Source organism: Epinephelus moara, chromosome 24, assembly GCF_006386435.1.
Source record: "Epinephelus moara isolate mb chromosome 24, YSFRI_EMoa_1.0, whole genome shotgun sequence".
Taxonomy (NCBI): domain Eukaryota; kingdom Metazoa; phylum Chordata; class Actinopteri; order Perciformes; family Serranidae; genus Epinephelus; species Epinephelus moara.
The window spans coordinates 17986448-18046012 of NC_065529.1; the positions used below are offsets into that span (position 1 = coordinate 17986448).

Genomic DNA, 59565 nt, shown 5'->3' on the forward strand with positions numbered 1-59565 from the left:
TAATTGCTTTAATGTCCTATGTCTGTAAATTCATGGAGAAAATGATAAATGAAAGGTTGACATATATAGAAATGGAAGAACATGTTTCAAAATATCAGAGTGGATTCAGGGAGGATAAAAAAACAATAGACCCGGTTTTATGTTTAGAATATGAAATAAGAAAAAGCACAAATTACAACTTTCTCTTGAAGCACCACAGGAGAAATAAATATCAGGCAAAGAAAATAAGTTAAAGTGCAAATTTTCTTTTTATTCTGATTTCATTTTACAGCAGAAATTATGTAAAGCATTCAGAAGACATTTTCCACATATAAGGGCAATATTCAAAACACTTTGCATGGCCTCAGCAACAAAATATTCTTTTTAAAAACACCAACAATTTAGTGATGCTTGTGCATGCACGTTTGTAAAACAAAGTAAAAACTAGGCTACAAAAAAAGAAAAGAGGAATGAAAGACTGAGATAGGCATGGAGAACACAACGGCAGGCAAGGTGGGAATACAGCAGGAATGAGAGAGAAAGAGAGAGAGAGGGAAGACAGGGTGAAAGAAGAGGAAGGCAAGGAGAGGTCTAGCCATAGATTATCTATAAGGGTCTACCATTCTAGCATGCAATGTGGTGTTTGGCCACGCCCTCTCAAAACAAGGCCTGAAAGGTTATACCATTCATTTCTAGGCGGACTTATAAGAACAGAGGCCGTCTCTGCGCATGTCTACCAGCTGTCTACTATGGCAATATGTCTTTATTTAGTTTTTTTTATTTTATTTTAACTTTTTTCTACTCTATATACTCTTTTTACAGTCACGGTCCTCTCCAAAAACATGAACATATTGATGGATCATCTGCAATCTGTGTTTCTAGATTTGTGTGCGTTGACAAGCGCAAGCGTTTGGATGTTGGGAGTGTGTGTATATCTGTCTCTGTGTGCATATCATATATAAAGGAGTCCAAAGCGGTGTTCTTTGTGACTTGAGTTGTGCTGATGTGAGAGGAGGGGCAGTTTAAGAGGAGGTTCAAGTGATACTGCAGCATGAATGCTCCTGACAGCACCGTCCTAACCATGGCTGTCTCTCAGCGTGATGAAAATTCAGAAAACGTGAAGCACACATAATAGAGATCGTCCAATTGTAACTCTTTTAATATACTATATCTTTTTTTTTTTAATTAAGAAAGGTGATACGTGGCCGTTACCTATTTTTATTTAAGAATTATCTGTATCAAGAATCTTGTGCGTTTAAGACAAGTATGTAAATAGAAATATCCCTTATTTACTTGCTTTCAATTTAGTTTATATTCAAACAAAATCCTATAAAATACAGGATTTGGAGTTTTTTTTTCTTGTAGAAAAAGCGATGCAAACACAGCTCGGATGAAGCAAACATCACATTTTGCTGCCTCACAAAATGAGACTATCAGAAGGAGCGCGTCAATCAAGAACGTGATCTGAAAATTTGTAGACAACTGGAGTATCCCTCACATACACAAATATGTACACATACATATGCGTACACAAATGTACACAGTCTTGGTACAACTCTGTGTCGGCGGTCATCACACTCCACATACCATCTCCCTGTTCTTCAACCCTGAGTAAAATCTAAGGGAGAGATTTAATTGTTCCCAAAGACATAAGCACAGAGAGAAAGAGTGTGTCATTTTTTTATGTGTCTGATTGTGTACATTTGTGTATGACTGCGTATGTATGTGTTTACGTGTGTGTGCACATCTGTGTGACAGAGTGAAAGACAAAGAAAGAAAGTGACAGCTATTTCGTCCTCTGTATAACTGTTGGGTTATGCTTTCGTTTTAAATGCTGCTTGTTTTTTTAAGGAAAGACAGACAAAGCGATTCCCTGGAAGAGAACTTCCTCCCAACAGCGACACTGAGATGGTGAATAGACTCGTGACAGTGCCTTTCACACACACAGGCTGACGTCTGTAGTTCTCTTGTTCTAATACTGCAAAACTGACACACAAGTGGGGCGTAAAGTGATACTGTAATTACTGGTTTGTCTCGTAAAGCAACACGTAGCATCAATCAGGCCATGAGCATTCATTCATACCACTGACAAATTAGAGCTTCTAACTTTGACTCGGATCAAGTTTAACACTGTCATTTTTTTTTTTTCAAAACACACAATTTAGGAAAATAAACAGGTAACTGGCAACTTTTTGGAGGACATACAATAGATATTTCCTGATATTAGCTTGCACTTTTCTGTTATTGAGCAGGCACTTTCTAAACAGAGCTTTCCAGAAGTCTAAAGTACACGTCGTACATTATGGCAGTGACAATGAGGAGAGAAGAAGAAAATAATTAAATGATATGTAAAAAGCAGGGGGAGGGGGGGAGACATTCTGTTTGAAGATGGAAAGCTTTGACTGGAGGCCAGGCTGGATCCGCTGTAGGTGTGATTAATGGTCTCAATAATAAAAGCTAGTATGTTGCTGAAGCACAACCACATTGTAAAGAATGTAGCGCCCTCTTCCCATTTTGGGTCATCATTCATTGCATTCATATTAAAACGACCATCTTCATCACCATTAGTATCATTTTGCATCATCATCATCATCATCATCTACATTTAACAAACCTCAGAACTTGTCTATGGTTGAGCTACTACTAGATCTCTTCTACTGTTTATTGTCTGTGTGTGTATGTGTGTGTGTGTGTGTGTGTGTGTGTATGTGTGTATGTTGCCTCTGTGGATCTTACTGATATCTTTTGGGTGTTGGTTTCCCCAACGTAACATATTGTTAGGCAAAATAGCATTCATAATAATTGGCACTACTGGCAAAAAGGGTTTAATTTTTGCTAGCCAAGAAACAAAAGCACAAAGTGTAAATGTTTTGTTCTGAAAGATCATTGTTTCAGCTAACTTTGTTTTTCCCACTTATAATTCTAACATTAGAGTTTTCAGTTGCATGCTTTAACAAAATGTTCTTTTCAGTAACACTTATACTGGATACTCTTAAAGTGAAGCAGTTAAAATCCTCTCACAGTCCATAGCCACTAAAATGTTCTTTTTGCCGTTTCTTTGTCTTAAATCTCATGCACATTACTCCATTTGTAATATCTACATTATTTACAAGCAATACAGCCATCCTGTGTACCCAGGTCTCTGTCTTAAGTTCTCATTATGGGAGTAAAATAATTTATAATCTTAAATACAGTCCTCTTATGAAAAAGTTTCAGGGTCCTCGTATCCCCTTACCTCGTCAGTTTATATACAGGAATATGCAATAGTCCAAAATATGGATTTGATCGCCCGTATGGGCTAATATGGGGACCAATGCCCTGTATAGGGGCAGGTATAGGACCCATGTCCTGTACAGAGCAAGCATAGAGACCTCTCAGAGTCAAGAAGAAGTCAAGGCAATGGTATGTGACTCTCTCCTCAAAACCACAGTTAGGATTTAGAGGTTCACGCAAAGAACAAACTAACAGAGACATTTAACCATTGGAACATGTCATATTTTACCACACAAGGGGGGAAAACCAGTCTCAAGCTGAACCACTCTTGAGCCAATTAAATAAATAATTAGACCCTTAAATAAATAAAGTTTTTTTTTTTTAAAAAAAGCACCCAAAATAAGTCATTTGTCCTTACACAGTTCACATTACACAGGGCAAGGATAAGTTGATGAGGACGTAAGTGAGACACAACTACACATAGAAATACAAAAGAAACAACACTAAAGCAGTTTGGCAAGCATGCAGGAGCTCGTAGCTCAAACACATGCATTGAATTGAACAAACACGGACACACCACGTCAGGCGAGCAAAGTGCTGCCTCTGAGAACGACTCCATACAAAGTCCATGTAACAAATTAAGACATCGTTAATTCAGACCCCAACCCTTAGCTAACAATGCCCCTCTTACATTCAAGTGCAGTTCCTCCCCTTTTGATTGGGTGACTGATTAATAGGTTTATTAAGCCTGTGAGTCAGAGTGGTTGGTGATATTGTGAGATATTGAATCAGCAGAATGATTTGCCACTATAGCTCTTCGGGATGATGGAGAGGAGGAATAAGCGAAAAAACCTTGCATGCAAATGCAACATAGAAGTGAGTTTTTTGGTTTATGTTTTCTTATTCTTTCATGGATTACTGTTTGGATACAAAACGCAAAAAGGTTTTGTATATCTTCTGCATGTCAAAGTAGCTTTTATCTTGAGCCAGCCGTTCACCGTCGCCGCAGCACGTCCTGACGCTGCCGGATGTCATCGCCGGGCGCTTCCTCCTCGCGTTCTCTCGTCTGACTCGCCGACTTGCTCTTGCAAAGAAACATACCCATGAAGAGTGCAAAGAATGCCATGAGGTTAATGTGATGGCCTCCCAGTGAAACTGTGGAGGAGGATCAGTGCTGTGGGCAGAGCCAGGTCCCTGGGCTCTACCCAGCAGTCTGTCTGTCTGAGCTGCCATGATGGACACCTATCCTGTCCTCAGTCTGTCTGGGAAGAGTTTTTTTTTCCCCCTCTTGAGAGAAGAGGGGAGAGAGGGTGAGAGAGAAGGAGGGAGGGAGGAGAGGAGTGGAAAGGGAAGGAGGAGGGGGTTGGGTAATGGAAAAGGGAAGGAGCTTTTGGAAGGATGGAAGAAAGGAAAAAGGAGAAGATGGAAGGCAGGGAGGGTTTATAGATTGCTCACAGGCTGAGGGGGGTGTGTGTGGGGCCTGGCGGAGGGCTCTCAGGACCCCTGGCCTTTCTCTGCTCTCTGGCCCTGGAGAAAAAACAAACACACATAAGAGACACACTCAGATACATTTGTGTGTGTGTGTGTGTGTGTGTGTGTGTGTGTGTGTGTGTGTGTGCGTGCGTGCATGCGTGCGTGCATGTGTGTGCATGTGTGTTTTTTCTTTTCAGTTTTATATCCAAAGGCCAGAGCAACAAGAAAAGTTATTCAGCAAACCCCCTGCAACTCCCGCTCAGCACACAAACACACACTCTCTATCCAGTACTCCTACCCACCCATCAAGGCACAAAAAAAGAGACTGGCAGGCCAAGCAAGACACTTAAAGTCCCCTAGTGATGTCAGTCAGAACATGCCCCCATGAAGACCATATGCAAGAACCGCTCCTCTATCTATCTGTCAATCATGCAGAGGTACCGGCATCATTCAGCAGTCCTTTGAGAGGGACAGAGAGAGAGAGTAAGAGAGAGACAGGGAGATAGAGAAAGAAGAAGAGAGAGAGCGAGAGGGAAGGATGATAATCTAGGATCTCCTCTCCCCCTCCCTCCGCTGACATGCAAACAGGCATCAGCCACCGGGAGAGAGGGAAAGAAAGAAGAGAGAGAGGAGACTCACCCGTTTCAGAGGCCTATGGTCCATCAAGGGGCTTCACAGGAACAGTAAAACAACATCAACTATTAGCACCAACGTAGAGAGCGCATGTGCGGCAGTGGGGTGCAAGTGTGTGTGGGTAATGTGTGCAGCTGTGTGTGTGCAGTGATGTTTGGAGGGTGTGTGGGGAGTTCTATGCCTCACCTGTGGCGGCATCGGAGCAGGAATCTCAGGATCTTGCGAGCAGCCTGGCTCTGTTTTTTTGTGAGGAGGCTGCTGTAGGCAGAGACACGGGAGTAAGAAGAAGTCTTTTAGATAATTATAACCTTTGTGTATATGTGTGTGTGTGTGTATGTGAGAGAGAGTGAAGTACCCAAGGGAGTGTCTATAGGAGCGGTAGTATTGCTGGATGAGGACCGCTGCTCTACGACTCTGTTGGAACTTCCTCTGCTCATGGAAACTGCGGAAACGACTCTGGATCAGGATGGCTGCCAGGGTCATCCTCTTATAAAGTGCATACTGAGAGAGAGGAGACAGCAGCAGCGCGTTATAAACCTACACATCACAAGATCTGTACTTTTGTATTGCTGAATCCTGAATACATTTTTGTAATCATTTTGTGATTATAAATGTTTCCATCTGCAGTCTCAAATCACAACTGATCACAGTTTAAGAGCTTGTGTGCTTAATAATTTTGTTAATCCATAATGGATCACATCAAGCTGTCTGAAGCAAAAATAATATGTCTTATAAAACTGACTTGACTGTGAATAAAGCCTAAAATAAACACAATTCATGACTCATGTTTAAGGACTTGTGATGCTTTAAACTTTAATATGGAGGCACACAATGACTTGACTAAGCTGCATGGCTTCATTATAGATAAGTACATCAGAGCTATTAGAAAGATAAAGTTAATACCATCTAACGAAAGAACTGTAGCACAGGATGTGGACAAGCCACATTTCTGTTTTTAGTTGACTCAAAATTAAGTGCTAATGTGTAAAATAGCAGATTAGCACGAATCAGAGAGAATCAAAATGCTTCATGTCGTCGTGTCAGCCCAAATGTACTGAGCGAACACATCTGTTAATGCTATTTCTCTGGATATGTAATTCAGCACTTAACAGCGGGTCAGCTTGATGTAAAAGCAAGTGCTGTGCTGTTAACTCTTACCTGCTTGTATCTCTTATAGCAGCGTTGAATCACTGCTGCAATCTCTTTGCGTTGTTCCTGAATGGGACCCTGAGGAGAGTGACATTAAGAGTTTGTATGAATCTCATTTATATGAAATAGTTCATGGTCATCTTAAGCTTTTTTCAAATGATTGTGAGTCATGAGAGATAGACATAGAGAAGAAGATAATTTGAACAAATGTTAAAATGCGTCAGATTATTTTACCATCTCTGGGGGTATACTCTGTATTTTTTAAAGCAGTGAAGGCCATGTGTACCTTGTGTTTTCTGAGGGAGTGCAGAGCATGCCTGATGGTCTCATACAGCTCCCCCTGCTCTGCCTCAGTCATGGCTAGACAGGAGTCAGTTTTCAACCTCTCCTCTTTCATAGCTGCACAGAGGAAGGAGGTCCAGTCAAAGGGGGAGGGTTGGACTTGCTTAGCCTGAGGACTCTGCTGATCCTCAGGCCCTGAGAGAGAGTTTGGTTTGGGGCTAAGAGTCTGGGACTTGGAGTTTAGAAACCTGGAGAAAAGCAGAGAGCAAAGCAAAAGTTTTAGAGTAAAAAAAAACTTGAACGCCCTTTGATGAGTGAGGTAAAGTAAATGTGGTGAAATCAGGAATTCCTCGACTCACCTCTCCACCTCACCGAGGTAACCAGACAGTAACCTGACATCACTGCTGATCCCCACCTTCCCGGAGTCTGTTTCAGTCTCCATAGCCTCCTGCTTAAGCCTACCAGTTGAGGCCTCCATGATGTGATCAGCTAGCATCGTAATGTCCATCTGCAAGACATGCAGAGCAGGCGTTACTTACATATGTCTAACACCTGCTGCCCTTGAAATTGAAAAAAAAATCTTAAAGTTTGGCATTTATTCTCATGCCTATACAGATGACACCCAACTCTGTGTACTTAATTGTTTATGGGAATTACTGCTTTTATGCTTATAGGTGGGCAAGCGGAAAAACAAATGTTTCTCTTACTTTCCTGCACAAAACCTAAGTCTGCATTATTATCACTTGACTTGTCAAAGTTTCTGCTCTGCTGTTTACCCTGTATGCACTGCATGTATGCTGTATACATTAAATGTGTTTCGCTCATACGATACATATGACTGTTTGGCCAGAGTCTCGACCAAACCAACGAGGTTTAATCACAAGAGGTGGGAACCAGAGGGGCAAAGTAACATCTGACCAACTTCACAGGACAGTGAAAACAAAAAAAGACTTTACTTTGTCCAAACTTTATTTAAACTTTAATATTAAAACCTCATAAACATGTGGATGACAATATACTTAATGAACATTATTTTGACATTTATTGGAAAAAATATTTCGAAGTGAGTTACTTCCTATTCGCCTAAAACAGGAAGTTAGTTTAGTGTGTTTAGTGTTAAGTCTGTTGGTTTTGATAAATAATTCTGGATTGATTTAGAATTCACAAGAACCCATTGGGCTGGAGAAAGAGCTCATAAAGAGCTTTCATTTGATGTATGCAACTCATTTTGCCCAAAATGTTCCACACACCCCTCTGGTTTTCACCCCTTGAATAATGTACTACATCCTCTACCCTCTTTTTATGGGCCTCCTTGTCATGATGGATGTGAAATTGGGGTACTTTTAATAGTTTGGAAGTTTTTTAATCGGATTTCATCGCATCATACAGAATACAGCCACATGTCTTCCACTGGTGGCTTATAGTATTAGTGGTGGAAAAAAAGCTTTTATTACTGCAATTTCTTTTAAATTGATTAGTTGTCTTTAGATATACAGGCACTACAAATGGCTTAATACAAACTAAAGATATTTTTGTCTTTACCATCATTTGGCCAAGACTAAATCTATTCTTTTAATGTAAGGTGTAACCAGTTAGTACTGGCTTCTTGTTCTTGCCAGTGAGAATTCAGTCTGTGTGCCCTTTTTCCCTTTCATGTAAGTACACTTGATCATTTGTATTAGTGTGTCTGCTTGTGTGGGAGTAACTGAGTGGTGAAGATAGCACTGATACGCCTGCACCAGGTGCCCCTCGTATGATGAGTGCAGTAGGTATCATGTAAAACCCATATCTTCACTTTTTGTTTATCCTGTTTATGTTTAAGTTTGTTGTCAACATTTAATCCAACCCCTCATGGGCCCTTCTTGAGGTTTTGTATTTTTTTTAACCTAATGTGGTTTCATGGGAGTTTTTTCCTTATTCACACTGAGGGTCAAAGTTTGGGGAGAGTTGTTTTCACAGATTTTTTAATGTATTGTTTCATGTATTTTATCACAAACATGGCACACATGCAAAGCAAGCTGTATACATTGTCCATCACATACAGTACAAAAAGTTCAGTTCTGGTTAAGGAGCAGGATCAAAACTGCCCCTCACAATCTGCTCCCCCTACCTGCAAGTCCTCTGTGTTATCCTGATAGGTCAGCAGCTCTGTCTCCTCTCCCCTGTCAGACAGCACTCTTTGGCGCAGGTGAATGGCCAGTCGTTCTTTTCCTAGAATCCTCCTGGCTAGGCTACGCTGCCCCAGACTCTGTCTCAGACTCCACCTGGTGCCCCCTCCAGACCCCCCTATCCTGGCCTGCAGGTGGGAGAATGGAGCACTGGGGAGCTGAGGCCGGTTGGGGCTGGAGCTGGCAGGAGGTGCGTTCTGACAGCTGAGGTTGGAGGGTTGAGTTTGTAGGGTGTTGGGGAGGAGAGAGCGTTGAGGGTTAGGACTGGGAGACGAGTTGAGGAGGGAGGTGAGGGTGTTGTTGCCAGGGGTTGAGTTAGCTAGCTGTTGCTGGGTGTCTGGGTTGGGTTTGAGTCTCTTGGCTGGGGGTGGCCCTCCCTGTTCTCCCTGGGTTCCCTGTTGGGCTCTGTGTCCTGTTTGGCTCCAGCTTGGGTTCTGGTTTTCTGGCTGGCTCTCTGTCCTGGTTCTCCTCAGCTCTGGGGGAACAAAGATGGTGGAAAATAAGAGGTCAACATTTCTAGATGATTTCTACCTGGATCAGTTTCCCCCCAAAACACAAAACCATATACTCCCCGATTTACTATACTGTCCACAGGGGGGTGTACTGATTATCCTGAGTTCAGTTCTGTTCTGAGTTCTGTTCAGTTTTTCGAATTTAATTTTCAAATGAAAAGTTTGACATTTTGAGAAGCACACTTATTTGCTTTCTTGCCCAGAGTTAGATGAGAAGATTGATGCTACTCTCATATCTGTCAGTCCATATGTAGCTATATTCAGCAGTCAGTTAGCTTAGTAGAAGAATTGATGTTGTAACACTTCAGTTTAAACATGATATGTTGTATTAATTAGTGAGCTTTAGAGGTGCTTGTTGGCAGATTTTGTTACCTTTAGACAGACTCTGGCTACCTGTTTCCAGTCTTTGCGCTAAGCTAGGCTAACTCGCTACATACCTCGTTCAAGAGACTGATATTTTATAGGGACAGTTCACCCAAAAATCAAAAATACATAGTTTTCCTTTTACCTGTAGTGCTATTTATCAGTCTAGATTGTTTTGGTGTGAGTTGCAGAGTGTTGGAGATATTGACTGCAGAGATGCCTACCTTCTCTCCAATATGATGGAACTAGATGGCACTCAGCTTGTGGTGCTCAAAGAGCCAAAAAAATACATTTGAAACACTCAACAGCAATGTCTCTTTCCAAAAATCATGACACGGTTATTCAAGAAAATCCACAGAGCTTGCTGTGAGCAGTTTCATGTATTCTATTCTATTTCCTTTCTACCAATCTAGATCTGCCAGTGTATCACTGCGCAGAAGTAAGCATCTACAGCTAGTTCACCTAGCACCACTGAGCTAGCTAATGTTACAGCTCAGCCTCAGAGGATGCCATTAATGTTTATGTGTTGCATTGTCACGAGCGCAAGCCTCTGGCCCATGAGGAGATGCACATTTCCTGCTGTGCAGTTCTATTATATTGGAGAGAAGGCAGACGTCTCTACAGTAGATATCTCAAACACTCAGCAACTCACCAAAATAATCTAGACTGATAAGCAAAAATCCAGGTAAATGAAAAAATATGTATCTTTGATTTTGGGGTGAACTCAAACCTCTGCAAATACAACTGAAACCAGCCTGGTTACTAACCACCAGGACTAAGTAGGATTTTTTGTGTGTTTTGGGTGAATTGATTATTTAAAATGACCCAAATTTCCCTAGTGGCGATAAACCACAAAATAGCACCCTGTCCCACCTGGGTTAGGGTTTGGGGTAGGGCTGTTGCTTATTCCGCTGGTCTGTGACTCGCCTCTCCACCTGTCCATCCAAGTGTCAGCGGGCTGTCCCTGAGCTTGAGGAGTCTGTTGCAGCTGCTCCAAGAGCTCAGCCAATCGAGTGTGGCCCCGAGATCGGGCTATGTTGAGCGGCAAGCGTCCCAGTGAATCAGGAATAGCCAGAGCTCTTGGGTCCCACTGGTAAAGCACCAATGCTGCCTCAGTGTGGCCGAGAGCACAGGCCCACATCTGAGGAGGTCAAGGAAAAACACAGATCACACACAGGCACAGAGAGAGAGACGCACTCAAAACACATTTCACAGTTATTGATCACTCACCAGTGGAGTACAGGAGAAGTGGTCTACGTTGAGAGGATCCACTTCGAGCTCGAGGTCAATGCTGTCAGCATGCTTTGTGCTGCAGAGCAAGACAACAAAAGTGAGATTTACTGACACAGTCTGTGCGTTAACAGCGGCATGTCATGTTTGTGTGTGTTACTCACCGCCAGCGAATGAGTGTCTGAATGAGCCCTGCATAGCCCTGAGCTGCAGCCAGATGCAGTAAGGTCATTCCTCTGGAGTTTTTACTGTGGACAAGCTGATTAGATGAAGCCCAGCACGGCTGAGACATCATCTTCTCACACACCACCACAACACGACCCTCGAACGAACCCTGATCGGTAGAAATCTTGGAGATTGGAGAAATAAAGGGCACAGTGACTCTTAGAGTTCCCAGCACTTTTATCTACAGCATTTTGCTGGCTCTTATAAATGTTTTTAAGGTGTCACTAAGGTCGGTTCTACCAAGAAAGAGTCTTGTGTTCAACAAATCGCAGTGAGCTAATAAAAGCAGCACCTTTGCAATAAAATGAAATCCATCCCTGCGACATATGCCAGCTTTGTGAAGCTTACTATATACGTAATCAGTATTGTAGAAAAGGCCTGATCATGCAGTTTTTAGTTTTAACCTCAGTGACTCAAACACAGTTTTAACAACTTGCAAACTTGCTTTGTCTCACGTTTAGCTGTACTGCTCACTTGATACTGTTTTAGATTATATTGCTACAAAGGAAAATATCACCCTAGCTAAATCATGTCTTTTCTGCCTTACTTGAGACTGCTGATCAGTGGCTCCGCCTCCCTCCACCCCTCCACCCTTGGTTGCCATGGTTTCTGAGCTGGGGTTCTGATTGGTTATCTCAGCCATCCTCTGTTCCATCTGCTCCAGACGCTCCAGGATGGACATCCTGAACTGGGTATCTACAAGAATGAAGGTGGGACACAAAGAGCTGTGAGCATTGGCTACTTGTTTGTTGCATTTAATCAAATCAATATGATGTTTTAGTAAATCCTACTTAGGGAGGCTTAAAGAGAGAAGCTCTTCTTTGGGGGGCTCAATACTGCAGAATAAGTCAGGACTGAAATCCAATAAATCCCCTTACTAACACTGGGAACTTGGGAATCAGGAACACTGTGTGTGTATGTGTTTGTATGTGAAAGAGTGCACAAATGTAGGTTTTTGTATGTCTGTGTGTGAGTGTGACCCTTTGTTTCAGTGCTGCTGCAGTTTTGCTGCAGTGCACATTATGTCATCCCACCTGCTGCTCTCTCACTCAGTCTCTCTATTTTTCTCTCCTCTCGTTTCACTCCTATTTTTCTTTCTTTCTGTCTGCAGCACACAATCTGAGCCGAAAGGGTGGAGCCATGTGAGTGACACAGGGCTCAGGCTCCTCCCTTTCTACCCTGCCAATCAGAGGAGGAAACTGGAGCTGCAGCTTTTTTTTCTTTTTCTTCACGAAGCAAAACACTCCACTATTCTAGCTGCCAAACACAGCTAAAAGCAGCTTTCTTTACCCATCATAACTGCAAACACACATACAAATGATGCATAAAAACACATCTTCTAAAAAAGACAAAGTAAAGTAGATTTCTGGTCACATAAAAACATGTAATGCTTCCAGACATGCTTCTTAAAGGAGAAAAGGATGATTGAGAAGACAGCTATGAGGATGTTTTCTGTGGTTAATTTTAATAACTTAATTAACTGATACATTAAAATATCATTAGAAAGCTGACAAATATTCATTAAAATTAAGCAATTAAACAGGGATGAAATGGTTATTTAATTACCTCCATAAGTGACAAGTGAATTATTGAATTTTAAATATGTTCGTAAAATGACTTTCACACAGGCTTTCAGTTTCTTTTATTTACTGAGTCTTTCTGTCATTTTTCATTTTGCAATTCACTCATCTACCTGCCATTCATACTACTTGAGTCCAGATGCTGTGAGGCTCATGTTATGAGGGATATAAGAAAGCCCACTGGTGACATTAGATATTCCTCCTTCAAAGTAATTTTAAGATTTAATTAAAAAACGGATTAATTTATTTATCATGTCAATAGCATGCAATTATATCCTTACAGATATTTTAACCACATAATTTAAATGCTAATCCAACACATTATTTTATGAATTGTTTTTGAGTGTATTAATTAAGTAAATTAATTTTTATTATAAAGTATTCTGGTGACACACCCCAGCTTCTCTAAAGGATTACAGATCATATGTGTTCCTGCAATTTTTTTTTATTTTTTATTTTTTTACAAAAGTTTGTTTGATGATAACCGAAAGTTGTACCTGGTACCTGTGGATTTACTGATCAACTCTGACACTTTTTCTGTTCTGCTGAAAGGTATTTCCCCCATAATGCTTTGCTATCTTGGATTCATCTTCAATAAATGAGGCTCTCACCATGACATCACCAAACTCTGATAACACATGACTACACTGCAAACCATTTTTTAGGAAGAGACCAGTGAGACAAACTTGTGTTAGTAAAGATAGAATAAGTTGCAGTATTGCACTTCATTTAAATTAAATCAAATCAGTTTTCAAGTTCGTAATCTTGACTAAAACTATGATGAAAGTTGTTTAAGAAGTTCTGTAAAATCAGTTTACATTTGGCTAACCTGAAGCTAGTGCCTTTATAACTAAATCCCAGTTTGTTTGCACAGAATTTCTAGTGAGCACCTTTTTACATATATATTTTTTGTTACATGTACACCAATAGTTCACCACATGTTCAACATAACATGATTTGATTAGTTGACATTAATTGGAAAATTATTCAGATAAAAACAAACTTTTAGTAGTAAAAATGAACACCTACAACACGGTATCTACTGTATTATCCAATTCAAGCTTTAGCTGGTCAACAACATGTCCACATGTCTGTGTCTCAGGCCTGTTATTATCTGGGCCCCGACACGAGCCCCATTAGCCTCCCTTCATTTGTTGTTCTAGAGTTGAGTGGAGCTGTCCACTCCTGGTGGTGCTGAAAGTGAACAGGTCAACATGTTCATATCATCAGCTCTGCAACACAACACAAGCAGGCTCTCTGTCTTTTATTAGCGTGCAAACAAACATGAGGACTTGTGGCTTTTCCTGCGTCCCTTTGTCTGAGCCCGACAGAGCCTAAGCACCACATGTACAACATACATTCTGACTGAAACCACAAATGCAAAAGTAGTTTAAAGCTTTAAATCACTGAAGTCGAAATTTAGACAGCAGGCACATTTACGTCCATTTATAGCAGCATGACAAAAAAACTTAACCTAGCTACAAACAACACAGACCTGGCCGCCGATAAAAGGGCGCGCTTTGAAGTTATCATCAGTTTAAAATCAAATGAGCTACGAACCCACACAGCGCGTCTCTCTATGTGCCGCTCTCTTTGTTCCCGCTTCTGTTCAACCCCGTTAGTTTGAAGTGTGCGACTCACACATTGCTACTCCGATCGAGCAAAACACAACTAAGTGCAGAGAGAGAGAGAGAGAGAGAGAGAGAGAGAGATGGAGAGAGAGCAGTCTCCACGTTGTGTCTGAGAGCAGACACGCTTCAAATCCGCCCGCCAGACTCTGAGCTGCAGGAGGCTCGGTCGTCATCGGCACAACAATAGACAGCACACAAACTAAATTGGAGCAATGACATGTGACAAAGTCGTGTGCTGACGCATGTTTGCTTAAAATGATCTATCCCTGTCTATTTCTCTCCCAGGCTGCGAGGCTTTGATGTTACATTTGAGGCCAAACAAAGGACTTGAGCGAAAAATAACCGGAGCGCTCATCCAGCTCTCGGTTTCATCTCTGAAAGTCAAAGGCAGAGCCTATATATAGCGTCTGTGAGGCTGCACGAGCGCACTGCCGGTGGTGCCCAACATTTTGACTGTCAAGTGGACCGCGATTGTGCCATGATGTCCTTGCCCTTCACTCCAGCAAACAGCCAGCCTGCTGTGACTGTAGAGCCGCATTGCCGCATTGCGCAACGCAGAGACGGGGGCGAACACAGAGTAACCCAGGACATGCCTCAGCCGAGGAGACCCGTGTGTTTCCAAGCCGCAATTGCATCAGGAGATATATTTGCACACAGAAGCTAACACCCCCCGGGTGCTGTGCAGATATACGCAACCAATCCCCCAGAGCTGACTCAAAGAACATTTAATTGTCCTCTAACATCTCACAGCACGTTTTCATTTAATGCAGTATCATGAAATCTCACTGGAAACACATCAGCAGCTCCAACAAAATCATTCAGATTTCTTTCCAGACACTCACAATGGACTCTATATGATTTTGACCTCAACAACTCCAACAAATCAAAGCCTAAAGATGAAAGCTCACATGGTTTCACAGAACAGGTGTCAAAACTGTTTAGGAGCTTTGATTCCTTTTTGAGTGTATCTGCATGCAGGCCAAGGGTGAGAACAGAAAACACAGCTGCATCCCAGGGCACAGAAGAACACCAGTAAGCCAAATATCACACCATACTGGTCAGTACATCAGTTGCTGTGGACAGAGACAGCCATGGATGCTTCTAAACCAGTGGTTCTCGAACTCAGTGGCATATGGATGACCAGGGGATTCATGTCTGTTAGATGCTACCCCAATTATTCTTAATTACTGATGAAAAAAATTGGGGTGAGGTGGGGTGGAGGGCGTGGGAGGAATGAATTTGTCAGCTTCTGAAGGGGGGCATGACAGAAAAAGTTTGAGAACCACTGATCTAACCAAGCAGAGCAGCATAATGACATCCACACACACACCAACAGGTTATCTCAAAGCTTGAACGGATCAAAAATGGCAGAGGGCTAGGTGTAAAGTAAAAAGTGAAATAAAGAATAAGAAAAGGAGTGCACGGCCTTAAACATACTGTACTTTAAAATTAAATATAAATCTCACAAACACGCAATACTCCAGGCGCACAATAAAACAGTTACGCTCTTTACTGAGTAAATAATAAGACAATAAGAGTGTAACTGTGCATCCCTGTATGGCCAAAAAACAAACAAGTGCTCTCACCGTCGAGGGACAGCCAGTCGTGCTGAGAAGATGGCAGGGCTGGAAGGTCGCGCGCCTTGTATTCAAACACCACAGAGGAAGAGATGACCTCACCACCCATAGCTACCTGCAGCATCACCAGTCCTGTGTCATGGGCTGGAAACACACATCAGGGAATGAATTAGTAAGACTGCGTGTGTGTGCTGCAGACAGGACAGTATGTTAACCATTATACTCTGTGAGTGTCTAATATTGCTTTTGCCCATGTGTGCCTGCAAAAGGCTGTTTGCCTTGCAGTTTTCCCCTGATCACACTTAATGTAGCGGGATGTGACTCATGCATCTCTTACTATACCGTCCAAAAAAACATTTCCTAGCAGAGCTGTGTTTATTGCATTCCTGCCAGACAGAGTCCCTCCTCACAATGTTCTTTTTTGTATTGTTCTTATCTTTTTTGTATAAAAGGGACTGCATATCCCGATAAGCGTGCGCAGCCAACATTGTAAGACTCCTCTTTGTATGCTGAAGAAAAAACTTTCTTGCTAAAAACTGCTCTTTATGGGGATTAGTGGGGTGACAATTGGGGTAATTTTAACATTTTAAAAAGAATGTAAAGTGTTTAATTGTTAAAGGAATTTGTGTTGTGCGAAAATGTGCGTGTTACCTGGGCAGTAGCAGCGCAGCACCCCGGGCTGAATGAGGGCAGCAGGGACACTGATGTGGTCAAAGAGACAGCTGTACTCACTGCTCGACTCCAACCAGGGACCTGTGATCAGCACCTTTACTCCACCCTGCGGCACACAAACGGAGGCCTCAGTCGTGTATCACACAGTCTGTGTGACAGGAAGACACATCGCTGCACGCATACCATAATGTCCTGTTGTCATAATTTATGGGTGTTTGTCATTGTGCAAGCATGTGTGTACAGAGAATGTCTTTGTGTGATTCTGTCACACATCCTGATACCATCTGCTGCAAAAACATACCTCAGAGACATAGTGGCCTAATTTTTTGTTTTCTACTATGTGAGTCTAAACTGCTAGATATTATATACTGCCCCATTTACAAAGTGGTTAGTATTTTGCTAATGACAAAAAGGCCTGGTAGCAGCCCCTAGAGGCTGTGCTGCTCCTTACATCCAAGTTGTTTGAGCCATCTGAAGAACACTGCCATGTGTTCTCTGTAGTGTAGCTAAAAATAAAACATAAACAACATATTGTCCCCAAAAATATTCAGTCATGAAGTGAGTATACAACAACAAAACATGTTCAGTTTTAAAGCCAATTACCAGCTTTTGGGAGGTTTTTTGGGGGGGATTTGCAGTGCCTGTTTTACGTTAATTCTAAAAAAATTATGCCATCACCCTCTGAGCCTTTGGAGTGAAACTGTGTTGCTTTTTCAGGAAACTAAAAACTGTGGAATAATCAGCATGATGTAACACTGATGATCCTGGGAGAAAGTTGCAGAAAAATATTAGCTGGATATACGCACATTGGAGAAATGGTTAGTTAATAAGGTTCTTTCCGACAAATTGTTTTTTTGAAAATGACGGTCGTAAGATGTGATGTTTCCGCAAGTTTCATCATAATGCAATGACAGAACTGGTGTCCGAGATATTATAAGTGGTACATGGGTAAATTAATGAAGCCACCCAGGGTAATCAGTGTAATATTGAAATTTCATCAACATCCAATCAGCTGAGTCCGAGATATTCTGAATCCTTAATAACCACACAGCCAAGGCCGGTGGTCTTTGTACAAATTGCGCTGAGCGTGATTTCAGCATTTAACGTCAGTACAAGCCACCGTCAATCATGTGGTGTAGGGACTGATTTTGCTGTAGAACAATGATGAATAAATAATGAGTGATAATCATGTCGGGTTTACTAACCTCTGGATAAGACCACTCTGGGGAGTAGTCTGTCACACCAAACAGCCTCCCAGTCTCTTGGAGCAGTCCCAGAGCTCCCTGTTCCACGTCGGAGCCCTGCAAGTGGCCTGCTCCTGTGCCCTGCTCCTCTCCTGCAGCCCCCTCCTGGGGCATCAGAACCCCAGTCACAGCGGCCCCTACCCCACCTCCAGACCCCTCAACTGAGATGAAATCATTGATGAGATCAGAGAACTGGCTCCCAAAGGAAGCCTCAAAGCCTTCCAGACTGATGGCTCCTGCCCCAGCTGTTGTAGCTGACACGCCCCCACCTTGCTGAGGAAGAGGAGAGCTGTAGAGCGCCCCCTCGATGCTTGCACCAGCAGCTATTGACTGAGGACTGGCCACCACTGAACTGCTGGCCCCTGACAAGCTTACACCATTACAGAGAATCTCATTTTCCCCTCCTCCTCCACCTCCCCCTCCCCCTCCCCCTCCTCCTCCTCCTCCTCCACCACCTCCTCCGCCCTCCTCTCCTCCTCCATTGTCATCTGTGGGTTGCAAGTAGTGCTCGGTGTCAACACTCGTGTAGGCCTCATGAGGATCCCCAGGCTTGAGAAGCAACTCCCCTCCATTCTCAGACGTCTTGTCTAAGCCCCCGACCTCTCGATGTCCCCTGCTGCCTGACTCGTCGTGGGTCGTATCCTGTGGTGTTAGAGGAAAAGAGCCCACTCCCGCTCCTTGTCCATTCCTTCCACACAGGCCCTGCTGCTCTGGGCTGGCTTGGTGGAGGTGTGTGTGCAGGTCTCCATTTGTGACCGGAGTGTCTGTTGGCACCGTGGGTAGGCCTATGTAAGCCTGGGCCTCGCCTGTTTCCTGGGTTGTCTCAGTGCCGTTGGTCTGCAGCTGAGAGGGCTGGCTCGTCTGGGGGGAGGCCTGGAGGAAGAGGCTGGGAGAGGGGTGGTGTGCGGGCTGGGTCAGACTCGGGACACAGGCTGATGACATTACAGCACTGAAGTCCATCTGCTCCAGGGTGGTGCTGGGGCTGAGGCCTGTCCCTTCTCCTACATAGCTGCTCTGCGTGGCCAGCGGCGGCTCAAGGGGTGCAGGTTCTGTCTTGATGTTGTTGACAAGGGCTGGGTTGTAGACAAAGCCGTTGGAGGAGCAGTGGAGCCCTCCATCATCACCGTTACATCCCTCAGCCTTCCCTCCACCTCCTCCATACGTCTGGCCCTGCTTGGGGTTATTGAGGAAGCAATCGGGGTCAAAGGTCATGGTGGTCTCGGGAAGGCTGACTCCTCCACTGGAGTCTAGGGAGCTGGATAGGACCAACTCTCCTCCCTCCCCTAAGCCCACACCGCCAGGAAACGACGCAAACCTCTGGTTTTCAGGTGCAACAGCCAACAGGATGCCAGCGGTGGTGCTCTCATGGGTGGATGCCAGCAGGTGGGTGTGGCCAGCAGAGTAAACCGAATCCCCAGTCAGTGTGGTGACCTCAGACATAAACACAGCTGTGCTCTGTGACAAGCCAGCCCCGATGGCGAGAGCAGGGCTGTCGGCCATGTCGCTGGTGATTGACAATGGGGAGCTCTGGGTGGTGTCAGGGACCTCCACCTGGTTGGTGGATGTAGATGAGGACACTTCCATGCTGCTCTGTGGGAGTAGGGAGGGTTTGGTTATCCTGCCATTCCTCCTCTCTCCTCCGCCCGCTCTGCTCCTGCCCCCTCCAGGACTGGGCTCTGTCTGGCCCTCTGACACATCGCTGTTCTGGACCTCTGTGCCATCTGCTTCCTCAGCCCTCTGGCCTGCCGCTACACCCGTACCCGCTGCAGCTCCACCTCCTGCTGCTGCCCCTGACTCCTGCTTGGATGAGATGATGCGCTGCTTGACACTGGAACATTTCTGATGCAGGCTGCTTCCAGCACCTGTCGGATGAGACATTCAAAGAAAGGAAGCAGCTTTTAGGACAATGCATCTTCATTAACTGTCCTTTCATTTGCTCAGCTTATAACAATATAGCATTACCTCACAAACATTCGACAGTGTGTAATGGCGCCCTCTAGTGTTCAGAGTATACACTGAAAACTAAGATCATGAATACTCTGAAAACACTGCTTAAGACTCTTAAATGTCCAAAAACTTTGAATACATACATGTGCAATATGATTCTTTTACAAGACATTTTAATCCTAACACCGAAGGGCACTTCTAGTTTCTAAATTAAATGTCTTGATTTACATTTTGTTGATTTAGCTGATGCACATTCAGTGTGAAATAACAAATAATGAAACAATTTGAGTGTCAGAGACCAAATGGCCATAAAAACCCCGGTGACCACAGATGGATCAAGTCAGTGATTAAGAGAGAAGTGCAAGGAAAGGGAAAAAAAAGCAGAGAGCTGTTCAGTGTGAGCAAATTAGGGCGGATAGAAGAGCAAGAGGGAATATGATTCAGTGGGGAGAGTGAGAAGTGAGGTGCTACTTAAGTCAACAAGCCACTTAGTTTTGGGCAGCTGTCCTTATTTGCCCTTCCAAACCAGATCAAAAGAGGGGTGAGATTAGGTAAGTGTGTGTGAGTGTGTGTATGTGTGTTAGTGTGTGTACTGGAGTTATCTACTCCCTGATGCTCATTTATGAATAATACATGCTGGATATTTCTGGCACCTCTGTCTTCTTTCCCTCTATCCCTCCCTTTCTTGGGTGAAATGTGGATCTGCCTCTAGGTGGCAGCATGGCGCCAGCTGTCTGAACCATCAAAAACAAAAAATCTAAATCTGTACAAAGACTGTGCTGAATGTCTTTTCATAAGATAGCTTTTTTAACAGACAATGTTGACTTTCAATACATCCCTGGTTTGTAAATTAAGTAAATAAGTCCATTGTTCACGCCTGAACACACCATTTGGGAAGTATCGCAGTATTTTGGCTTACTGATTTATCTTTGCCGACACAAATATCTCAATAAGGTGTTTGTGCTAAATTAACACTGCCAAGATTGGATGTTTTTCCTCGACGCAAGTAGAAATTTTCATATCATCTCCCCTGAACTGCTGAAATCACCTGTTGTCTCGTCTGATAAGTGATGGCACAGCTCCAGCCGGTGCCCCGCTCTGCTGCCAAGTTGTTTACAAAGCCTAAAAGCAAGCCAGTGAACCAAATTATCTGTGTTTTAGATTTACTACACTGGTTTCCTACAGATTAATTTTGAGACTTACTGCACCGTGACAGGTGGTGTTTTTATTGACCAAAGGTGACTCATATCCCCAGGTTTAGGAAAAGTGTGAGGGCTGAAACATGAGAGTAGGAGGGAGGTGAAATGACGGTGAGGCCAACTCACACATGGGTTTTAGTTGTCCAATGAGCTCCTCCTTGCTCCACTTGGCCCACTCCTTCCTGTCTGTGTTGATGGAGCAGAGGACGGGACCGCATGGCTTCCCGCTATCGTCCACTGCCGGTACATTCAGGTAGTGCACCAGCACAATGTCTGGGTTCTACAGCAACAAGGATACACACACACACGGACACAGAGATACATGCATGCACATGGTGTTAGTTAAACATGCCTTTTATTCATTAATTCTTTGTCATGTTCCCACCAGCATATGGGAGGCAGAGAATAAAATGATAGAGTGTATTTACAGAGGGAGGAGAAATGGAGAAGGAAAAGCAGGAGAGAACGTGGAGGTCAGGGAGGAGGTTGGACATAGCGTGTCAGATAAGATTCTCTCACCTGCCCATAAAAGATTTAACAGCTCAAGCCCACTCATCACTCTCTCTCTCTCTCTCTCTCTCTGACCCTGCAGAGGCTGCGGAAGTGTCTACATGTGTGTTTGTGTGTATGTGTGTGCGTGATATATATACAGAGAGAGAATGAGAAAAAAAGGGAGCGCGGATCAGAGTAGTTCTCACTATACTGTAGACCACCAGCAGACCTATGGAATTTCTACCCCATGAATGATTCAACAGGTGCATTCACGTGCATCTGGGTTTGTGTGTAAGTGTGTGTGTGTGTGTGTGAGAGGAGAGTGTGAGGTAGAGAAGCTCCTCTTGATGAAAGATTCAGTAGACAGACTCAGGTGAGGGGGAGGACCTGCTGAGGTGGAACACTTTTCTCTCCAAAAGAGGATGGCACAGTGGGCTGCTACAGCACCACACTGTGCAATGCAACAGCACTCGCAGACTGATTTATGATCATATTCACTGATGTGTTTTGATATCTGCGCAAAGAGCAGAAAATGGCACTTTACAGATAAAGCAAGCAGAATTTCCCTTCATAATTTCAGACCGCAGGAATCAAACTAGTTGGGCATGCCGAAAAAGAAAATATATCGGGTAAGGGCATATTCAATTTACGGCCGGTGGCTGGAATGTCCTTGTAAATTTCATGTGACAAATTATGCAGGAAATTCTGCCGAAGAATACATAAATATGTATGCATTTCCATATTTTAAATGAACATTGCTTGGGTATTCAATATTTTCTTTTAAAATGAACAGAGAGATGAACAGAGAGATGGTGTAAATGTATGCGGGCATTTTTAATCATGTAACCTGTCATCTGAAGATGATGAGGTCCTGGTGACCATGTCTTGCATGGCCAATAGAGGGAGAGACATGTATGTATGTGTGCGTGTGCGTGTGCGTGTAACTCCTGCTCTCTGATGTCTTTCACATGAGCAGCAGAGTGAGTCCAACATCTCTATGAAAAACAACATGCTTTCATACACAGGGGACACCTGCGCATGTGTGTGTTGGTGTGAGCATGTTGTGTGTGTTGTTTTGTAGCTCCAGGGTGTTTTCTTGGAGAGGACCACATACAGAGTAAAGCGCCTGAGTCCTTGATGCTCACTATAAGTATCGAGAGTCAGGGTTTCGATAACACACTGTGCTCTGGAAGTTACAGTCGACTTCTGGCAAAGAAATGTTTTCATTATTCTGCACTGTATGTTAGCATTATACAAGACCTATAGGCCTGGCATATTCAGGGCATATTCTAGTGGTCTAACAGCGTGTGTGTGTCCACTCAGCCAAACAACATCTAGTTTTATTATGACCCCAGCTTTGTGGTAGTATTTTCACTATAGTCTGCCTCATTAATTTAGAGGAGGATGATGTTTATTGCTGGTTTATGGTTTGGCTTAGTGTTCTGTTTTGGAAATGGACAGTTTAACAGACGAAACTTTGTGTAACACTGATAATATATATTCCGGTTGTCCAGTTTTGTGTAGAGTGGGGAATAAAACCTCAACAAAGCTGAAATAAATGTTACAAGATGGTCATTATGTGAGGGGAAAAAGACCTGAAATGACAAAGATATGCCGCCATATATGACAACGGATAACAAATTATCACCACGCTATAAATGCTGTTGAAATCTGGTTTACTATGTGTTTAAATGTGTGAGAAAAGGCAAGGTGGGGAAGGGGGGGCTTACCTGCAGCAGCCAATAGCATCTACGATGGAAGGTGGGGATGATGGAGGAGTGGACGTAGCAGCCATACAGACACTAGAGAGAGGAGAGGAGAGGATATTGCAGGGGTAAACGAGAAAAGAAAAAGGGAGGAAGCAAGACAAAAAGTGAAAAAGGAGGAGAGGAGGAGAGGACAGTAAATGAGAGAACAGGAGAGGAGAACTTAGGTTATACCCACTTAGGCTGTATTGATTGCGGTGCTAAAACTAAATTGCAAACATGCTGTATGCGTTTTTTCCTAATGTCTTTTCTAAAATACCATAAATCTGATGTTGACAATTACAGCACAAGAGATTGTGAAATTTACTGCCTCAGCAAGACTAGACATAACCCACTTGGAATTCACAAAAAGTCACACTGTCGTCAGCTCACAGACACTGCAAGAGAGATCAGGAACAGTGAAGAGGACAAAGAAGAGGAGGAGAAAGCGAGGAAAGCACAGAGTGTCAAGGTGGACAAGATGAAGAGGAAGTTCAGCATGGACTCCATCCAGCAGAGGATGCTTACGTACATACAAAACAGTGTATACATGTGTCTGAGTGCGAAAGTAGACCAAATATATGATTGCAGAGGTTGATTTACAGATTCAAACGCCATCCTGCCGTGTCAAACGCTTTGATACTGGTGCAAATACAGTACCTCAGTCTCTGAACCAAAAGTACACATTTCTGTCACATCTTAAATTCAAGATTATTACAAAGCTTTGCTACAAAACCTTTTATTACATTTAAAGATATGCTATGCAGGACTTTCCTAAAAAACAATGTACAGACTTATACAGAAGTAATCCCTCTCATGTGTGTGACTGTGGCAGTGTATGTTTCTGCAGAGACCCTGTCCTCTCACTATATTTTCTTATTTTCTTCTTATTTTCTGCGTTTGGGACGTTGATGGGTGTGTACTCCCAAAGCATGCAGTTGAAGTCTGGACTTTATAAAAAGACAGCGACGAGGAGCCAGACTGTAAGCAGCAGGCATCCAAGAGACAGTGCCCAAAAAACGTAAATATAGCAAGGCGAAACGCCAAACAAGAGTGAATCTGGGGTTGCTGGTGAGTGTGTTTACAAACAGCAACTGACGATTCCTGCATAGTAAACCTTTAACAAATAAGCCGAACTTCTTGAATGCATCTGTGTGTAACCCAGGTCAACTGCAGAAGAACTTGACTCTAAAATGAGCAGAATTCTAATTTAAAGTAAGAAGATACCTGATCAAAAAGCAAGTAAACAAGACAAAAAAGTGTTAGATCAAGCATTTAAAACCAGGTTCTGCCTCCTTGACAGATTTTTATTATTTCATTACTGTGGAAACACTTTAGTCTACAGGTGTTATAATACTATTTTTCCTTCCTGACACCTGAACTTGCATATAGCTGATACCACGTGCTGATTGGATACCACTGCGGTAAAAAAAAAGTACAGCTGTATCCTACTAACCCTGCATAAATCTGAAACATAGACTGGATAAAATACTCAACGTAGCCACTGTGATGCCACCCATTGGTTTGGGAACTGGCGTTTTGAAGCCTCAAGTTTGGCATTTTGGCTATCGCCATCTTGTTGGTGTTTTTTTTGGAATCAGAAGTGACCATATTAGGATTAGAGGTTGGAGCTGTGAAGGAGCGCAGAGTGGATCCGATTCACAGGCTGTAGCGATGGCTACAGGCAGGCACGCAGCCTGTCACTCAAGTGGGCCTGAGCTTAAATATATGTGTAACTTTGGGCCTTGAAAAATGTTAGTGGGTGAGTTATGAAAATAAATTCAACCCCCTGTGTCATGAATGTTGAAATTAGCTATAGAAACCAAAAACTTTTTTTTTTTTTTTTTAAAATACCCTGCTGTAAACATGTTTATTTCAGCTGTAAAGTTTGGCATTTTAAAATGGAGGTCTGTGGGGATTTATTCAGTTTTGGAGCCAGCCTCAAGTGGCCATTTAATGAACTGCAGTGTGTGGCACTTCTGCATTGGGTTTATTTTTCAGCCTCGCAGGCTGCCACTTGATGTGAAATGATTGCTATCATTGTTGTAAGGCATGGCTCAGGTTAAAACTGGTGGGACCGTCGACTGTAAAGTATTGCTAAATTTCTGACATTTTGCCAATGTCTAACGATACACTTTAAAAAAACTGAAAACTCATTTTTTTGTCTGTGTATAAAACTACTTAGGTTTATTAAAAGAAAATTAGGTGGTATCGGATCAGTGCATAGACTTGTTTACTTGCCAATACCTGATCCAGCATTTTAGGCAGTATTGGAGACATTTCCAAAACTGGTATCGGTGATGGAACGACTCTATTTCGGTTGCTCAAATAGTATTGAGGTTCAATACCTGGCCCTAATGAAGTTTGTCTTTGTGGTGTCTGACAGAGAAGGAATTAAATAAAAAAGCTTTCTGTCAAGGTCATCACCGCCACTTTTTCACATGCATTAAAATCAAGGACAACACACACACACACACACACACACACACACACACACACACACACAAACACACACACAAACTAACACGCATACATATAAATTGGTTGCAGACACAAAAGCTCAGCAATCAGGCTGTATATAATCAACACTTCCGACTTGTCCTGTTTTCTGTCTCATGAACACTCGTGCACACTTATATTTTCTCGCCATTTTGCCTCTTCTCAGAAGTAGCCCGCCCTCTATCTAAAGTGTGTTTTGCCAAAGGCAGAGTGCATTTCCATATATTTCCATTCGATATGAGGAGGCTCTCCATCCAGGGTTATGTTTTTCTCTCCCGCTTCCTGCCTCTCCCCATCCTCCTTCACTCCCTCCGCTCATTCCCGTCCCCTGCTCTACACACTGCTTGCTTGTGCTTGCTTTGGGGGGTCCTGGGAAAGACGTGACACAAACAATTACTGAGCAACTACCAGGGAGAGAAACACTTTGTATATGTGTGTGTGTGTGAGTATGTGTATCCATGCACGATTGCAGAAAATTGCATGTGAGATGAATGTCAATGTGAGTGTGGGGTCGTGAATAATAGAGGTGCAGATGGGAATACTTGATCTCAATTATTCCCTTTACCTCTGTGTCTCTCTCGCCTGTCTCCCGCTCACCCTTAATGCAAAACTATTGAGCCCTCTGCAAACATCCATGTGCCTCCTCGCTGTCTCTCCTTCGCTCTCCCTTCTACCTCATTCTTTCTGTTTCTGACACATGCATGCTCACTCCTCTCACCTCTTGGTATATTCCTGCTGAATAATCAATTTTTGAGCTGGCTGATGTGACTCAAACACACACACACACAAATACACACACACACACACACGCACACACACACTCACTCACGCACAGACGCTGCCTTGAGACTGGATCGATACCCCTCTCTGTTCTGCTGAAGGAGGCATTGACATCATTCCTGGCCTCAGGCCAAACACACTCTTATCCTTCAGAAAGAGAGCGAGAGAGAGAGAGGAAGGGAGACAGGGGCACGAGCAGGGAGGGAGGTAAAGAAAGAGGGGCACCGCTCGCTCTCAGGTAACACTTTGGCCTGCAGCCTCAGCATGTGTGTTTGTGTGTACATTTGTGTTACACATATGTGTCTCCTCACAGTGAAGGAGAGTAAGTTAGTGAGTAAGATTGGCAGTGAAACCATAGTCAGCAGCAAACAAGATCATCGACTTGTTTTTCCATCGCAGTCTCTCACCTCTACTCCCTGGACTTTGAGCTTCATGTGATCCTCTCGGGTGGTCTTCCCGTCTTTCCTTTTCTTCCAGCAGTAGCCATCTTTCCTGTACTTCACCTTCTTACGGTTGTAGAGGATCATAGATCCATTTTGAGGCCTGATGGAGGACAGGATAAAGAGTGAGTGAGACAGACAGACACATAGCGCTGCATTGTGTTGATTCTGTCGAATAAGGGCTGTGCACAGTAGTGACTTCTTTAAAACTGACAATTCAACTCCATGGAAACCAACCAGAAATTATTTTCATGCTGTCATTTCAAACTGCCGAAAGTATCAAAATTCTCATGCATTGCTGATTCATAAATGCCAACTGACACAAGCAAAAAGGCGTTGACGTCAATGTTATCCTCCCACAGTCAAGTTAGCTGGTCCCATGCTGCCCCTCCCCTCTTACATGTAGACTCACACTCCTATGTGTTAATATTTTAGTGGGGTGATTTATCAGCACAACAGGAGCATTGGCCTCTAAGCTCCAATTCTATACACACCTGGTGGGATGAACATGCCTGCACACATACACACAAACACACACCAGGAGCCATACATGTAGAGACAGAGATGCTATAGTGATATCAGAGATGGCAGGACCTACTGCCGTGTGTTCTTTGAGCTCAATGTCAAACCTGCTGCTCAGCAATCAATCATTACACTTCGAAAACGTTAAGGACAGGTGTGTGTGTTTGTGTGTGTAGGTGGAGGAAAAAATGCTCCTCTGCCTTATCTCATGACAACAGAAAGAGAACAGACACGTTAACAATCAATAAACTAACACATACCCACAAGTGCTCTCTCTCTCTCTCACACGCACGGTCATGCTCACAACCACACACACACACGCACATTTACACACCTCCTCTCTCCTTTCCCTGCCCTCCTCTTCTCCATCAACCTCCAGTTTATCCCTCTTATCATAGTATCTCTTCATTTTCTCTTTACTGCTCCTTCAGTCCCTCCATTCTCCACTCCTTTCCACTTATTCGCATCTTCTCATCTTGTCTGTTCCTTCTACTCTCCTAACCTCTGTTTCTTTTATTGTCTGTCTGTCTTTCTCTTCTTCTCCCCTCTCCTCTCTGCTAGAATTTGATGTAGACACATCTATATGGACTGAGATGATTGCAATTTACTCAGAACACTGTGTGTAGTGAAATTGAATTTACTTTGAGCTGATTTTCTTTGACACCTTAAATCTGTTCTGTTTTGGGGTGAGCCTGCCAGTTTCTTAGCCGAGTGGAGACCCCCACCCTCCGATCAAAGCCGAGTTTAGTCTCTGTCTCGAGCAGTGTGAGTCATCTCGGAGCTGCTGATTCTAATTATGTTATGGAGAAGATGGATGAGATCAGATGTGTGTCTGTGTGTGTGTGTGTGTGTGTGTGTGTGTGTGGGAAATACGTGCACATTTATGTGTGACTGCACGCGGTGGTACGCGCACGCGGGCGATGCCCGTGTTCCTTGCAAACCCTCCGATTCAAGCAGACATAAATGCTATTGATTGTAACTGGGCTGTGATGTGTGGGATATAAAAAGCTTTTCCACCGTTCCACAGTGTAGCAGAGCGAAAACAGAGAAGGCAAGGGGAGGAGAGTGGGGGGGGGGAGACGGCAAGATAAAGAGACGGAGTGGGCGAGTGAGTGAGTCCGGTAAAGGGAGGAGAGAGGGAGGAGTAGATGAGAAAAGTGAGAAGAGGAGGTAATAGTCATTACTTTGAACTGATGAGGTATTTCAGTGAAGGGAGAAATGAAGGTCATTGATTGTTATCTTAATATTGCCCCCCCACAAGTGTGCAAACGCATGCGCACATATGCATAAAAAACACACACACATGAGCGCACAGCCACACGCACACATAAATGTCACTGGCTCCGTTCGCTGAGCTCCTTTCCATCTGATGGGATTAGGTGTAATCTGTTCTAATCGTGCCTCGTGTCATGTGTAAATGGGATTATATCTAACTGCTGCTCAATAACACCAATATGACTGCTGCTGCTGCTGTTGCTGCTGGGAGGCTGAGGCTATACGGCAGCACAACCAATCAATGAGAAATCCATCCACAACATAAACTGTGCTGCTGGCCTCAGGCTGCTCCTGAGAAGAGTCCTTCAGCTCGCACAATGGGAGCGCAGAGGCATCACCCCGGGCTTTTCAGCTGTGTCAGTAATCAGAAATGGGGCCATGAGGTGACCTCTTCACTTACTTTACTTTTTCTTTCTTCTTTTCTTTTCTTTGCCCCGTCTTTAATGTCCTTCTTTTTTCTTTCTTTCTCTTTTTTTAACCATGCCTACATCATGTATTAACTAAAGTAAATGTCAATACGGTGATTGATCAATAATTCAAACTGCCCTTTTTCCTTCAGTCTTTCGTTTTTTTCCCCCCTACTCCCTTCCTTTCCTACCTTCCTTCCTGATTATAACCTCTCCTCGTTCTAGGAAAAGAGCAACCTATGGTTCATTTGGATCGATGAATATTCAGTTCTGGCATGTGAATCCCTGTTCACACCCCATCTTATATACACATACTCCCCTCCCTTTCACCCCCCACCCCCACTCTCCTATGTGTGAATTATACATCACTTATCCTAATACATTTACATTCATTAATACTCCATTTCCAGCTGACTAGGTGCTTTACAGTCCAGCCATGTTCTGGATCCTTCTCTCCATGTAGAGTAGGCCGTCAGCAGGACCCTTTGGAGACAGTCGACGTACATCACTAATGTTTTAATCAAACACAGGCACTCAGTCATTGGGATTAAACCAACGTGAGTCACTGGCTGATTGAGCGATACTGTTTTTGTACGTGTGGGTGAGTGAGTGTGTGTGTGAAACCACTGTCTGCGTTCTCCTCACCTGGTTTTTGGCGATGTCGTCAGCCACTCATCGTGTTTCTCAAAAGTGATGAGATATGCAGCAATCTCCTAGAGAGACAAAGATGAGACAGAAAGGTTATATTGGTGTGTGAGTGTGTGTGTGTCACAGGGAGATAAAACATAACAGGTATTTCCAGATGACCTGCCGATGCCCACAGAGAGTGTGTCACTATCTGATTGCCACGGTGAGGTCTGGGCGCCTGATTGGTCACAGAGCAGCCAGTCAGGAGACAGATATAGAGGACAGACCCTCAGGGCCAACAACCAATCACGCTCACCGACACACCGATGTCTCCCTCCACTGGGGAGGAAAAGCTATCTCCTAAATACACACACACACACACACACATGCCACATAAACACACACACAGACACACGCGCACACTGGGGGTGCAGACCCATACACTCGCTGAGAGAGTGCGCTGATAGGAAAAGTTTTCTTGTACTTTGCAGTTTCACAGTTTCCCGTCAGATAAAGCCTGCTCCTAACTTGATTCTTAATTCCTCCGGCTCTCTTTTCATCTCCTCAGCTCTCCTCTCCTTTCCACACTAGTTCTATTCTTCTTCCACACTCACATGAATCCAATAAGGAAAAAAAGAAAGTTCAAATCATACAGGTGCATTCTACCAAGAGCAAGGCAAAACAAAACGTCCATACACACAGACGGAGACACACAGAGACGCAGCCAAAAGAAAACTATTGTTTGTATCTGCGGCTTTTTAGTTGCTCACGCAATGCCGCCTTTTCCCTTTGCTAGGTGAACTCTCTCACCCGTGGCTTCCTCCTTGAAACATCATTCTCTCTCTCCCTATCTCTGACTCCCATCTCACCCACTTGTTGTGAAAGACTATGAAATGTAAATTGTCCTCTTAAGGCAATCAGTGTTTGAAATGTGGCACAAAGCAATAGTGAAGAAGACATCAACACTCCAGCACTCCTTCATCTGCCCCCTCAGATCAACAGTCCTCCTCTCCAGACCTCCTCTCCCCCTCTTCCTCTTTCTGTGTGTGTGTGTGTGTTTTTAGGTATTTGTCCCAGTTTGACATGAGAGCACTCCAGCTCCACACCGATCAGACGAGATGGAGGGACAAAGAGGGAGAGGGGAAGAAAGACAGGGAGAGACGAAAAGAGAGAGCAGCTGGAGGGCGCTGGCACTTAACTGGATTGTTTTTTTAAGTATCCCCCATTCGATCCTCACGTCCCAACCCCCCACTGCCTCATCTTGCATTTATATGTGTGTTTAGATACATATGTGTGTGTGTATGTGTGTGTGTGTGTGTATGCGTGGGAGGAACTGTCATCACACCCTTAATAATAATCACTATTAAGCAGGCCACTGTTAATGTCTGTCTGAGGCCCATAAAACTTTTTAGCCATAGCTAGGCACAACAGCACACACACACACACACACACACACACACACACACACACACACACAGAGTGCCTCATTCATTTATGCATCTATTCATTAGCTGTGACAGGCAGCCACCTCTCCTCCTCCCAAACCACTCCGCAGCAAGTCAATATCCTATACGGCCTCCACAGCCCCGGCCAGGCACTCGGGCTCCCCTAGTGACTGTCAGCCAGTGGGAGGCGGGAGGAGAGAGGAGAAGAAGAGAGGAGACGAGGGGCTGGGAGAGACAGAAGGATGGGAGGATTAAGAAGGAGGGAGAGAGACTTGCAATTAAAGGCCTGCCCCATAAGAGCCATTAAAAAGCCAGAAACAGAAGAGTCAGCTGAAATGGCAGCCTGACACACACACACACACACACACACACACACACACACACTCTAAAACACACCCACATATACACACTCTCACTGCAGACACACACTGCCGCTCCCTCCCTCACCAGCACACGCACACACACACGCCCATGTGAAGAGTGACAGAAGTGAGATGGTGAAGGTCGATCCTCAGGAAGTCACAGTTATTGTCCCGGTGGAAACCAGTGATAGAGCGCTTTGAGCATGCCTGGCGACACACTGACCCTTTAGGAATACTGTGAGTGTGTGCGTGCGTGTGTGTGTGTGTGTCTTAGCCGTGCCAGACACAGGGACAGGGACAAGTATCTTTCTCAAGGGATCTAGTCTAGAAACCCAGACGTTCTGCATGTCTGTGTGAGTCAATGTAATAATACATTACGACAGGCCCAGCTGAATGCACACACACGCACACACACATTTTTCCCAACACACACCTATTCCTGTCTGTCTGTGTGTGAGAGAAAGTGAGGAAGAGAGAGAGTTACTTAAGAAATATCTAACAAAGCAGAGAGCATGAGTGGGAAGTTAGATTGGAGCGAGCGATGCAGTTGGGGAAATCAGCCTCCCACTCACGCATCACTGAGACCATCTCCCTCCAAGAAACTGGTGGCATGTACAGAAAAGCAGACAGACAGACACACGCATACGCACACGCACGCACAAACACATTCACATACACTCACAGGCCTCAGGGAGATTTCCAGAGGAGGGAGGGGAGGAGAGGGGAGGGAGGGTGGGGGGGTCGCCTACACTGCAACAGACTTATCCAGGAGCTTTCCCCAGGGAGATTCCGTTATAGGGTCTAGCCACAGGCTAGTGTGTGTGTATGTGTGTGTGTGTGTCTGAGTGCGTGTGTGCGTGCACATTTGAAGTCTAATGATGAGCATCACCCCGACAGAGATCTGGGGAAAACAGAGTTGTCTGTAAACTGGAACTGTCACATCCATTCGAAGTGCCTCAAATGAAGGCTGTCGCTGGTTCTTACCACAGAAATCATTTGGCATCGAACAGTTTATTTTGGCGGTGCGGCGAGGTAGCAAACTGAAGTGTCCTTTTCAACTACAGAATCCGTTTCTGCCTTTCTCCTTGAGCGCGGTAAGTCTTGTATACATATATGGGGGAAAGAACTGCATTAGCATTACCAGGGGAGGTCTGCTGATGCTGTAATTTGTTCCAGAGCACCTCCACCGGTTCTCTCCTTCCCAGAACAACCCTGTCAGTGTCTGACGTTGATAGACACTCTATCCAAAATTGCCTCTAGTTTTTTATTATTATTTTATTTTTTTGCAGACTACAGGCTTCTCTGTGTTTTTTTTTTATTTTGATCCAGAGCACTATCTGCGCCATTTATTCAACCTGCATGTTATTGACAATGGTCTATTTTTAAACATGTCTCCTTCAAAAGGTCATCATGTGAATTAAGCACAATGACAATTCCATACTAAACCTATATACAATTTGATTTGGACTGTTAATAATCAATAATCCATTAAGACTGAGAGGTGTTCGTCAGCATGTCATTATCTACAGATGTTGACAGGGCTGATCTCTCAGAATCCCAGGCTGGATTATCTGAACAGTCCTGCGTGACCTCTAAAATCACCAATGTCATTGAGCAATGGCTGCTCTTCTGAAGACTCTGAACTTAGGATTGTGTTGTTTAGGCCTTTAAATTGCTATTATCAGTGTTTATAAGCATCATAGATAAGGGTTAGAAGGGGTCTGACAGACCTATTATTGTTAGGCCGCGACCTTTTGTGGCTGTGATTATTATCATGTGAACCAAAGAGGAAATCGGATAACTTAGTATAAAGAGTGAGAAAGTCAGCGTGAGGTGGTGGATGGGTCAAACAAACACAGGACTTTCACCCAGGGGAGCGGGGTTTGTGTCTTCTTTGAAACCAAAAGTCAACACTGACTTTTTTAGCTCCTCTTTTAGAGGATTGTTTTAACTGATGCATCATGTCTTACTGAAGCTGACAATGTTGTTTTTGCATCTAAACTTGATGAAAGTGTAAGTAAACCTAACAAGACTGCAACCATTTCATAACGTTAGATATGGAAACAGCCATTTAGGGGGTTTCATATAAAGTACGATTGGTTCATCCTGTGCCCACCCTCTGCCGTTCCCCTCCCCCACTCAGCAGTCAGTCAAACACTGCTGCCCTAGGAAGCGTCACTAGTGGGGACTGAGGTGAACCTCTGCTCCTTGCTTGAGGAGCTGCTGCTGTCTGGCGCAGAGCTCTCCGCTTCCTGCCAGAGCTGCAGGTCGAAGGCAGCAGCTTAGCCGGATCTGGGTCTGTCCATGATCTGCGATTCCATCTGATATAGAGGCATCAGTATTAAATTAAGACTGTTTCATAATCACTTAAAAACTCCTTGTAATTGCCTAAAATAGTAGTCCACTTTCGTGTTTTGGTACAGTTGGTGTCCACACCTGATGTGCACCAAGCCGGAGTTCACACAAACTTTAGACCACCTTATCAAGTACGCAGATCCGTGCCCTGGTCCACAGTGCTCACACTAATCAAACAAACTGGACTTTGGGGTCAAGTGTACTTGGCTCCAGGCCTAGATCCCTGATGTGAAAGCCCCCTTAATGACCTGATAACAGCCTTTGAACTTAATATTAGGTGTGGCAGACCCCTTCTAACCCATGACCATGAGGCTAAAATCCACAGACAACTGCCATTTAATGGGCTGATAACATCAGAATCTGGTGTGAGTTAGTTTTGTGTTGAGCCTTAAGCTGACGTAAATGATGTGGCGCCTGTTGTAAACCAGACCAATAATGTCTTGTTTGCACTGTGTTCCTCTAACCTGGCTAATTAAAATGTGTAGCTCTCGACAGAAAGAGAGCCAAACAATGAGTTACGACAAGGATAATTTTGTTCTGTTCTAGCCACACAATAAAATTTCATCAAGTCTATTGTAAACCAGAGCAATAATGTGTAGTTTGTATTATATTCCCAAACTGCCTCGCTCCCCACTGTGTGTTACTTTCAACAGCCTTTATATTACCTCCACTGGCTAATACAACTGCTTAATGCTGTTTCCATAACAACTGTTGCAAAGCCCCTGATCAGAATTCCTCTCAAGCTTGCCTTGTGTTTATCATATAAACACCTCATCACACACTGGGCAACACACACATGCACGTCCGTGGACATAAAAGACTTGTACACACATGCATACAAATGGGCCGTCTATTAATACACAAAGTCGCTTGTGTGGAAAATATAAATAAATAAATATAAAACTTGTCCTGGCTTTCTCTGTCTCTCCTCTTGTTCTCTCAGTGACACACACACACACGCTGCATGGACAACAGATTGGTGCGCACGCACGCACACACACACACACACACACACACACACACACGCACGCACACATGCACGCACGCACACACACACACACACACACACACACATTTAGTGCTGGTCTATCATTGGAGGACAAGGTCTGACCTTCAGAGGGGAACCGCCCCTGTCACCTGGCTGGGAGAGAGACATGAGCGTTACATCTGTCTCTGTCACACTGCAACACACACAGACTGTGCAGGCAAACACTCGGACATACATGCATATGAAAATTCCTCCCATGTCAAAACTAATGCATGGTAGGATACACACATACACACACACACACACACACACACCCAGAGAGGGTTGGTCTCAGAAGAGTCTCTGTGGTGGCTGCTGCTGCCCATGTGAGTGACGGCTTTATAATGAAATAGTCACTCTCCCCTCTCCTCCACTCCCTCACTCCCTCTCCTTTTGGTTTGACCTCTTTGCTTTCTCTCCCCTCTCTCCTCCTTCTAGCTCACCCACTTCCCTCTTTTTTTCTGTCTCATTTCCCTCTCATCTCCCTCTCGCCAATATATAGAAGTCCAAATGGTGAAGGTTGCTACACGCACACACACACGCATACACTCACGGTAAGGCAAGTAGCGCAAACTTTTTAGCAGAGACCTGAGAGTAAGGAAGAGTCAGCCCCAATCCACTGAGGGAACATCAATCATATTTTTCTAAGACTTCCTCTCTCTTGCGCACCTTACCTGTCCTCTTCCTCCTGTCTAGTATTTGCATTTGAGGAGACGGCCCCCTCTCTCTCAGCAGGGGGGTGAACACATCAAAGACGGCAACAGGTGTGTGGTGTCAAACACAATGCCAGGACCCCCGTTGCGCTAGGGCGTCTTTGGATAAAGCCTGTCAGAGTCCTCAAAAACTCCCACAAAGTGAACCAAGAAAGGGTGCACGCACACACACACACACACACATGCAGGTATATTTGAAATCTCTAATGACGAATGTGTGTTTGCCAGTGGGAGGCGGAAGAAGACAGAGAGAGAATGAGTGAGAGAGAGAGAGAGAGGGAGAGAGAGAGGGCGAGGGGGGGTGTCTCAATGAAGGAGTCTCCAGTGGTTGTGTTAACCCCTGATGCCTCATCTCACTGTGAGTCATTCTGCCCTCCGAGGCTCGTCTCTGCTTGCTATTGTTGATGTTATTGTTATTGAGGAGGTTTGGTATGCTAAGGAGAGAGAGAGACAGAGAGAGGTAGACAGAGACACAGAAAAAGAGAGAGAGAGGGGTAGTGGGAGAGAGGAAGAGAGCGAGAAATAGTGTGTGCCACCTCTCATTGGCATAAATACTTGTTTACAACAAGACATAAATTGGCACCCTGTCAGTCAGTCTCTCTATTTCTCTCTCCTTTAACTCCCTTACTCTATTTCCCTCTCTTTCTGTCTCTCTCTCTCTTCTTCTCTCCCTCTGTGCTGCTAAGCGTATTACAACACTCCCTGGTTCAGCCCTCTCTCATTACCATATTCTAATTACATTCGTTAAGGGGAGCATTTGGGAGTTTAATGAATAAATTTGAAAGATGGGTCTCCGTGGCGATCTTTAGGTTTGTCTCCTCCTCAACCAACTAAAGATGGGAGCACACGCCTGTGTGCGTGCCTGTTCTGTTTGTGTGTGAGGTTACGCACCTGTTTCGGTATGCCTGTGCGCTCTCAGTAAATATCGCTGTAGCTCCATTTCAGAAGAAACAAACAAATCTAGTTAAATGCTGGAGCTCACGTGGAGTCCTCTTTCTCAAAAAATCAATTCAGAATTCTTGTTTGTCTCCGCCAAATAAAGATTTCATGTCATTTGTTTGTTGTTTTGGAAAAGACTCGGAGCCACCCATGTTGAAGTCATGCATATTTAACTCTCCTCAAGCCTCAAAAACAAACTGCCAAAGACAAGCATCAATTTACAAATATACAAATTGTCTGCAATCTCAGTTTTATCTTTTCTACTGACATCAGACCTGCAGGCTTCACACTGGGAGATGGGCAGGTGGAGTTAAAACAATCATAAGCAAAAGTAAACATTAAAGGTTATCAACCCTGCTCCGGTGACTGGCTTCCACTGTTGTGCAGTTTGATCTGTGTCTGCCTAGGACGAAGCCCTGGGCTGTAGACCTGAATAGACTGTTATTATGGGCCTTGCACTCACTCTTTCAGGGTATTGCAAAATGTGATATACCTTTCACATGGTTTAATAAAGGAGTCCCAAATGCATTCCCAATTCTGATGATTGCCAGCTTGTGCTTCAGGGAGTCAAGGAGTGACTGAGTATACTTCACCTCTTGCTCATAAATAACACATTTTAAGAGCTGACAAAATGATGCGCTTTGACTTGGCAAACTGCCATTGATTACTGACAATTAAACAACACCACCAGCAACAGAAAAAAAAGGAGAATCTAATTTAACCCCTTCCCCACAAAATTGAGTTTCACTGCGACTGCACTTAAAATGATGTTACTTTTTTTCTTTCTTTGGCCTAAATACATTATTTTTGAAATCACAGAAAGGGTTTACTTATTTTGTTGTTGTCATAACCAAAGATCAGGAGTCAGCACAATTTAGGCAGCGTCTAGAACTTCTTTATTACATCTTGTGGTAAAAAGTATGGATTTGTTTCATTTTGAATTTAGCTTAATGAAGACCAATCCATCTCAAAATTTCCCCAGTGCGTCTGTACACATTCCATAGCTAACAAAATACACAAAGATTCTGTAAGTGAAAATATCTGATGAACTTATGCTATGCCATTAATAGAGTACAAGTGTATGGTATAGCATATCAATTGATCCAAAGGGGCTCCTCTTCACTGTGGCTACAGTATATTTACAGTGATGATGCACTGTACGAGGTAGAGCCCGGTGTCATCACCCTCTCTTCAAGCACTGTGACTCATGCAGTGGGCGCAAAAGGTATGTTCGCTATCTTTAAACTTCTATATAATGTAAGACACATGTATATAAATAAATAACAGGCGGAGATATGTAACCAACATTTTTACGGTTTAGACTTCACAGCAGCCCTTTCCCTTTAGATAATTGTTGCCTATGGAAACTAACATGACCTTTGCGAGACATTTTGTTTGCTTGAATCTGGTTTGCTTTCATCCATTAAATGTGTATCATGCTGGCAAAGCCATCTAATAATTGCTCTAATTTAATGCACTTTTAGAGATTGGGGAGGAGACAGACATCAGTCATTGCCTGCTGGGCTGTCCTGGTAACTTTCCACCTCATATGAACTGTAATGGACTGTGACTTTCTAGTTCCAACATTGCAATGACACCTTAGAGCAGACGGAGACTGGAGCTCACAGCCTCACTGAGGAAAGTGATGATGATGTTGTGTATTGGACAATGTTAAGACTTGCGAGCTGGCAAGCTACATATACAAACATACTGCCAGACATATATGCTGCCAACAAGAGGCAATTATGCAGTTCGGATTAACACTAGGTAATACTTGTTTTTGGGCTGGGAAAACTTGCTATTGCCATGTTTTTCCTGTCTGCTGGAGTAGGGAGCGAACACTTCCGCTGAATAACAATCTCATTTTTGGGACGCACTGATTTTGCTCCAAGTATTACAGAGGAATTTCAAAGAAGACTGCGATACTGTTAGCAAAAAAAACTTTTGCTGTCAAACACCCAAAGGCATGAAAAGAACACTATTCTCAATCTCTGTCACTTGGCCAAGAAACAAGTGAGATGCTCTTCCTTTCATATTAGGTGTTCATCATCCCTCCCACCCACCCACTGCTTCATACTGTACATTCAAACAATTAAATATATGCACTGTCAGTATGCAAATGCGGTATCAGTATCCCTTATATAGTTGCCTCCTCGGAGTACAAGATGATGGATGATATATTACAGCTGAGCTGGTCTTAGACTAATGACACAGCTGCATTACAATACACAACTTAGTACACGGCTAATATTGTGTATGCACGGAGACAGAACACGCACACTCCTGTACGCGCACACAAATGCCACCTTGTTTAATCCCCCAGGAATCAGTGAAATTTGATTACCGTGACTTTTACAAACACACTCCATATGAGAGTAGACATTCCATACATCAGCAGGAGGGAGGAGGGAGGAAGAAGGGGGTAGAGACAGGGAGACAGAGAAATACGTGACGCTGGATGGAACTGCAGAAACGCTGGACACACACACTGTGGTCTCCTGAGTGGAATGCAACACACACACACACACACTCTGCCTGCACACAGCGTCTCACCCTATTGTCTATTACGATAAATGTATGAAATGGTATATTTACCAGTAAATGTATACATCTCCCAGGGTAAATCTTGTGAATGTGTACATTTCCAGGATAATGTTAGTGGAAAATGCTAGTCCCTGCATCATGAGACTCACAGTTCTTTTCCTATCTTTTTTTTGTAGATATCGTGTAGTAGGTGGCCAATTTACCGCTTTGGCAAGGCTTCTGGAATAAATAAAAGAACTGCGAGACACGGGAGATCCAACTGAGTAACGTGATAACGTCAGAAATTTCAAATTTATGTTTGATATGTTTCTTCATACATGCCAGCACATTTGACCTGCATCATAGTGTGAACACTGAGGCAATCTGAAGCAATTTTACGGCACGTATGCGTCTCAACATTGAGAAGTAGGGGAGACCGGGGTTTGTTGTCACATTCATTAAATTGCACTCCCTGGAGGGCACTGTCACAAAATGTTGTCACTAAATTTTCAAGAACTGGGGTCAGAGGTCACTTACAGGGTCATTTTAGGAGTCAAACACTTGACATTGAGGTGAGAGGCCTTTTAGTGTTTTTCATGTCATAATGTAAATATCCTGCTCCTCTGTGCTTCTGTTCTAGGCTGTTAGACTGTGGGTTTATAATGAAACAATTATTATCATTACAAAGTATGAAGGGAGCGCTATAGTTTTTTCTTATCTAAGCAACCGCATGTGGTTGTTAGATTAGTCACTGGTAAAAAAAAAAAAATCCCAGCTGGGGATGCTTGTCACATTCTCTTTGGGGTGCACTTATAGGAATGATTTTTTTAAGAGAAACTGTTTAAATTCATTTTTAAGAATATCACCATTTTCATTTTTTCCCCGATAAAAGGACAAAGAGACAACCAACCCCATAGTGTAGAATGACCAACCCAACCATGGGTATGATTGTCACAAAATTGTACAAATCTTTTTTTACAGAATAAGTTTAAGTAGAGTACAATAACTCTCTTCCTACCTGACACTTTACGCTTATATTACACATTGAAAGGGAATCTGTTAGGGATATATTCTTTGTTTTAGTTTCCTTGTACTTCAGTGTATGTCTTACAACCAGGACATGATTTATTCTCTATTTTCTAAAAACATCTAATGCACCTACATCCATGTGTAAAAACATGTGAATATAAGAAACACTGCTTTAAAATTAAAGTCTTTAATTGTGAAACAAAACTCCATGAGGCCAAATACCAGTTGATTAACACTGTTCACAGTGTGCAGTAAACCCGGCAGGAGAGCTCCATGATAATATGACTTCTCCACTCATTAACAGGGAAACACAGAGATGAAGAGATTTACCTTGAGAGATGCTACCAATGAATGTTAAACATTAACCAACTCTGTGGTTGATAATTTACATTTACTGCTACATATTCATATGTACAGTTCCCCACATGCACATTACCGTTATCAAATCAAATGTACAGAGAGTGCATGGATAATGAGTGAGAAGAAATCAAAGTGTGAAGCTGACATTTCTTATCACTATATTGTATTTTTGCTCAGCAATAAATAACATTGATTTTGCAATTAAACAACCACATAATCTCACCAGTTTTAATTAAAAATAGAGCTGCAGTCTGCAAGTGGACGTTAGTGGTTGAAGCCTGTGAGGCCGACGCACTCAGATCCATGAGATATCAACAAAACTGACAATTTGACCTCACAGCAGCTTTATAGAGCCCAAATGAATGTGGTCTGATTCACATTTGTAGCCCCTTTGCAAATAGGTCTGTAAGCTTTGATTGCTGTAGTAATAAATAGTTGGTTTTGCACATACTCTCCGCCAACTTCATTCTTGTGTGTTATACAAATGTTTTCTTAACTGTTTGGATTAGCCATGAGGTAAGCAGTTAATAATGCTGGGTGTAAAATTTACAGATGCAACTTTGCGTGGAAAACACAAGGGTGTACTCATTGGAGAACATCCCAAATATTTGTGCGAATTGTGGTTTCTCTGACTTCAAGCATATAAATATTATGTTGCACTAGAAATAAGAGAGCCATAATCTGCCCAAATATGCAGTGTGGAAAAAATATGTAGACACTGAATCAACATTATGCCAGCAACAGCAAAAAAGAAATAAAGAAAAAAAAATAAACATAAAATGTGAAACAGACTAATGCTATTGATGCAGAAATGAAACCAGTGAAGTGCATTCTGAATTCATGTTGAGTAAAAGTATGGTTATTTGAGTGGAGGGCTACAAATCACAAGTTACTGATCAATATGTTATGTTTGATACAGTGCTATTGGCTGGGTGATACATTTTCAGAGAGGTTTGACTGAGTAGTCAGAGATATTTTAAATATATCCACAAAATATGTGACATAAAGGCTAAGCTGTTGTAGCAGCTCCCGCCCACTGTTGCTGGTGGACAACTCCATAATCCTTACACAACAATGAAGCAGTATCAATTGTCTGTAAGAACCTCTTAAACAACTCATCGCGGGCTCAGATGCCCACAGAAATGCTCAGTGCATACTGATCATGTGCATTTTTTACAGTAAATTATTGCTAAATAACTGTGCACCTGGAGACTGACACAGAGTGAGCCTAAGCAAACATGAACAAGTAAAAAAGTGGACATCAGGGTAGTGCTTCCAGTTTCTTTTTAAAACCTGCAGACTAAGCAAATACACACCCAGACTTGATTTAAACAACTGTACACATATTGATGGAAGGACTTACGGATATTTTGATGTTTTTTTTCTTTTTTAAAATATTGCTGGTTCATTTACCAGCGCTGTAGAACTTGAGATGGGTCTTCAACTCAAGACTGGTCTCAAGATGACTTTTTGAAGATGTTGGTCTTGTCTTGGAATCTAACGCATTTTTACTCGGCCTTGTCTCTGTCTCAGATAAAGAGGACTCTGGATTTATTTCAAGACTGGTAAAGACCACAACTACAGGGACAGCACTAAATTGCCTGTACAAAAAAAGGAGTGATGAAGAACGATGGTTAAGTTGATTTTAGCTCCTTAGTGTATGTTTGTATTTGTTTGCTCATAGAAAACAAAGGAAAATTAACAAACATAAAATTCACCTCTGCAATGCCTTTTCTACTGTAGAGTGCCTATGGTTTGCATGTTCCACATTTTATCTAATGTGTAGGGTTGCAATGTGATGAGATTTTCACGGAAAAAAATATTTCACGGTATTACAGAATTTATGATTATCAGTCAGAATGACCGTTAAAGGAATAAAGCGAGAGTTATTGTTGGTTCAACGTTTTATTACTATAATTGAAAACTGAAACTGTTAATGGAAGTATGTGTAAAAAGTCTCCCCTTAGAAAATAACTAAAATAAAGGCGAGATTCAACGTCAAGTATATCGCTGCAACCCTACTACAGGGTGTCCTCCGGTGTGGGCCTTGCCCTGCCTTGGTCTTGGACATGACTTGGTCTCAACCCCTCAGAGTTTTGGTCTTGTGTCAGTCTCAATACACTCTGGTATGAGTTATGACTTGGTCTAGGTTTAGGAGGTCTTGCCTACAACACTGTTTGTATCAAACCTAAGACGACAAGTTTGGACTGCATGTGCAGAATGAAAAAAAAAAAAAAGATGTTTGACTGAAACCTACCTTCGAAAAACATGAGCAGCAAGTATGAAATATATATTGGTTTCAGAAATCCTGAACTAGGCATATTCTTTTACAAGTCTCTAAGCTCCAGATATTAATAAGTCAGAAAACGAATACGCTAAAGCAAAACTTCATCAAAATCAATAGGGTTCCAGCACCTGTGGTGCTTGATTTACAGTGAGATGTTTTGTTGACATCTTACTGTTATTTGGGGATGTAAACATGCAAAATTGCCTTATGATGTTGTTAAATATATTTGACTCCTAAAGCCTGAGGAGCAGAAAGTTATCAAAGTTAAATAAAGTTATCCAGACAAAGCTCTACACATGCAGTACAAGCGCTCAAAATAGGAGCACAAGGACCATCTGTGTGTGCGTGCACATGCACACACATACACATTTTAATGCTTTATCTGTCTCCAATGAATTAAATCTAATTTACACAGGACTCAGATATTACAGAGGTTCTATGTGGGGACGTTTAAGGACACAAAAAGTATTGTCTCCACTGCACAGCCTGGCTTCTTATTACAGCAGACACTGCTGGTCATTCACTTCGTTTTTGGTTGGAAGTTAAAACACAAAGACACACTCAAACACACACGCGTGCAGACACACACAAAAACGAACTCAGGCACATACACAGTACCCCCACACTCACAGTCACACATTCCCACTGTTTAATATATTTCTGTGTCTCCAGTTAACAATATTTTGTGTCAAATTATAGTGGGCAAGATAAATAGTGGGTCTGTGCAGCATGGAGAAAATAGAACAGGAGGAAAATGTGGGGCTTCCAGTTGGGTAGGAGGAGAGGAGAGGAGAGGAGAGGAGAGGAGAGGAGAGGAGAGGAGAGGAGAGGAGGGCAGATACTAACTCTTACCTCAGACACCTGGCTTTTCCTGACTAGACTTGTAAAACCTGGTTAATCTCAGCCCCTTTGTGAACTTGTGTATGGTGAAATATCTGCATGACTGAAATCCACTGAAATACTGATCCCAACAAGGGTATCTTGAGGCATCTCTGCACATGTCCAATTTCCCATGTACAGCCCGATTTGCAAATGAAAAGCTTGCTGGATAATTACATGTATCGACATGGAAATTACATTCATGAATAGAACGAATCTAATTAATTCTTTGCATTGCTGCACATTTGGTTCATATTGCCAGTTTGGTCAGCAGGACAGTATGGAGCGTCTGGAGTTCAAGCGGAAATGGAAGTCACAACAGACACAAAATGACGTTGGGTGTTAATTGGGCTATGCTTGGCTCAGAGAGATGGAGAGATAGACAAAGAGGAGGAGAAAAGGAGGGAGGGAGGGAGAGAGAGAGAGCCTGGAGGACTAATTAGTGATTATAACTTGGCGCTCTCCAAACATAAAATATCTCTCAACCCAAAAGACAGAGGAATGATTAAAAATAAAAGAATAGGAATCAAACACAAGGAGCTGTGAAACACCCCTTTGGTATTGTGTGCGTGCATGTCTGCGTGTGTATATACATGCGCGCAAGCATGTGTGAGCATGTGTGAGTGTATGAGAGTGTGTGTTGGCATCTTTGCCCCCTCATTAAACCATGCTTTACTCTGGTAAACGGCAACAGCGCAGAGCTCAATGTCAACTGGAGAGGTTACAGCCATAGGCAGGCTCTGGGACACACACACACTGACACGGATACACCAAGTCTCTCGCGAACACGTTATCTAACAAATGCATGAATGGCAAACCCATTCCATTTTAAAAATGAAACTTGCGTTAAGTTTCCAAAGGCGTGTTACTTTTGTCTTTGTTCTGACACAGCAGACAAAATGGAGAGTGTCAGCCTCTCCCGGTCCCATGCCAGCGTTAGCTGGACATTAGCAATTCACACATCAAATTCATAAATCAAGGGCACCCTTCACCACAGTATAAATGGAGCACAGAGGCCCGCAACTGGCTGTCTGCTAACTGTATTGCTCTGGGTTTCCATAATGGATCCATAGTATTTTTTCACGTGGTCTGGTAGCTGACATTTAACGCCATCCCTCCTATGCAACTTTCCAGACACTTCTCCTGCCTCAGGGAGAAAATGGGAAATATCTCTATGAAGAAACATAGGAATACAACCATGCATGCATATTTAATTCAATGTATCTATTTAATGGCTCACAAACAACAATAATGACATGAATAATAAATTACAAATGCACACACACACACACTCAGGCAAACTCACAGACAGAGACGCATGCACACAGAGCTTTGTTTGGAGTTCACACAAGCTGAGACACCACAGCACGTGCAGGTGACTGTGAGTGGGTTCCTGACATTTTTACCTGAGATTAAGAGCTTTTGTCCTTCACCAATTTTTTGGGGTCCGTCGCACATGTTTGGCATCGCAAGCAGACGCACCGACTATGCGAAGTCTCTCTTATCACCTTCGATGTACTGAACAATCACTAACAGCGTTGGTGTCAAACATGCAACATTGATCATACCATTAACAGGAACACACACGCACCCAATCTGTTACCATGGCAACGCCTACCCTTGATGCACATGCACAGGAGGCAGATGGGGCAGTGGTCTAAAATGTATATGCTTTTTGATCTGCTTCTCATTCAAGCAATCATGTTAGTGTCATGCAGCGGCACAGCCAGACATGAGCGTGTGTGAACTGTCAACTAGCTGCCTTCGCACCACACAGCCACCAAATACATCACTGCATGACGAGAGCAGAGTTCTACAATGAAACACTGCATGTTTCATATCATATTATTTCATATCATTAATACCAGAATAAAGCCCTCTTCTAACGATGGTTTCTGCACCCGTACAGTTGAGCGACATGTGGAGCAGCCTCACATGCAGAGGCATTGTGGCACAGACGGCTGTCGACTGTGTGATGTACTGAAGTCTGAACCGACCCGTTTGACAGTTGCATCATTTGAATCATAGTAGGGGGGCTGCTCTGAAGTACAAGCCTTTAAAATGCACATTAGATCATGCAATGACGTGCACAGCCGCATAGTGTGTGAGTGCACTTTTCCTAGGTTAGATTTAAGCTTTCAAATACTCGGCATTCCACTCAGTCTGGCTTCTTGAAATATGAGTCAGGATGTCGGGGGTCCCCACAAGAGTAATCATATCTTTTCATGAGCTTGAGACCATGGACCAGACTCTAAAGTTTGCTTTTGTCTACATTTGAAAAAGTTTGATAGCCTCCTTATTTCAGTGCTCCATAGAATTTGCTGAAACCAAACAAGTCATTCCCGATGGGTGGATAAAACAGGCTCTACCATCAGTCTGTCCACCTGAGTGTGGTTTGTTATCTAAAACTAGTCTATAGTCTATTACCATGGACAGATACACATACACCCCCAATCTATTATTGAACAAAAGGCTCACGCCTCCGCTCAGCCCTTCAGGGAGGAATCCATCCCTCCATCCCAGAATAATTTCACACATCAGTAGATACACAAAAGAGAGAGAGAGAGAGAGAGAGAGAGAGAGAGAGAGGGAAGGAGGAAGAGAGGGAAGGAAGAGAGGAAAGGACAGAGAGGAGGAGGTGGAGAAGGAGGAGAAGTGGATGGGGTAAAAATGTATGGGGTCACAGCTCAGTGCTCGTGGGAGGCCAAGGTGTCGGGGGGAGCCATGCGTGACAAAACAGAGATCAGAGGATCATATGCAATCGCGCACACGGGCAAGAAAACAAACGCACACACACGCACACGGATACTCACACACACACTTGCTCAGACATATGCGTGCCAAGAAAAAGGTGAAAATAAGGACATATCTGATGAAGACTTGTAAAGATTGGGTCCGACTTAATCAGAGGCATTCTCATCCAAACAGAGAATGGTAATCTCTTTATCTATCACACTCTCTTCTTATTCATACACACACACACACACACACACACACACACACACACACACACAGACACACACGCGCACTAAGGATAATCCTAATTCTACATGCAGACAAGAGTGAGGATGAGGAAACACAAAACCAATTTTTGATTTTCTTATGCATAAGCGCATGGAAATGAAGAATTCTATGAAACCCCACAAAGGCACAAATATACACGCACACCCAAACACAGACACAAAAGTGTGTCTACACACCGAATAATTACTGGGCGTTTTCAACACACCATTTGTCGATAACACATCACCACACTTCATGAGCAACATCTAGACCAGAACGATATTATATTTGAAAACAAACACACACACACTGAGGGGATGCGACTGAATAAATACATTGAAAGCTTCAAATTTGACAGCTGACTTGACAGCCAACAGCTGATTGGCCTGGAAAACCCACGTACTAAAATCGCGTTACGCCACAGTCTATGGCGGACGTATAGAGCCCACATGTGTCTTAAATTTGATGACCAACGATGATTCCAATTTCCAATATGTTGCTGAGGAAAACTACTACTTGCAATGTCTGCAAAACAGATAGATAAAAATCAACACACGCAGAAAAATAAATCAATTCTTTTTGTTGCAGCAGCTTCAAAATAATCGACCGCAATAATCTGGAGCTGCGCACATTCTAACACAGACACACTCACACACGCAGGCAGAAACACATACATAGACTGAAAAACATACATGCACTAGACGCACAGCGAGCATACGCACGGCTCCCCCTATGAAAGCGCCAAGCAAGAGGAGTAGCAGACACAATGGAGTGTTTAAGTATGCAGGAAACTTTATGCCTGGGTGGAAGAGGAGCTTTGAAGGAATCCGCTGAGGGACACCCAACCTCCCTCTGAACTGAGCCTGTACCTCCTCATCAGAGAGAGAAAGAGAGAGAGAGAGAGAAGGAGGGGGGGAGGAAATGAAAGATAAAGATAGAGAGGACTAGATGGTAAGTTGGAGGGGAGACTGATGGAGCGAAAGAGGGAGAGGGCAGGAGCAGGGGCAGCAACAAGGTGCTTTGGTGTAGTCCACCCTGCGCCTTGTGCACAATTGCTCTTGGTTAGGCTGATGTGTGGAAGTCCCTAACCGGCAGCGGTCATGTTGTTTTCAACCGTACATACACACACACACACACACGCACACACACTGCCTATTCATGTGAGCACACTATTCAGTAGGCGCCGTGCTTAACTCCCAGTATGACCTTCATTGAGATGGATTGCATGAAAAATGTAATGACTTTCCTGAGAGAAAAACCACAGGCCAAATCAGCTTTGCATTGCATAATAATGCTGGACTTGGTAATCAATAACACAAACACACAAACACACATCCATAATGGAGTGCACAGCCTGCACATGGAGAAAATGTCTCAGCAGAGGCCAACAACATCACAATGGATGGAGCAAACCACCAGTGGTGAGCTGTGCAATGCATAAACAAGGAGCTATTGACGATAAATGCCTGCATCCATTTCCACCCATCAAACACTTCCCTAAGCTAACAGCTTAAGTCTGGAACAACATGCAACTCTGAAAAGCTTTTCACACCCAAAATGTTTAGCTCAGGGTTATCTTTGGCCATGAGTAAAGAGTTGTCCCAACCTAATTTGGCCTCATTTTACATTGTACCACTTAGCCAGCAGCGCAGTTTAAGTTATCTATTGTTCATGCTGCAAATATGATGCTAATTTTGGCCCAGAGCAAAGCAAACTCAGCCCTACATTAATGAGTGGTAGCCATGAGTTTGTGTGAAATCATCAACAGTCGAAGCATACTAAAAGTTCTAAAATGTAGTTAATATTGACTACAGTGAAGTGCAAAAGCCCTTGAGTTACTTTAACTTAACTCGCTTTTATGATCAAATCCTCTGGGTGCATGGTCACTGCTTTTGTTTATACCTCTCAGACAGCTTTTCATTTTTTCCCTTCATTTTTTGTTTTGTAGGACAACATTACACAATATAACTAGAGCATCATTTTCACACATAACACAAAGCAGAAAAAAAGAAACTATGAGCAGAAATGTGCCACACATTTAACAGCTTTCTATGGTTGCATAGCAACAATGTTAGGTTCAGATAACAATCTTTATCCTACTGACCATAGGGTTTTTGAACCCAGCGGTACTCAGCAGTGGAAACATTCAATCTGTAGCCTCGTTTCTCGTTTCTCAGCCTCTAAGCCGTATATAGTTTTAGACCCAGGAGCCCCTGATTCTTACGCTCCAACCCAGAGTTGTTTGGATTACAAAGCGAAATAGACAGCAACACACCAAATGGAATGTATAGTCAGTGGGATTTTTGGCTGTGAGCTCGGGTTGCTGATTCTTTTTTTTGGGGGGTTTGTTTTTATTTCCTAGTGTCACAGTTTTAGGGTCCCATAATGAAAACCTGCCATTGTGTTTGTTTACCTCCTCTTCATCTCTCAATGTGACATTATGATGAGTCACCAGCAAAAAAACACAGAGTTCATCTTACTGCCACCGATATTTCCCTCTTGAGCGTCTCACCTCGTTGGTGTTCCAGCGATGGCGCTCCTTGGGCAGAGAGGAACATTTGGGTAGACACTCTAGCAGCTTCTTTGGAAGGTAGATCTTCAACTGGCCTGGCTCATCTGGAGCGGGAGGGGGGGTCGGGGGAGGAGGGGGAAGATAAAGGAAGATAAATGAGGGATGAGTAGGAAGAGGAGAGAAATTTCTCATCAGACACAGAGACATCGTGTGAGGAGAATACCAAAAAGCAGTATCTCTGGGATCTGGAGGAATAAAATCATAACAAACTTTTGTTGTGTAGCATTTTAATGTCTGGATGTGACCTTAGGCAATGGTATTTGCACAAAGATTTGTTCGGTCCTATGAAAGACACAAGATTTAATTAATTTTGGTCTGTCCAGTACTTGATTTGTGATAAGTTCCTGGGATTTCTGATTGAACCGAAAAATAGCTGAAATTTGTTTTTGGCATAGCAGTGAAGAGATGTCAGGCTTATACTTTGAATAGCTCAATACGTGTCTAACTGATGAAAGAATGCAGCTCAGTGAATTAGGATGAAGACTAATATTTCCACATCATCTTTATACAAGTGTGTCTTATCATATCTTATTCACTTATGGTTGATTCACAGTAAGTTTGATAAGTTGGCAATCGAGGCACGGTGTACAAACAACAGTTAAGTGTGCAGTGTGTAGAGGGAGTGGCAGTGCACTTATTTTTGGATAGCAGGTGGAGGTGCACAGCACACCTGGGGCCCACCCGGAAACAGATTTGGATTAAGAAGAATCCATTATCATACATTATCGGTGCATTTGGGGTTGGTAACAATCATGGCCAATCACATGGGCATCTCTTATCCCCTTTAAAAGCAATGCTCTCCCCACAGTGTTATACAGACAGTTTGGTAATGGAGTAGAGACTCCAGACTAGCTCCTCCTGAGAGGAAACTAATATTCTTGTATGGGAGCTGGAGAGTCACAAGTGCAGATACACAGCAGCCTAAATGTTGCCGCAGGCAGGCGATGTTTAGTTTGAAGTTTAAATCATGTTTCTGGACATGCTTAAAGTGCTGGAAGCTCCACATTTTCTGTGTGTAATGATGCACTATTTTATTAAGAATCACAATGATCCAAATGCTAACCACAGGTGATATAACGCTGGTAAAAAATCAGTTATTAACCTTTAGCTCCTTGGCATTACCGTCTTAAGGGAAGTCTGGTGATATTCTATTTTTTTCTTATTTAACAAATCCCATAAAAAGACCCCAAATCAACAATGAATTGATCCTGCTAACAAGTATTGCCTGTGTAGCCAAAGCCTAATACAGCTTATTCCTCTGTGCCATAAACCTCCATTGTTGTCCAAAAACTGTTAGTTTTTCACATCAGTGAGCTACACTGCTGCACTGGGTGACTCGTTCCTTCATTACCATGAACATGCGGCAGTTTATTTTGAGTCAATCCTACAAACACCGTCCTGCTGCTGTAAATACTCAGTAGAGCACCAAATCCGCAGCTCAAAATAGTCCCCAATAAATGCACTACTTACTCCTGTTTGCTGTAGCTGTTTTGGGAAAGTGTTAAGCATTTTTTTAAAATATGTAAGAAAATATTTGTGTCCCGTGTTTAAAGATTTAAGTCTTTAAGGCACAAACAGGACAGGGAAGCATTTAAGAATTGAGAAAGAAACCAACACATTGTTGATGCTGGTCTTTTCGTGGGATTTGTTGACAACGACAAAAATGCAGCTTATTCTTCTTTTTTTTTTTCAGTATAATGCGATGTGATTACTGGTGTAAGAATGTATAACAAAACAGGCAAGCAAAACATGAATAATACAGGCTTGTGTCATTTTTTGTGAGACCAGAATGTCCCCACTACCAAAGCTATATGGTGCTGCTGGATTACCAGTGTAACTGCCCCTGCTGCGCATCTCCTCCCACTGCGGAGCGCGGAGAATCACCAAAATACTGAATAGGTGCAGGTGAGGAAAAAAATCCCACTGCGCCTCAGGAAAGTACTACTTCACCAGCGCATAGCGTCCGCAAAAAGATAGAGCCCCTGGTGTGTGTGTGTGTGTGTGTGTGTATGTGTGTGTGTGTGTGCCTGTTTGTGAGTGTGTGCCCAACGGGTGTGCCGCTCAGAAGTCAAAGAGAGCAAGCACTCAAAGGTTATTGATAAGCATTTGAGTAGAGGGCGTCCATTCATGACTCCCCTGGGAAGATAGGAATTATACTCTACCTGAGGGCAGACGACAGAGCGAGAGAAAAAGAGAGATAGTTGGGGTGGGAGGGTCAGAGCGGGAGACAGAGAGAGGCAGGGAGACAATGAGCCAGAGAGAGACAGTTAATGAAGAAAAAAGAAACTTAGCGAGAGATTTAGAAAGTAAGAATCTTGCAAGGACAAGAGATGGAACAAGGTAACACAAAGAGGCAAGGAGAGACGAGCGCTGTAGCAGGACAGTGGGGTCTATGTGTGTGTGCTCATGTAGGTGTCTGAGCATGTGTGTGTTTGTGTCAGTAGGAAGTGTGTTCAGGCACGTATGCTCCCCCTAATCAATTATGCATTTATTAATAGAAGGCCTGAGAAGACAAAATTTCAAACAGCTGAACGGTGCAGCAGCTTAGTTAAACAGCTGAATGGTGCAGCTTAGTTAAAGCCTAATTTCTTTTTTAGCAGCACTCCAGCCTCTCTGCTATGAATGCCAATCAGCGTTTAAACCCCACCCCTCCTGGCTATATCCCCCTCCCCTCCCCCTGCTGTTCTGAAGAATTCTCATCAGAGCCTCGCCTTTGAAATGTACCAGAACCACCACATCAAACAAGCCCGTTGCACATGCGTAGGCACACACACAAACACCCACGCGCACACACACACACACACACACACGCACACGCTCATACATGCAAACAGACGCACACATATACACACAGTGCCTGCCGATCAAAGAACAGACATCACAGTATTTGTCCCAGAGTAGCGTTTTTTCACCAGTGACCTTGGTACCGAAATCCCTTTCAAAGCGCACCTTCATGGACACGACCGTCATCTTAACCTATCCTCACATTTACTCTCCCCGCTGACGAGGAATGGAAGACCAACTTTGCAGATTTGTTGAATGCTGATGAGCTTTTACACCCCAAAGGGTTGTATCTTGTATTTCCAACAATCCTGAACCAGCGAATGCGTCCCTGTTTTAAAAAATTCAGCCTGGTTACTGTCGCAATCGTCTTTTCCATCTGTTCCGAATGGCTCTCAGCGGAGCTATACTGTGGTGTGACATGGGGCAAAAACTTCTCTTCTGTTTCTGGCTACCCAGGAAAATGAACCATCCTGGGACACGGGGGAAAACACATCTAAATATGTAAATTCAGCACCATTCACATTTATATTTGAAATAATAAAACCGCTTCAATACCTGCATTGCTTCATGTGAGTCCCTCAGCAGTACACCACACATTTCTGGCTGTACATAGATCACTCACTCACTTGCTAATCTAGTAAAAAAGAGTCCAAAAGAGTGACAAAGCCTGCATGCTAATGTGGAACTGCTGGCTCATTAAGTCATATAGAGGTATGCGTGCTAAAAAGTGAAAATGTTCGACCAAAGTGAAACACTGCTTTGGTTGCCTATCAAATGCCATAATTTAGACTGGAATCACACAGAAGAGCGGCCTCCGACTGATGAATATTTTACCTCATAAAACTGTCATCTCCATATTTAACACAGAAACAAGCCAATGCCCTTGTGAGATGGCTGTCAGTTAATTATAAAACTCTCCTCAGTAAAGAGAGAGAAAAACGCTCCAAATGCAACTCTTAACTCTCCCCCTACTGATATTAGGAGGCGTCAGGGGAAATTTTCACATTTTCCCCCTTTTCGGGATGAAATTAATGTGACAGAAAGAAAGGCTCATTGCACAGGCAGCTAGATAGAGGGATGGGAGGGAGGGTGGGAGGGCAGGAGGGAGAGCCAGGGCAGGGAGAAGAAAGGGGGGAGCATAGCATGGGATGAGCGAGAGTGCAGGAAGAGGGAGGGAGAGACGAGAGAAAGAGGGAGAGCAGGGGGCGGAGGGGTGGGGAGGAGGGGGAGGATAGAGAGATGGGCGTGCATGCTAATTTTATCATTCTGCTGATAAACTTTTCCTCCAGTAATCCTCCAGCTGGGACGTGAGAACAGATAGGAGACAGGGATAGGCTCGGGAAGTCTCAGCTCATATTAAACAGCCATCCCAAACAGAACTCTCTGTTCTATTCTATTCTACTCTATTCTATTGTTTTTCAGATTTTCTCTTAATTCTTTATTTGCTGTTTTGCGACAGTCTCGTTTGCTCACATCCCTCTTAACAAAATAAGAGGGTCTGGTGCAGGTACGAGGCCATCTGCTCCTTTTGGAAAATGAAAAAGGGGTTGGGTTGTGTGTGTGTGTGTGGCGTTTCCACATACCTACCCCCTCTATACCCATAACCCCCGCCTCCACCTCCACCTCACTAAGCAGCGTGTCTGTCTGCTCCTCCTCACATCTGTTTGTTTCCCTCCAATTTGTCCCCCTAACATACACACATATACACCGAGGCAGAGACATGCATCTGCGTCATGTCCTCAGAAATCAATAACCAATCAAAGCAATCATTGCCTTTATAGTCCCCCTAACACGCCACAGCAATCACACACATGCCCAGGACACAAACGCATGCATACACGACCATGCAGCGACCCCAGATTACACACTCCATCTCACTTCTAGTTTAACCAGGCCCATTGAGGATTATAGATACATAATGCCATGTGTACAGATTAGGTGTGACAATAAACTACTGATAGCCAAAGTAAGCCCTGCCTTCTCTATGGCTATGTGCAGCGGTGTTTATTGTGTGTGTGTGTGAGTGTGTGCCCGCTAATACTGTACTGGCATGCATGAATAAACATGATGTGTAACAGAGCTGAATTGGAATGACGTCTCAGCGCAGAGACACACTGTGTGTTTGTTTTGTGTACGTGTGAGTGTGAGCGTGTGTGTGTATGTATGTGTAAGTGTGATCTGTTACAGAGCAGATGAGAAGGAGACCTCAGTTCCCGCATCACATCATTCTGCCAGAAGGCTTTTATACTTGCTCCCAGAGTCACCCTGTGCTACAGACAAATGTGTGCGTGCACGCACAAACAGTGTGAAGAGTGTTTGCGCGTCTCTTACTGTTGGCGTCGGTGTCGTCACTCTTGGGAGGGGTGTGTCCTGTGTAACCGACGGCAATCCTGACCATTCGCTCTGGATTTCTTATCTTCTTCAGTCCTGCAAAGAGAGAATAAGAGCGAGAAAGAGACAAAGACATATTTAGGAGACGCTCCAGACTTTGGTTCTCTTGGCCGTCGCACACCTCACCTCATTCTTCCTCCTCTAAAGCCCAGAAACAAAACTCCATGTGATATGCATGTGGGCTGATCCATTTTCTGATCCACTAACTTGCATCCATTGTGTCCCCTGATCGATTGGCCACAGTAGATACACTGCCTCCATGTGTGTGACTAACTTGTACCCAGCTTTAGTTTCTCTTCTCTCTCATCATTTCTCTGTTTCCCTGACCACTGTTGCTATGATACAAAGTAGACCAACCAGCGCAGAGGGAGATGGTCTTCCAGGCTATATGGTGGATGTTGTTCTCATGCCCACTGGTGTACTCTGCTGATCAGCGCCACGCACATCTGCCAGGTTATGGAGAGAGTGGATGGCTGTCTCCTGCCTTCGTCGCCCCTGCGATTCATTTGGCTTCCATTCAGCACGGTCGAGGCTCGTAAATTATTACATCTCCTCTACACATAACACCGAGGGGGCAGTGGCCAAAAAAAAAACAAAAAACCTCTCATACTGTGAATGCGTGAGTCTGTTTGCGTGTGTGTGTGTAGGTACAGTACAGTATGGGCAGGGGGATGGTTTTATATTTATGTGGTACAGTGCCTGCTGATCTGCCCATGGGCCATCTGTCTCATCTACAGTTCTAGTCTTTTCACGCAACGGGACTCTCAACCCACAGCCTTCCCTTTGCCTCTGGCTGCACTCCGCATGCTTGCCTGCACGCTTCTATGTATGTGTGTCTGACTTTAAGTGCTGAATGCCTGAAAATGTGCTTCTCATATGTATGATACTTCTTGTGTGGCTCAACTTGTCCAAAAATTGCCCGTTAGAGAAATCTTGCTCATCATTGCTCCCTAGTGGAGAGAGGGTTAAAGACTCTTCCTGTCATTTTCAGTATCACTTTGCTGAGGAGGAGATCAGAGGAATCAATTAAGAGTAGCCTGATAATAAAACTGATGCGCTGTATGTCATTTTAGCTCCTAAGTTGCTGAGGAACTGCGTTTCATCCTTGACAACACACTCAGCTGTTGTGTTTTTTTGGCTTAACAGGGATGTGTGATATCAGTACTTTGAACAGGCAAGAGAACGAAAGCGATACTCAGAGCAGACTAACAACCAGGGGGTGTTTATAAACAAATGTCAAACACACTGAGTAAGAAATAAAGATTTCATTAACCTATGAGTTGAGACGGAGATAATATTGCCATGGTGATTTTGGTCATCTCTTAAATAATTCATAAAAGGATGAATAACAGTCGGAGCAGTCTGAATGAAGCAGTGGCTGTGTGTGTGTGATGATAATGACCCCGAAGAGTTTAGCTGAGGGAGTAAAAATGTAAACTACATTCATACATATGACCTAAAACTGACACACATATACACCCCCTCCTCCTCCTCCTTCTCCTCCTCCTCTTCCTCCTCCTCCCCAAATGCAGCCAGATTCTCACCTTCACTGCCTTAGCAACCATAAGCACACATCAAATGAACACAAACATAAACATGCACGCACGCACGCACGCACACACACACACACACACACACACACACACACACACACACATTGGATTGTGACTAAATAAACGCACAGCTGGTCTGGGAGATTGTGTGCATGTCAGGGAAGGAAATCTAGGATTCAATGGTCTATTTTATGTTTAAGGAGAGATACAGAGACAGATAAACACACACACTCACGCACGCGCGCACACACACACGCACAGAAAGCATCTGAATTCCTTCAGCGTGAACCACTCTCATCCTCTCTCATCCCCATCCCTTTTATGCTAAACGCTTCAAAAGCACTCATAAACCAGCTGCTCGGGGGAAACGCTGGCAAGCGCTGGACGGTGAAAAGCTACCCTATCCCGGCTCACTCAGAGCCTACCGACGGGACAACTCTCCTTCCGTTATTTATTTGCTGTCGGTTAACCGTGCTTCACACAGTCGCTGGTTCAGCACCAGCGTCCGTGTTTTCGGGACGGGCTGGAAGAAAGGGAAAGCCCTGCCGTTATCTCTCTCCCCCTCTATGCCTCCGTCCCTCCATCGCCTCGACTGAACCCCGAATAGCGGGACTCTGCCACCTCAAATAAAAACCGTTATTTCTCGCTTACCTTCCGGCTTGTTTTCGGCAGCCATTTCCCCTCCGCCGCGCGCCTCATCCCTCCTCCTCCTCCTCTTCCTCCTCCTCCTCCTCCTCGACTCGACCTAGTGGTGGTGGAGGTGGTGGTGGTGGTGGGGGGAGGGAGGGAGGGGGGGGGAGGGGGGGACCACGCGCGTGCACAGAGAGGACAGCTCAAGGAGGGGGGCGGGGCTGAGAAGAAGGGGTGGGGGGGCGAGCCTGCCGCGTTCAGCGATACCATTGGTCCAGGCGGTGAGGATTGACGGCGGGGATCCGTGATGGTGACTCGCGGAACTCTCCATCCCTCCGTTTGTTCCCCGCTTGGCCCCGCCCCCTCCCCCCCTGACGTTCACGCGCACTCTTCCTCGTTCTCTCTCTCTCTCTCCTCTTTCCTCTCTCACGTCACTGAACGACGTCTGTATTCGAGGACACCTTGACAGCCTCCCACAGCATCATCATCATGCTCATCATCGTCTTCTTCACACTCACACACACAACCGTAGGCCTACACACACGTATATATTACACACACATATACACACGCATACGAACGCGCGCGCTCGTTTCTCCACATGCAAATCCAGTGGACTGTTGACAAAATGCGATGTAAGGTCGTGTCTCGCCATAAATTATGAACCCCTCTTGAATCTAAATGACGCCTGACAGAGACTCGGGTGCGCGGTGTAGGTTTGTCGATGGGTTGGCGGGTGCTGTCACTCGCCGTGGTGCTGAAGCTCGCGGTGCTGAAAGGACAGCTCCACGCGCGCCTACACAGGCTGTGCGCACTCACTACCTGCTCTCTCTGAGCCGTGTTATTGAATTGAAGTGATGATAGGTCAGGGGGAAAACTTATAGGATGAAATGAAAAACATGCCCTCCGTCTCCCCTCGATGCCTGTTTTGTCTCGAGCAGGAAATGGCTGTATCTTTGCGGTTATATTCTTACGGGAAGTTAAGTTTTCTCTTAACGAGCCTCTCACAGCATCCTCACTGATATTTCATTCTACCGTTTTATACGCGGCTATCCTTTCTAAATAGTGGGGTATAACCGGGACCGTTATGTTCTTGCTTCAAACCCACACTGTCACTCTGTGCCTCGGGGTTGAATATCGCCTTTGCACCAAAGCCTTGTGTTTGACAGAGAAAATCCTCTCCGTAGACACGCTTCACGGAAAACTAAGCTTTCGAATGGTTCGTCTGCAGCTACGTATGCTTTGCGTATAGCCTCCAAGTGCACAGGCACACAAGGCTCTTGGCATAGACAGAGTTCAAGCTGGATGAATAACAATAAGGAATATGTATTAGATGCGTAGCCAGAAAATGATCGATTTAGGCCTAATTTAAACCTTCAAAAACCCGTGTCACTGTCCGATGTAAGGAAAGATGCAGATGAAATAACATTTGCCTTGCACGCTTGTGTATGCAGCATCATACACAAGCGTGCAAGGCAAATGTTATTTCATAAACCACAAAGCTGTAGCCTACAATGCAGCATTAAGGCTGGTAGATACACATTTTAAATAGAAACTACAGTGTAACATGAACAAAAATATTAAACTAAATTCTTGTTTTGAGTAGTGGTGGCGGACATTAGAGGAGACCAGGGTTTATTGGCTACAGAGGTTGGTTTCCACACAGCTCTTGAAAGATTCTTTGAAAGATTAAAAATAATGTTTATACTGTTATTGTTATTTTTGAATGATCAATGGCAAAAGTAATTACACATTCCCACTGATGAATTGCTTAGAAATGCTGTTTAGTTTAAAAAAATATGCAGATATTCTACTAAATGTTCATGTTTTCTGGTTCTTGTTTGAATAAAGTCTTCAGATTGTTTCTATTGGTTTCTTCATTTTTTGTAAATACATAATTTTAACCAATATTGGGCTGGTTGACACACACATTCAACATGCCTTAAACACAAATGACCTAATTTTAGAAAATATCTGTGTACATTAAAACATATTTATAGATAGCTGAGACCTTCATTTTTCAGTTTCTGTTGGTTGGAAAATTCAAACATAAATTATGCCAGAGAAGTACGCCAGAGAATGAAAAGAGTGTCAACCCACCCCTGTCTCCCCTAAGGAGGCCTATAATTTACTTGAGTACTGCACTTAAGAATAATTTTGAGGCATCTGTACTTTACCAATTAAGAATGGTCTACTAATAAAACTGGTCTAAAGTAAATACCCTGTGGTGTATGTCATTCCAGCTCTGAAGCTGATGTGGAGCTGAGTCTTATTATAGGACATCCTGCATTCAAAATGTGACCAAAATTATATGATAAAATAACATTAAATAATAATATTTGTCATTTAAACCACACATTAAAAAGCTTAAATTAAATGTAAGTTTTTCCCTCCAGGGAAGAAAACACTTGATTTCAGCAACTTTTTTTTTTTTTTTTTCAAAAGCCTCTATTGGACTACGGTGATCTGCTCTTTATGAATGCACCTGACCAACGCCTATAGAAGTTGGATGCTGTACACCACTGTACACTGTGCTGTGCTTTACGATTAATTGCTGGCTGTGGAAGCCTTGTTCATCACTGTACTTTGTATGCTGCTGCTAAATGGGCTTCTTTGTATGTATGCAGACGTTTGCATTGGTTGGTTTTTATATATAAGTCTCTGCTTGGGCTGGTTCCCTCTTATTTGTGTACATACATATGTACCCTCACAATATTACTGATGTTGGTCCCCAAAGTTCGAACAGAACTAGACAAAAAACATTTTAAATATGATGTCCCTTCTTCTTGGAATAATTTACAGAAGGACCTGAAATTGTCTGAGGTGATTACTCTTGGGGAATTTAGGTC

General features: G+C 43.6%; 1 protein-coding gene and 1 long non-coding RNA gene across 2 annotated transcripts; one reads left to right on the forward strand and one right to left on the reverse strand.

Annotated features, from left to right (window-relative positions):
- Positions 1 to 245: 245 nt before the first annotated feature.
- Positions 246 to 56800, reverse strand: LOC126386305 (calmodulin-binding transcription activator 1-like). The gene is made up of 21 exons (XM_050038556.1): positions 56738 to 56800; positions 54474 to 54569; positions 49299 to 49402; positions 29883 to 29950; positions 27001 to 27136; positions 23300 to 23371; positions 21204 to 21357; positions 17893 to 19793; positions 16667 to 16793; positions 16025 to 16159; positions 11775 to 11923; positions 11167 to 11351; positions 11003 to 11081; positions 10646 to 10913; positions 8840 to 9372; positions 7089 to 7237; positions 6734 to 6977; positions 6457 to 6525; positions 5654 to 5799; positions 5485 to 5556; positions 246 to 4719 (listed from the first exon to the last, which is right to left on the reverse strand). The coding sequence occupies exons 1-21, from the start codon at positions 56760 to 56762 to the stop codon at positions 4644 to 4646; spliced, it is 4788 nt and encodes a 1595-aa protein (XP_049894513.1). The 5' UTR covers positions 56763 to 56800; the 3' UTR covers positions 246 to 4643.
- Positions 10969 to 15813, forward strand: LOC126386313 (uncharacterized). The gene is made up of 3 exons (XR_007569485.1): positions 10969 to 11102; positions 11780 to 11937; positions 12339 to 15813. It is a non-coding gene; the product is annotated as an uncharacterized LOC126386313 (long non-coding RNA).
- Positions 56801 to 59565: the final 2765 nt, after the last annotated feature.

Excerpts from the sequence above, each read along its gene's own strand:
- LOC126386305 (XM_050038556.1), bottom strand. The coding sequence starts at position 56,762 with ATGGCTGCCGAAAACAAGCCGGAAG. Across the intron at positions 54,570-56,737 it reads TGCCGAAAACAAGCCGGAAG|GACTGAAGAAGATAAGAAAT; the intron begins GTAAGCGAGAAA and ends CTCTCTTTGCAG. Across the intron at positions 49,403-54,473 it reads TGACGACACCGACGCCAACA|ATGAGCCAGGCCAGTTGAAG; the intron begins GTAAGAGACGCG and ends CTCCCGCTCCAG.